This window comes from Megalobrama amblycephala, linkage group LG16 (genome assembly GCF_018812025.1).
Source record: "Megalobrama amblycephala isolate DHTTF-2021 linkage group LG16, ASM1881202v1, whole genome shotgun sequence".
Classification (NCBI taxonomy): Eukaryota; Metazoa; Chordata; class Actinopteri; order Cypriniformes; family Xenocyprididae; genus Megalobrama; species Megalobrama amblycephala.
This window is the reverse complement of record NC_063059.1, coordinates 4,058,946-4,119,893: the sequence shown is the minus strand read 5'-3', so window position 1 is coordinate 4,119,893 and position 60,948 is coordinate 4,058,946. Positions and strand designations below refer to the sequence as shown.

Sequence of the window (60,948 nt, the reverse complement as noted above, 5' to 3'; positions counted from 1 at the left end):
GGTCTGTGTATGAGATGACTAGTGAAAATGTTTCTATTTTGCATTCATCTAATTTAAATTTCATTACAAATTATATTAGCAGCATAACAATTTGAGTGTAAAAACATATTTGGTGTGTCTCCCTTTTGCTTTGATGACAGCAACACTCAAGCTGCATGAACCTGACGATCATGTGATATTAATCATTATCAAATACATAAATCATATTAAATACATCATAATTTTCATTGTGGTCTAAGGCATCTGAAATACATACATTACGGTTCAAAAGTTTGGGTTCTGTAAGATTTTAGGACAAAGTCTCTTCTGCTCACCAAGGCTGCATTTATTTGATTAAAAATGTAGTAAAACAGTAATATTGTGATATATTATTACAATTTGAGAGAACCGTTTGGTATTTTAATATATGTTAAATGTAAGCTGAATTTTCAGCATCATTACTCCAGTCTTCAGTGTCACATGATCCTTCAGAAATCCTTCTAATATGATGATTTGCTGCTCAAGAAACATTTTTGATTATTATCAACGTTGAAAACAACCACAATACATTATTTTCAGGATTCTTTGATGAATAGATATTCAAAAGAGCAGCATTTATTGAATTTTTTTTGTAACATTATAAATGTCCTTACTGTCACTTTTGATCGGTTTAATGCGTCCTTAAATTTTAATTTAAAAACGGTAAAATGTATATATTACAAACTTATATCTCTTTTTGCATTGCATTCAAGAATCAAAGTCATTGTGTGACAATATACAATGGGCTTTAACCAGGCATTCAAAATTATGTGTCTGTTCTGTGTTTTTGTCTCTAAAAATAGGACCGACATGCGAATGCGCTGGGGTCGAGTTTCCATGTATTCAGAAACGTGCTGTCATGTTCTCGTTGGTTCCGCTTTGTTCGTGTTTCCCTTTTTCATATCGAATCCCAGAGGCAGAAATATCTGGTGAATGTCAAGAGATCTCAGATTTTTAAGTGGCTTACAATTATAGTAAGAAGTCAAGCAACAGGAAGGCCTACAAATGCTTCGCCACGTCCTGCGTCAGTAATTCATTTGTAACAAGGTTTCAAAACAAAAACCCAGACAGCTCCGCTCGACAGTCGCCAGACCCCTGTAACATTAGCACATCTGTTTGTGCTTTTGAATGACACGGCTTCTTAGCAACAAAGACTGTCACAACACTAAAGGTCTTGCTATTGACGGAGTGCAGAGTGTGAGCTTTTCCCAACAAGGTTGTGTTTTGATGACATCCCTGAGTGCATTTCCAGGAGTGATTTCAGTTGATAAGATGGAAAAAGGGAGCCCGTGTCTGGTCTCAGATATCACTCCAGAGCACAGCTCGGCGGCTTTTGTCCACGCTTACCACGTATTCGCCCGACAACGACCAGGCCACGGCGCTTATTGGAGCACTGCAAAAAGAATTTCATCTTAGAATTCAATTTAAAGAGATAATTCACCACATCCCACTAAAAAGTGGAATTATTGAAACAAAAAGCACCAAAAAGTGGTCCACGCAACTATACTCTGTATTCCAATTATTCTAAAGTCATACTAAATCCCACTATATATAGCTAAATATGAGTCAATATTTGCAGAGAATCTTTAAAACTTGTCACACTTAAGGGTTCATTTAGCAATAATGATAGATTTTGACAATTACATCTTATTTGAGAGTGACTTACAAATAAATAAAAAAGCAAAACTAATCTAAACAAATTTTGTACAATGGTGTTACTCTCTAAACATTTAGGTACAATTTTGAGCACATGCACACTTCTCAAAAACGACACTTTCATTCTCTTTAGACTAAAAGACGTAGAATGAAATTTGTATCTACAGTATATAGAATGACATTTGTGACCCGTGCTGGCAAAATGAGTCAGAATGCGCATGGGCTACTTACGAGCTACAGGCAAACAAGTGAAAAATAATGATTTTGGTCGAATTTGAGGTTTTCACAAAAATGAGTTCATTAAAGGCCCCAATATACTTCAAACGAAGTTCGAAATGCGTGACCAGCGATATACTGTAATCGAACATCTGACGCCACCCTGACATGAATATAAAAAATATGTGCTGTACACTTTCTTCTCAATAATAAAATTAAAAAAAAGAAAACTGCAAGCATTTTTATAGAAAGCATAAGAAAAGTGTCTGATCATAACACGGGTATGTTAGCACGAGATCTGCAAATTAGCACTCCAGTTACATCACGTTTATTTATATAGCACTTTATTCAATAGATTCAGCAGCTTTACAGTATCAAACAGGAAAACAGTGTTAGTGCCTCATTTCATCAGAAGCACAACTTCATTTTGTACTATAAAGCAGTGTGTTCATGTTTTCACCCGCGGAGCTCTTACCTCGACGAACTCAACAGCTGAAATGAGTCAAAGACGAGTTCCACGCGAATGAAGGCGGATCCTATTATGTTCATCACATCACCTATTCATCACTGACCAATGGTAGTACAAAGGTGTTTTGCAGCTGGAGTGAACTTTTCCTGAGAGTCCACTTTGGCAAGCCGTTTCGAACATCCAAAACGAAGTTTGTTTTGGCCTGATTTTGTTCGAAATGACATCACATCAGTCCATTCTTCGATTTCGTTTGAAGTATATATACACCTTAAGTCCTCATCTAGCAATCCAAATAGCAATTAAACATCTAAAAGTATCTTTATTTGTTTTCTGAGAGAAGAACCTTTCCTTTGGCAACTTCCTCATTAGTCCAAGTTTGGTATGGTTTTAAAACACAGCATTCCAACTTTGTGAATATTCATTATGAATTCTCAATGGCATGAGTCTGAACCAATGAAATGTGATTTTCAAACTCATGCTGATGTAAACAAATCGATCCGATCCGATATACACATATAAACAGAGTTACAGTACTGTAAAATATTGATTTTTTTTTTTTAAAGGGTTAGTTCACCCAAAAATGAAAATGATGTCATTAATGACTCACCCTCATGTCGTTCCAAACCCGTAAGACCTCCGTTCATCTTCAGAACACAGTTTAAGATATTTTAGATTTAGTCCGAGAGCTTTCTGTCCCTCCATTGAAAATGTATGTACGGTAGACTGTCCATGTCCAGAAAGGTAATAAAAACATCATCAAAGTAGTCCATGTGACATCAGTGGGTTAGTTAGAATTTGTTGAAGCATCGAAAATACATTTTGGTCCAAAAATAACAAAAACTACGACTTTATTCAGCATTGTCTTCTCTTCCAGAATCCTTTCCATTGAATTGATTCCATTGAATCCTTTCATCTGTCGGCGTTGGTAATGCACTTTTATGTCGTTTTTGGCGATTAGGACATCCGCAACATTTTGAAGCATCTAAAATACATTTTGGTCCAAAAATAACAAAAACTATGACTTTATTCAGCATTGTCTTCTCTTCCGGGTCTGTTGTCAATCCGCGTTCACGACTCCGCAGTGACGCTGCTGACGTGTTATCCGGTGCGCCCGAGCTTCGTTTACAGTCTGAGGAAGACGCACGCTGTAAACAAAACAACCTTCGCAAACATGTCTAAGGATTTCAACACAGAGGAAGACTTGCATTTTTTTGCCCAGCCATATTTATTTGAACCCGAATACATGGACGAAGAGCTAAGAGCGATGGAAGAAGCTCCTACACAGCAGCAACCGCTGTCACAAGCAGCGTCACTGCGGAGTCGTGAACGCAGATTGACAACAGACCTGGAAGAGAAGACAATGCTGAATAAAGTCGTAGTTTTTGTTATTTTTGGATTAAAATGTATTTTCAATGCTTCAAAAACTTCTAACTAACCCACTGATGTCACATGGACTACTTTGATGATGTTTTTATTACCTTTCTGGACATGGACAGTCTACCGTACATACATTTTCAATGGAGGGACAGAAAGCTCTCGGACTAAATCTAAAATATCTTAAACTGTGTTCTGAAGATGAACGGAGGTCTTACGGGTTTGGAACGACATGAGAGTGAGTCATTAATGACATCATTTTTGGGTGAACTAACCCTTTAAGGTATGGTTGCTATGTGATTTTGTTTTGGAACCTTCAGAAAACTTGACTTTGTTGACTCTATCCACTTCAAACCGGTCAGGAACTTTGTCAGATTCCAACAAATCATACATCTTTTTGAAGGTTCTTTAATAGAGATTGTGAAAATAACAATAACTCATTTTGCCAGCACGGGTCACATATATAGATTGTACCCTCATGTTAGCTTGCTTATTTTACTCAAAGCATGATCTACAGTAAGTCTATATGTCATACCAACAAGAAACTATGCTTCTAATCACAGGTCAAGCACTGTAGTTCCAACCACACAATTTTGCAAAGCTGTTTGTAAATGTTCATTGGAACTATGGTTTCGGGAAACTTTGGTTTCTGACTCATCGTTGGTGAACTATGTTGGTAATGTAACGACCAAAGTTTCCCGACGATGCTTTTTCAAGCATTGTTGATTAGTTGACCACGGTGACTCATATTTGACTTACCTGTGCATTTCTGGAAGCCGTTTTTCTAGGTTTGCTGTGTTGACATTCCATATGTACACGGCACCGTCAGCAGAGCCAGCTGCCAGGAAACTGCCATCCGGACTGAAATAGAGAGAAAACCTACAATTGTGACTGATGACTACAGACTGACACACATTACTCTGAAACTGATTCTTTCTTGCCGTATAGATGCCTCAGGCAAGTGATCTGATATCAAATTCACTGAAATGTCAAAAACCTATACAAGACATATCCAAAATCTGTTCCTAAACCAAGTGAAAGACCTTCCAAGACTGCACTTTAAGGCATAGAAGCTTTTTTATTTTATGCTGAAATTATGCTGCCTTCAAAGATAGTAGAGTCTATGAGAATTAGTTGAGTCCAATGTGGAGTGTTTCAAAACAGTTGAGGCTCCATTTCAGACAGGATGCTGTCTTAGAAGATAGCTGCCTATGTAAGAGCCATAAACTGTAGCCAATAGCCATCTGGACACAATTTTCCAGATTTTTGCTTTATTCCACAACACTGCATCTGAAATGAATCAATGGACTTTAAAAGGTACTGTAAGTGATTTCAGCTTAGCTAACTTCTGCTAGACTGCATTAGACCACCTTTTCTCCAAAACCGCGCCCTCAAAAGACATGTCAGCCAACTGGTGCCAGCCAATCCCAAAAACCCAAAATGACAAACAAGCAAAGAGCATTTCTGATCAAACGTGACAGTAAAGACTTACATTTTTACAAAGGATTTCTATTTTAAATAAATGCTGGTCTTTTAAAATGTCAAATCATTAAAGAATCCTGAAAAAATGCATCACAGTTTCAAAAAAATATTAAGAAGCACAACTGCTTTCAACATTGTTAATAATAAAATGTTTGTTTTTTTTAAATCCACATATTAGAATGTTTCCTAAACGATTATGTGACATTGAAGACTAAAGTAAAGTAGTACACTAAAGTATTGCCATCAAGGGAATCATTTTAAAATATATTACAATAGTTACTTTAAATTGTAACAGTATTTCACAATATTACTGTTTTTGATCAGATAAATGTAGCCTTGGTAAAATATTTTGCCAGACAACAAAATTACCTCATAGTAACATTTAAATGAATGTGTTTTAAGTCAAGTCATGACTGAATGAACCTGACTAAATCAGGTTATACCAACAAAAGTCATCTTTAAGGGTCAGAATAGTTAGAAATATTGCCTAAAGATATCTGTACATTTTTTTCAGTATAGTAGATACGCTTTGTGCAACAATTAATTTGAGTGACATACACTATTTCCTAATGGCAGTGGGCTGTTTCTACTCAGCCAGCCTAAAAGAAAAGTGTTGGCCAATGGTGAAGTTTCTGAGTTATATGCCTGGCACAAAGGGAAAATGTTGCAGGGTGAAGGTGTTGATGAATGATGAAGCGACCATTAGGTTCCTACTTATGGCTCTCGCTCCCATTTCAAATGCTTGTGCCAGATCTAGCCGTACAGAAAGTCACAGTGCGTTTTGGCCTTACTGTCTCCATGGAAACAGTGTGTATATATGTCTATGCAGGGAGGTGATAAAAAGACTTATCTGTAAGACTCGTTTCTCATCTCACATCATATGGAGCGTGTTGCATTTGCTTTCTAACAATGCTGAGAAAATTGCAGGGTCAGACTGTGCATATAGAGGCTGCAAACGCTCTAGGATCATTGAAAATACATCTGTAGTAAAGCGTGCCATTTTTAGGCTAGAAGAAGACAACAACAAACAATTTTGGCAAGGAAATCAAATCTAAAGAGCAAAATAAGGATTCATACTTTGCATAAAGAATGTGAATGTGAAATATAAACAGTTAGGTTCCAGATGTAATTTTTTTTCCCAAGAAAAAATTATTTGTAGCTTCTGGAGGAGATGCAAGCCAGTGTGATTTCACCTTTGCATAATTGAAGAACTACACTAGCCATAATTCTGAAGACAGATCCACCAATCAGAGAAGTCGCTGTTACCATGGATATGGAATTCGGGATAAAAATGCTCCATTGCAAGAGTCCACTTCTAAAGCACTGCAGTGTAACTGAGTCTCCCTACACTCTAAAACAACATGTATTTGTATACTTTTCAATATTTTGCAATAAACTTCAAATATATTGAATTTTGTATAAATATATATATATATACATATAAATACATAGTGCTCTTTTTTTATTAATTATTATTTTATTAATTAATTGTTTTAATCCCTATAAAAAATTAATTGGAAAAATACTTATGGAAAAAAAGTGTCTATTGACCAGTGTCATTTTAGTATAACTGATACACAATTATAGTTTTTATTTATATTTGAATTACATTTTATTTTTATATTTTCTGTTTTCATTTTCATTGTAAATTTTTAGTGTGGTTTTGTCATTTTATTAGCCATACTAAGGAAAATACCAGACCCATAAGGTTCTGAGGTATGCATAATCACAAACCCTTTAAAAAAAACTGAATAACCCAGAGGATTCAAGTCTGGGGTCAAATCAATTCAATAGCAACATCATGAATGTGTGTGGAATAGTCCAGCCTGCCACAACAAAACCAACAATAAACAAAGTCACAAAAGATTTCTCGTTTCTGCTGAGTGGGTCCTGTTACCCGGGGACAAAGCCACTGTGTGTCACACAGATACAGAGACACAAAATTTAGAACACCAAGAGGTAGAACTGATCAGATTTACGCCACAAATCTGAGTAGTCAATGTAAATCCTCAAAGCCCTGACTGGACACAAATGATGAAGCCTTTCTTGCTCTTGCAAGTCAAATGGCAGAGGAGAAAAGGTTTAAAGGACCATCAGATGGAATGTATCCCAGCCTCGGGTGCAATATAACTTTAACCAGCCCAGGGGCTCAATCTAGGCAGGACGAGGCAATTGATAAATCCTCCAAATCTCCTACCTTTTAAAAGATGTTAACCATAGTAACAGAGCTACCTTGAGAGTCAGAAACTTTTCTGAGCCGACTCTAAGGGCTCAAAGGGGCCCTCTGGTAAGCATTCAGGGAACTTGCAGCCTCAGCTGTCTGGCACCACAAAGGAAACAAGACTTAAGGGGATGCCTCCCAACAAAGGCTCCATCTGTTACCCCCTTTCCACCAGCACGAACCAGGTGCTAGTTCAGAGCTAGTGCCAGTTCGGAGTTGGTTCAACTGACGAGCCTTCTAAGAACCGGTTTGCCTTTCCACGGGCTAGAGAGCCAGCACAGAGCCAGGTCTTGCGTCACTGTGTATACGTCTCATATTTCACAGCAAAGCTAGCGCTGCAGCGCCAAACACAAATACACCAAGCTTGTTCGAGATGCATCGGCTTCTCGCATAGCGATCGGCGCATGACATCAAAGCTCCGCGAGAACGATCCAAAAGCACAAGGAGTCGTATGCTCTGCAAACGCTCCCGCGGATCCACAGCACCTGCCGAATCGGTCCGCGCTGCTCCGATGCATCTCGAACAAGCCTTCTATCAACAATCGCGGATGTTTCACTACTGTTGATGCTCATAGCTTTGCAAACCTACATCGGCATCCAAACACGGCTCACCGTAATTTGTATATAGACGGAGATTACAATCGAGCTGCTATTAGCTCGATTAGCTGCTATTTCAAAAATGGCGGTCTCAAGTTTCTTGTTGGTCACGGTAACCCCGCCCCCAGCCCCTGACGCAAGCGGTTCTTACTTCTAGCCCAGCAATGTTTTGGTGCTACTTAAGAACCACTTTTCCTGGTTCGGAGCTGGTGCTTTGTGTGTCGAAAGACAAAGAACTGATTTGAAACTAGGCTCTGGCTCCGAACCAGCACTCAAACTGCCTTGGTGGAAAAGGGGTATCTAAGGGCTCAAAGAGGCCCTCTGGTAAGCATTCAGGGAACTTGCAGCCTCATCTTTCTGGCACCACAAAGGAAACAAGACTTAAGGGGATGCCTCCCAACAAAGGCTCCATCTATGTGGTTGTGGCAAGCAGAAATAGCATCCACATACGTCTTAAATGTAGAAGGGGATAACCCTGCTGAGATGGTGCTCCTGCAAGAACTCCCGCACTGAACTGGAGTGGACTGGCTCTGTAAGGTGCTGCACACCATGACTCAAAGAGACACCACTTCAGGGCATAAAGTTTACTAGTGGAGGAGCTCTAGCATTTAGGATGGTCTCAACAACATCAGTTTAGAGACTGGTATTTATGAGCTGGTACTCCTCAGGGGCCAAACCCACAGCTTTCACACCTCGGCCTGGGGTGAAATATCATAGAAAGGAGAGAATATTCCTCCTGTTTGGATTCTCCCAAGTAGAGGCCACGTCTGCACTAAGGCATCCAGCCCTAACAGAGCTGGAGGTGTGGAGGCGAACCAGAGTGGACAGTAGGTTGACTCCTCTGAGGCTTCCGCTCAGTCGAACCTCTGCCAAATTAACCCCACTACCTCAGGATGGAGAGCATTCTACCTTGAGCCTAGAGCAGGAGCTGCTGCACCAACCTAAACACCAACTTAAACACAGTTTGCCCTGGTGATTTATGTAAGAGCCCCTCAGGTCTGGGAAAAAGTAACTGAGAGCCAGAAATACAGCCTTAATCTCCAGGCAATTTATGTGCCAAAAGATATGTCTGCCTTCCCAAACCCCTTGGGCTGGGAGACCATCCAGAACTGTAGTCACATGAACTGTTTTAAAGTGTTAATTATCTTGCTGGCAATGGAGGCCTCACTGAGCAATCGGATTTTATCCAAAATATCTTAATTTGTGTTCGGAAGATGAATGAAGGACTTACGGGTGTGGAACAACATGAGGGTTGATAATTATTGACAGAATTTTCATTTTTGGGTGAACTAACCCTTTAAGGGTAGTGATAGCCAGCATAAAAGCCATCTTTAGACTGAAGAACTTCTCTGAAACTAAGTCCAAGGGCTCAAAGAGTGTCAGGGATAACCCTTCTAGAACCATGGCCAGAACCCAGGCCATAACTCTTACATGAATTGCAAGCCTTAATCTCAAAGTGCCACAAAGGAAATAAGTTATTCAGTGGTGTCTCCCCAAAGACCAATGGCCTAACGGTGCATGGAAGGCAGCAATGGCCATCACATCGTTCTTAAGCATGGAAGGGGAAAGACCAGCATAAAAACAATCCTGGAGGAACTCCAGCATTGAAGCCACTTGGGCAGTTAACTGGTTCCAACTGGTGTTCTCTGCACCATAAAGTGAATACTCTCCACATTAAGGTGTAAAGTTTCCTTGTGGAGGGAGCTCTAGCGTTTAGGATGGTCTCATCACCTCAGTTTAAAGACCATATTTTAAGAGTTGATCTCCCTCAAGGGCCAAACTCACAGTTTCCACATCTCTGGTCAGGGGTGATAGATTGTGTCCCCGGCCTGTGACAGAAGGTCCCTCCTGACAGGAATATCCCAAGGAGAGCCATCCAGGAGATATTAGGTCCATAAACCACACTCATACCCGCCAGATGAGGGCTACTAGGAGTAGATGGACCCCATCCTGGTGAACCTTCTCTAAAACTCCTGGGAGCAAAGCAATCAGGGGAAATGTGTACAGATGTAGCTTTGGCCATGTCTGCACCATGGCACCCAGCCCTAGCAGGAAAATCCAGCCATCATCTCCAGGCAATTTATGAGCCATGACAGATGATGACCTCTTCAGAGACTCTGAGTCGAGCATTCATCTAGGACCGCACCCCAGCCTGTGAGGGAAGAGCGTGTCGCAAGTGTAACAAGAGCACAACTGTTTTCAACACTGATAATAACAAGAAATGTTTACTGAGCAGCAAATCTATCAATCTATCTAAAAATAGTTATCTTTACTTAGAGGGTCAGAGTCTTTTCCCTTTCATTACAGTAGCAGGATTGTATTTTCCATGTACATGTAAATCCACTTGACCTCTCCAAAGACTAAGAAAAAAAGTCAGGGTTGGTGCAGATGCCATAAGTACTCAACAACACAGCAATACACTTCAGAGGTTGTAAGCATCACAATGCATGCCATCTCGAATAAGACATAGCACAGACATGTCCTATTACTGTGCAGACAGTGGTCTGCAAACTCCGTATTGATAGATGGCTGGCGACGACTCATAGCGTCCTGTTTGATTTCACTCACCTGAAGATGGCCTTGGTGCTGTCACTTCCACATTTGAAGCCCTCTGCTCTGAAACGACAAAGACAAGCAAACAAAAAGAAATTATTGAGTGTTCTGTAAATTGAACAACAAAACGAATGTTCTGTATAAATAGTATCCTTGTAATTGCATTCTGACTTGCTTTAAAACAAAGGATAATGCTGAAAAGACTGTGGCAGCAACAGTTGTATCAGGGTATTGAATATGCATGGTTGATGCTTTAAATAACCAATTCATTTCCTTCTCTCTCATGACTTTAATAAACATTGTCAGTCTATTTCAAAGTTATTGCAGTGGCTTTAATAGTAGGTAGTTTGTCAGTCCATAATTTAAAAAGATTTAAAAAAAAAAAAAAAAAAAAAACATTCTCATTGTAATTCATTACATAATCAGAATTTGTATCTGTATTTAGAAGTCATCTGTCATGTATATATAATATATACCATTAAAATGATTTTTTTGATCAAAACCTGTAATTTTATGAAATATTAAATTTAATTAAAATGACTATTCTCTATTTTAATATATTTTAAAATGTAATTTATTCCTGTAATGAACAGCTGAATTTACTCTAGTCTTCAGTGTCACATGATGATCCTTCAGAAATCAGTCTATTTGGTGCTCAAGAATGATGCTCAGCTATATTGGTTGGGTAACACCATGATCTACTGTTGAACTACAGGAACTCTTCATCACTGAGAGTCAGACATTGTTCTTAGATTTTCCTAATTCACTAATTCAGTTTCTAACTCACTTTCCATCCAACTGGTGGGGTTTTTATTTGCTCGCCACAGGCAGGTATTACTCATATTAGCAAGTGTTTATCTTTAACCCTCAATAAGATATATTTTAGTTCTGTGTTTGGTACGCAGTTAAAAAAAAATACACCGCCACCTGTGCATAACCTCGTCTTAAGATGTGCATTTCTACCTGAAGGCCACCCTGTCGTTACTCTTTCTCAGGTCAACCAGCTGCAGGATGTCGTCCCTGGAGCAGCTGAGCAACTGCCTGTGGTTAGGGCAGAGGTCCAATGACGTCCCTCTGCCCTGAAGAGGCACTTCCTGCGTGCAGGTTGCTGCCCTACGGAATACAGACATGGACTCATCAACCAAATTTCATTTTACCAGCATATTTTAGTGTAACTTATCATTAAAACAGGTGAACATAACAATTAAATCAAGCATTCTGCGTTAGTTCAGGCAGGCTTCGCAGTCAAGCTCCGCTATCAGCTGATTCGCAAATTCCAACCCCACCCATATCAGCTGATCCGATATCTATGGACTCAATTGGTAACTCTCAAATAAGGCGCATTACTTAAACGCAGCTTCCATCTCTCTGCTTGCTTGGCTGCTTGCAACCCACCTCCTCCCCAGCTCCTCCTTAAACTTGTGTATAACTTAATCAGTGTCGTTCTGTTGTCATTGATGCATGCTCCGTTCTCAATAGGGGGATTTTCTGCTGCTCTCCCAGTAAAAAAAATGGGAGGTTGTCCCCAGAAGCTGCTGCTGTTTTCGGTCTTGGCTTTCATGGAGCTCATGAAAAGGACAGGGAATTTAGAACAGAGCCATACCGCCAAATGTAACTTGTGCAAAATATGCCAATAAAAAAATGGACTAAAAAGTTTGTCTGTGGTAATTGACTTAAGTGGTCCTGATTGAAATACTTGTTTTGTAAGTGCTCATAAGTTTACATACCACTTGCAGAATATGCAAGATATTAATAATATTAACAAAATAAGAGGGATCATAAAAATGGCATGTTAATTAAGTAGCTTAGGTCTTCAATTACAAATTTTTTAATATTTTTAATATTTTGTAAGAGGCATCCACTTTTTTATAGGGCTGGAAAACAGCGCAATAATTTCTGTGATTACGATTTGCTGTTTAAAACGCAATTGACACAGCTTCCTTTTTTTCCAATTTGTAAAGTAGTTAAATTCATTTCACTTATATTAAAAGTTGTTATGATACTTTTAATGTTCTGTAATTATTAATTAGTGAAAATATAAACATAATCTGATATAGATATATATATATATATATATATATATATATATATATATATATATATATATATATATATATATATATATATATATATAGTTATAATTACTCATTACTCATTACTCATATCTCCAAAAAAAGTTAATTAATTACAGAAACTTGTTACAGATCCTTGTAAAGACATGAACCTACTTTTCATTGCTTTTGTTATACTAATATTTCAAACAGCTAATATTCAAAATATTTGAAAGGAATCAACACAAAAACATGGGATTGGTGTCTTTTAAAAGCTTTTAAAAAATGTAACGGGACAGCACAGTTTTCCCTGTTTGGGAAAAGTGCCACTAGTTGTCATTATTGCCATCTGGCCTCATATTGTTTGCATATCGCGTATTAGGACAGATCAAGCAGCATGATGCTGAAGGCGCGTCTGAAAGTCTGAAATCCGTCAACTGCGGCTCTCCATTGAGTTTTAGCAGACTGATGTCATGAAAGTGTGTCTCATTACACTATGAGTGATGGACTTAATAAGACAAGAAAGGCGACTGCAGATGTGCAGCCCGAGGTCATAGTCTGCTCTTTCCTTTTATATTCTAACAAGTTATCATTTTGGCAAGGACAAGGAGAAAGATTTGGAATCTCAAGGCATTTAACATATAAGATGTCTGGGGTGTCACTCTGTAAAGCAGAAGAGCCTCGTCTGACAATGATTTGAATTTCAATCACAGAGACAGGCTTGAGTATTTATTGCCTCTTAAAGCGGCATGTGATCTTGTAAAGCCCACATGTGTGCATGCATTTTGTACAAGAGATGTTTAGTGATCATGTCTGTCATTAAATTGCCACTTGAAAGTAACTCTTCTCTCCAAAAGAATAAAAAAGGGCCAAAGTATTGCATGGAGAAAAACGCAAATGTCATAATATAGCACAAATCCCATTACAACAAGATGAGAGGAGAGACAATTATGTGGGCTGACGGTTGCTAGGAGACAAGCGAGCCGTCAGCTCCTTGGCAGCTGAAAGCTGTGGTTGCTGGGAGTGAATGAGAGATGTCAAGGACTGCAACATGGTGTAAATAATGGCTCTTCTACCTCTGTGGCGTCATCTATATTGTAAGTTTCGTGCTTTAAGTTTCGTGAATTACGCTCGCCGTGAGGCTTTGTGAGAGCAGAACTTTGCTGGACTAACATCCTTGGTGCTATTATTTTACATCTCTTATCCAATCAGAGCAATCGAAACCCACTGAGACGCTGAATAACGAGGGTTACACAACAAATGCGCTGTATTATTACAGGGTCGCTTCGACTGCTACGAGGTGGTTTTCAAAGCAGCCTTATTCAAGAAAACCCGACCAGCTCCAGTGTGACATAAGATTTATGCAACGACATTAATATTTAGTAGCGAATGATGTAAGCTGTTGTTACGGCATCACTGTAATGAATCAAAGACACATGTTCGCTGTTCTTGTTTAAGGCAAGACAAAAAAGGTAAAGAGGGTCATGTTGTAACTAACAGATATCACCTTACCCAGTTGAATAATCACAGTACATTAAGACCGTTTTGTCTTACAAATTTTCTGAAACGTTATGTTTAAATATGCAATCATTAAAAATGCACTAATTTGCATTCTTTTCCAGAACAGAAATCTGAACATTGGCTAAAGCCAGGTTCAAAATTCTAGTTTCATTTTATTGACATTTAGGACTTAAAGGTTAGGGATTATGGATATCTCATTTCATCATACAAATAATATGGTATATAAATCAAAAACAAATAATATACGAAGAAACCCTATGTAAAACCTTCAGAATATTAACTGGAATGTCTGGTGTATGTAAATGCAATGGAAGTGGAGATTTTTGGCTTAGTGCAGGAAGAAAAAACTTATTTTGAGAAAACCGCCTTTTTTCAGATATGTATCGAAATAGAAATCTACAGATGCAAATTGATAAAGTGTAATAAAACAAATGCTTAAATATGTATTTTGGATCTTTTCTTGCTATGTATTTTGAATGACATGCTATGGAAGCCAAATAGCCCAAAATCTCAGTGTATGAAAAAACATTTTGCGATACTTTTCCGATAGTCAATTACTCTACCAAAACGGTAGCTCTATTCTCGGCTTGCATGGGTTTTTGTCATTCAAAGTAACAATTGTTGTTGTGGACAAGTTTGTCTCCTGTCATGTTTTGCATGTAATGTCTATGTTATGACTAGACGTCACGTCAGTTTCAGAGTAGACCACTGATTATAAAGAGCAATGTGGTTTTGTCATGTTGAGTCACATAGTGCCGCTCGATTGAAGTGTTGATGTGCATTTGGAGTCGCACTATTATGGCTTCATGAGAAAGGGAGAGTGTATTTGTCAGCAAACAAGTTAAATAAACAATGGGTCTCATTCACTAAGCATGCGTATGCACAAATTTGTAAATGAAATCTGCGCTCAAACGTTTTTACGAACAAATCATGATTTACCAAAAATGTTCATACTAAAATTCATTCTAAATTTAAAAAAAATGTAGGAAACAACTGAAACCACATGTATGCAAAAAGCAATTTCTCTGTACGGCCTTATAATCATGTTAAGAAGTTGTAACATTAGGAGTGAGCAGGGAAAGGCGAGGATCTAAGTGCAAAAAAGTATGTTTAATAAACAAACTGAAGCAAGAGCAAAACAAGAAAAACACAAGAACATCCAAACCCATGAAACTCCAAACATCGGCCGACAAAAAAGCACAGATTTTTTCTGTGATTAATCACGATTAATCGCAATCAAAACACTTAAGTTTTTAATATATTTTATAATGTAATAATTTCACAGGTAATCTCCGAATTAAAACAACATAAAGACAGTATATTTTAAATACTTGTTTAATGGCATCTTTTTATGAAGTTTAAAGGCAGTATCACTGATACTATTAGCCAACAGCTACTGATGTCCCGATGAACATATTTTTCCCAATTTTAAACATGAATTATAGCCATTCAACATTAAAGTGTAATTGAAAGCTATACAAAATTTGTTTACATTTATTAGGCTTCAAAAATATAACTTTTAATTTAAGTGAACTTAAAACAATCCTCACATAAACCCATAATAAATGTCATATTTACCTGTGCCTTTCCTACCTGTCTAACAGATTTCTAACAGAAATTGAATAAAGTTACCAAACAGTCTGCACTGCATAATTTACAGCCTAAATTAAATATAGATTAATCATTATTAAAGCTACAAAAGTTCTTTAGTCAAGAGCAGTGAGTAATTTTCTGTTACCTTTGTTCTTTCACTATCTTCAATGACTTAAGTCGCTGTCACTTTAAGAGCTGCCGCTGCTGCACATGACGCGGATCTCACGCATCCCACTTTCTCACAACTCTTTACTTTCGTTATTCGTATTTTCGTTATGGGGATGTTCGTTGAAGCGTGACAGAGAATTTCGATTCTGGCACGCGTCTTTCTGTGCGTCGTGTGTGTGACAGGACATTCACAGACAGCACGTTTTCTTTTTCTCTTTTGCCGCGCTTAAATGGTTTAAAAGCATTAGCATGAATAAGAGCGTGATCAAATATTATAATGCTAGACAAAGGATGACAGAAAAAACGGATGCTGCGTTAATTGCATTAAATATTTTTAATGCGTTAAACTGGAAAAAAATACAATTAACTTTGACAGCACTAATTATATTATAAATAATACAGTTTGATTTCATCTTAAATATATTTTATCATGTACAGTGAAAGCTGCGTTAGAGCTTCAGCTGTAAGGTTTCTCTGAATAACACAGATTTACGTGTGTACAGATGGCTAATGAGAGGTCTGGATTTTTAATTTGGGTCTGTATAAAAGATGTTTATTGTGTTTGAACTGGTTTTGGGAATGACTTGGCATTGCTAGAGGATCTGGCGAGCGCGCATCTGCAGAGAGCAATGAAAGGCTGCAAAGGAAAGGTTGTGCGGAAAGTCCTTATATGGAGATGGTTTGGGCGTGTTTTATGCAAACGACTGACCTCGTGCACGCGGCTGCTCATTTAGAATACACCAAATTCACTAACATTAGAACAAGATTAAGAACAATTTCATGTGTGTATGTTGTTCTTTAGCACAACATGACAAGTACTTGGTGTGTTCACACTGAAAGCAAAAGTTCTGCACAACACAATCACAGTCATTCAGAAAATACCTCATTTCTACAGCTATGTGGAGTGGGATTTTGGATCAATGAGATTTCAATATGAACTATCAGCATTGTGCAACTGAAAAGGTGATTGTGGCTGGTTAGGAAATGGTGCAACTTTCTTTATTAAAAGAAAATTATTATTCCAAAATGTACACTGAACTTAAGGGTAATTACTTGCAATTAATACATTTCAAACTTTGGTTCATGCTAACGTGTCACGAAACAGTCATGTAAACAGTACGAAGATTAAGGAGAATAGGAATAATGGTATTTAATGACAAAACTCAGGAGATAAGACAGGAAACTCACACTAACACAACTTAACATTGACGAGAACAGACAGAGGATGAGGAAGAACACAGGGTATAAATACATGGAGCAAACAAAGGGAACTAATGAGTAAATTAACAAGGCACAGGTGAATGAAATGACGATCACAGGGAAACACAAGACACAGCATACATGTTACAGTACGCCCTCTCCTGAAAAGACACATCCTCACAGCGTAAACAAGTACAATTAAGGAGGGAGGGGGCTCTGGAGGAGGACGTGGAAAAAACAAACAGCAAAAATAGTGCAGGGCACTGAAACCAGTCCATGGGGGAGTGGAGGGTGGGACAATCCAGAGGAAAGCCAGGAAGAGGAGGAGTCTGGTGGAATTCTAGAGTCCAGCCAGGATGTCCCCACAGCGGAGTCGAGGGAGGGAGGAGCCATGGTGTAAATCTCCTTGAGGAGGCCATGGGGATGACAGATGGAGACGGAGCCAGTGGAGCCCAGAGCGCAAACGGAGAGCTGATGGTCAGGCACGACACCAAAGGCTTCGGTGGCTGTGACGGAGCTGTGGCAACAATCCCCCGAGGTGGAACCAGAGTACCGGAGGTCTGAGGTGGAGCCGGAGAGACTGAGGTCTGAGGCAGAGCCGGAGGGAATGGCGGAGCCAGACGGAGGCGTAGGGGTGGAGAGATGGCGCACAGCAGATGGCTTGCAAGTCCGTGGCGACACCTGACCGAGGTGGAGCCGTAAGGCTGATGGTCCCAGGTGAAGCCAAGGGAGGGAGGAACCAGGTTGGAGGAGTCTTGGAGGCCAGGCCGAGGTAGAGTGACTGGATCAGTGTCTGGATGCTGAGCCAGGGTATCTAAACATCCAGACAGTGTTATAAAACGGCTGACCCAAGGTGTATCCACACCACAGAGGGCTGGTGGAGGAGGAACCGAGGAGCTGATAGGAGACAGCAGCGACTGGGCAAAGGAACTGGCAGGGATCTGAATAGGAGGTGGGAGAGGGAGGCTGGGAAGGCATAATGGAACCAAAGGATAAATATAGCTGCAAGCAGCAATTACGGGGCCAAGCACAAAAACAGCACAAGAAGCCAGCCAACATGGCTGGGAGCATCAGACCAACAGCAGCAGTGAGCAATTAGAAAAAAAAGTTATTAGCATTTTTGTCAATTTTGTTATAACTTTTGACCACAAGGTGGCGCTGGTCCGAAACTTCTCATTGTCCTGATGACCCATACCAAATTTGTGAATTTTGGTCAAACCCATCAGAAGTTATAAGCAAAAATAACCATTTTTCATATCTCCACTCCAGTAGGTGGCGCTGCACCGAAACACTGTATCTTGCCTCAGGTCATGCTTGTGATGACACGTACCAAGTTTGGTCTGAATATGTTAAAGCATTGTAGAGATACAGCTTCAAGAGTAATTTTTGCAGCATATCTCAAATTCCTTGCTCCGGTATACGAAAACAGTTTGACTTATCGACTTGAAATCCAAAACTTTTTGTCGGCATGGTCTGAAGATGACACGGTTCAATTTTTGTGAAAATCGGAGCAAAGGTCTAGGAGGAGTTCGAAAAAGTAGGTTTTTAAAGAAAAAACAATATGGCGGACAGGAAGTTCAGTGGACTATGGCAAATTTGATATCTATGTTCTCAGCATGAACCAAGGAATCTACTGAGACAAGTTCCATTACAATCGGTCAATATAGTCAAAAGTTATTAGCATTTCTGTAAATTTTGTTATAACTTTTGACCACAAGGTGACGCAGTGCTGAAACTTCTCAGGCTCCTTCAGGGTATTGTGCAGGGGACCCATACCGAGTTTCGTAACGATACGCTAATGCGTTCGTAAAATACAGCATTTTAGCACGAAATTCAAAATAGCCGATGGCCAAAATGTCCGATATGGGAAAATTGGATATCATTTGACTTGGCATGATACCCCGAATCCAACAAGACCAAATTTATGATTTTTGGACAAACCATCAGAAGTTATAAGCAAAAATATCAATTTTTCATATCTCCGCACCAGTAGGTGGTGCTGAGCCGAAACACTGCATGGTGCCTCAGGTAATGCTTGTGAAGACATGTACCAAGTTTGGTCTGAATATGATAAAGTGTTGCAGAGATACAGCCTTACTTCTATTTTCGCAAGCGCTACGTACAATTCGTTCATGTGTTTTTCGAAAACGGTTTGAGCAATCGACTTGAATTCCATAACTTTTTGTCACCATGGTCTGAAGATGATCTGGTTCAATTTTCATGAAAATCGGACTAACGGCCTAGGAGGAGTTCGAAAAAGTAGGTTTTTCAGAAAATTCAAAATGGCGGAAAAATTTTCATGACGGAAAATGACGTCATATGATGCAGTCGATTCGTCTTGACCCAAGGAATCATAGGAAAAAAGAATTTTGTTTCTAGCCCTTATGGTTCAAAAGTTATTAGCATAAACATAAGTGCAACTTTGGACAGCTGGTGGCGCTAGAGGGATTGAGTTAGAGACTCCAAATTTGCTATGGACAAAGGTCATTCTGTCCTCTAACTGTGTGCCAAATTTCACAACTTTCCCGCAAGCGGTTCTATGGGCTGCCATAGACTTCAAGAGCGGAAGAAGAAGAAGAAGAAGCGTACGGAACGCCAACAATAACAATAGGTGCCTAAGCACCTTCGGTGCTTGGCCCCTAATTATAGCTGGGCAAAAACAATGTAGACATAGGACAACTTTTGATGGACGGAACTGGTGGAAACACAGGAGAAATTTTGCTGGATGGAACCAACGAAGACTAGAAGAACTATAGCTGGGTGGGATCAGCGGGGGCAGGAGATCATCCTCTTCAAAATAGTCCTCATTAAACCAACAAAATTAATAGTCCAGCACTAGCTCACCCTCTGTGGTGGGATTGTGGCCGGCGCTCCATTCCCTCAAACTCAAACGTGTTGCCGGCTCACACACCTGGTCAGACAATCATCGATGCTCCGGCTCTGAGGCGATGTGAAGCTCAGTCCTTCTTGTTGGCTCCAGCTCGTTCCCTGCAGCAGGCTGAATTCCTCTGTCTGCAGTGGGCTCTGGCTCATTGTCCGTGCAGCTGGGTGATGGTAGGATGGGCTCTGGATTAGGAGCGGGCTGGTGATTTCCTCCTCAGTGAGGCCGATGGTCAGAGGCGAATCGCAGTTCACCAGCATCCACTCCACGTACTCGCCGAAATTCCTCCGAGAAACCACACCGGGCAGGCGCGCCTTTATTTCTGCCCTGAGGCTTGTATGGTAAAAGACACTCAGCACTTCATCCGGGAAGCTGGCATAACAACTGTGCTGCCGGTAAGTCCAGGTTCAGTATGGGTCCATTCTTCTGTCACAAAACAGTCGTGTAAACAGCACAAAGATGAAAGAGAATAGGAATAATGGTATTCAATGACAAAACTCGGGAGATCAGACAGCGGACTCACACTAACTCAACTTAACATTGATGAGAACGAACAGATTGAGGGAGAACACAGGGTATAGGAGCAAACAAGGGAAACTAATGAGTAAATTAACAAGGATGAAATGACTAATTAACAACACAGAGAAATTAAGGGCCCGTCCACACAGAGATGCGTTTAGGTGTATACGCAAAAAAATTTGTATCGTATAGGCGTTTCGTCCAGACGGATCCGGCGTTTTCAGAACGTGAATCCGATATTTTTTGAAACCGGGTCCCGGAGTAGATGAATCTGAAAACGACACCCTTGCGTTTTCGTGTGTACAGCCATATATTTTGTGAAACGACGATGTCATCACCCCACGTGTCGACCCTAATCAGACACCGCTAACAGCACAAAACAGCAACAACAACAACAACAGCGGACTACATGCTTGCGTTCGTGCAGCAGAAGCTAGCGAGCCTATTAGCTTTACTAAAATAAAGCTTTATTACTAAGCTTTACTAAAGTTTGTATACAGCGTGCAAGATTTATGCGCATGCTCCAAGTCTTATTCTCCATTTTTAGTGTATCCCTGTGGCAGAATTACAGTGCCACATACTGATCTGGCATGTACACTTCATCGTTTTGACCATCTCGACCATCTTGTGAACATGCATATGACAGTTGGCTGAAAGTAATGGTTTATAGTCAAAAGAGTTAAAAAAATTAATACCTATCGTTTGGCTTCAGAAAGCATTGATTCATCCTCTAGGGTCGTTTGCATGACTGTCTTAATGGCTGTATGTGCTTTTAGGAGCATGAACATTTAGGAACCCATTCACCTGTATTATACAACCTGGTCTCATGGAAAGACGTACCTGTGGGAACGTTTTCGCGAGTCCCATAAATACGTACCAATACGTACATATCACTGCAGTTTCCAACAGAAATGAACGCTAGAGGCATAAAACAGCAAGTGCTTTTAATCATTTTCATACACAGTTACGATTACAGGGTCAGATTATGGATTAATAAAGACTTGTTTTTATGTCTCCTTGCACAATATTATGTTATGACTTCAAAATGCTTTTTACCAAAGTGCACGATTTGTAAACGAATATATTTTGGACTTTGCATCGCTTAACCAGCTCCATATGTTTCACATTTCTGACATAACAAGCCTGTTCGGTAGCTCAGCTAATATGGAGTTGTACTTAGGATGAGGGAAGCCTTGGTTACAAATCCGGGGAAAAACGAGTCACGGTAAAAGACCTCAAAGAGGAGAGATTAAAACAAGCTAAAATGGCACGACTACAGCACGATGCTTTTTATGTCACATTTGCTTTTGTTAACTCTATCGGGTAGGTTTAGGTGTAGTGTTGGTGGTACGTTACTTTAAAACATACCATATTCACATTTATTTGTTCAGGCAAAAAATTTTAAAAAAGAACACGCTTTTTAGCGCCACTCAGTGGACATTTCACATTGAAACTGCAGTGATATGTATGTATTGATACGTATTTTGCGACTCGCAAAAATGTTCCCACAGGTATGTTTTTCTAATGAGACCATGTTGGTATTATATGGACTCACAGAGCTGCATTACTTTTCTAAAAAACTTCTTTTGTGTTCATCTGAAGAAAGAATGTCATATACATCTGGGATGCCATGGTGATGAGTACATGATGAGAGAATTTTTGGATGAACCATGCCTTTAAAGGACTATCATGTTTATTACTGAACCAAAAACATCAAAGCATTTAGCCTAAAGAGAAAATCACATCTGGAAAATGAATTCCATGCAGATCAGCACAAATGCCTTTGAGCATCAACTGTCAACATGTGTGGAAGACGTTCTGTCCGTATGACTGAGTCTGTGGAGAAACCAATCTCACACATTACCACCAAAGCGTTAACAAGCCGTCTCTCGCCAGTGATGACACCACACACACCTGAGGCGACACTCTTTTAGGTCATCACACTAGCCAGATATGTGGTGATGGACAGCGAGCAGTGCAGTTTGAACACTGCCAGCTGGGTTCATTATTCAAGTTTAATTGTGCCAACTACTCGAGTCAGACCCGGAAACCTGGATGGTTGCTGTGAAAAGCACTATAGTGATCAACACATTTATGGTGTGAAATTTGCATGGTTTTACATTGCTACAAAGTCATCAAACAATCGCTTGTTTAACAAATCCACCAACAACGATAAATTTCAAGGCTATTACTCTTGGACCAGAAATATTTTTAATAGCTGGTCTGTGTACACAAGCAGACACAGGCCCTCTTTATACATGGCATCAATATCCGTCTCAGGTGATCTGATAACAAGTGCTTATAACAGAATAATAACAAGTGATAACAGTGTTTACACCACAGATGCTATGTTGTCACATGCTTTACCTCCAAATGTAGTTTGAGTGATCCAGACACATGTATTAAAAGGATCTAATACCAGATGTACTGTAACCGGGTGGAAAGTAAATTTGAAATTCTAGAGAACACTTGTTTATTCTGCTTTGCGCTCAAGGATACATCCAATTTCTATGGAAGCTTCCACTATGGAATAAAAGTATAAAAAGGTCATTACTCACAATTTTTACATTTTTTCTTGAAATTTTTCTTGAGTTTATATCTCACAGATCTGACTTTTTTGCCCAGAATTGTGAGTTTATAACTTGCAAATGTTAAATTAAACATCGTATAAATTTTAAAATCCTGCTAATTACTTACAAAGCACTAAATGGTTTGCTCCCCAGTCCTTGAGCAAGCTCTTAACACATTATAGCCCCTCATGTTTATTACGATCTCAAAATTCTGGCCAGTTCAACTGCAGGCGGTAGATCCTTTTCCTATTTAGCACCTAAACTTTGGAACAGTCTTCCTTGCATTGTTCGGGAAGCAGGCACACTCTTTCAGTTTAAATCTAGACTAAAAAAACACATCTCTTTATCTACTTCTATAATTCAAATCATGTAAATTGTTAGGCTGCCTAAATTAGGTCAGCCGGAACTGGGAACACTTCCCATAACACCTGATGTACTCGCTACATCATAAGACGAATGGCATCTACACTAATATTCACCTCTCTCTGTTTATCCTGAAGTTTACCAGAGTCTGCCAGATCCAGGCTATATCCAAATGAGATGAAGGACCTACACCTAGACACGATGACAACGCAGCCCTGAAGTATCAACTAAACTATTGCCTGTGAAGGCCTCCTTCCCTTTCCTTTCCCTATGTATAGATAAAATCTTATCAAAATGAGTCCAGTTTGAATGGATCCACAAAAAAAGACTAATAATTCTGTATTATGACCAGACAAGTAATTTTGCGATGTCACTTTGTAAAGAAAGACACAATCAAACATGCATACGTATTGACTAAACACATAAATGGCAACAATGCATTAAAAGTCTTCTGTTTTCAGATAAAAAGGTGTCATTTAAGCAGCCCCTAAGTTAATAAATTAAATGTGTTTTTATTGATTTCTTAATGATTTTTACAATGGAAGTGATTCAATCAAAAACTTACTTTAGCTCTAGCTTTAAACTATGATTATAGTCATAACCTGAGACGTTCCCTTTCGAGGGCACTCACGCTGCAACGATGACGCTTTGGGAATGCCTCTGTGTGATTGCGTCTGAAGCACTTGTGTCAACTAGACCAATGGCAAGAAGGAACATCACGGGCAGGTGACGTCACGACAAGGAAAGCATAAAAGCACATCCAGAATGACTGGCGTTAGCTTTAATTAGCCGAAGCAAGTCGATCACAGGGATGAAGGAAGTATGGCAGGGCGAGGCAGTGTCTTGTTCCCTTCTCAGGGAACTATGGTTACAGTTGTAACCTGAGATGTTCCCTTTGAGGGAACGTCGACGGCGGTTTGGAAACGATAATACCTAAATGCCATGCTTACAAATGCCTGTCAGTGTGTATATTGAAAAAAAAAAACTAAGACATGAGCACCTGTGAACCTGGAGCAGCATCCAGGTCTAGGTTGTAAAACCTTACAAAAGTGAGCGGAGAGGACCAGCCTGCTGCAAACCACATCCTGTAGGGATTCCGCCTTATATAATAAGGCTTTCTAAACTGCCATACTCCTGTCCTGGCCTAAAAGCACCACAGAGGAAACATGCCACCAACTGGTTTCTCCCCAGGGATACACCACCCAAAGAGACATGGTAGGCAGCTAAGGCCGCCATGTACACCTTCAGTGTGGAAGGGGATAACCCTGAGCAAAAACAAACCTGCAGTAACTCCAGCACTGTACCAATGGGGCAATTACCTGGGTCCCACAGTTGAGATCCACACCATGAAGTGAAACACTTCAATGCTTACTGTTTCCTCGTGAAGGGAGCTCTGGAGTGAAGTATGATCTTCACAACCTCGTTTGAGAGATCAAAGTCTATGAGTTGGGCCCCCTCAGAGGCCAAACCCACAGGTTCCATATCTCTGGGTGGGGGTAAAAGGTCACACCTCCCACTTGAGACAGATGGACCTGCTGACTGGAATCTCCAAGGGAGAGCCATCGAGGAAGGACACCAGGTCCAAGAACCATAGTCGGCTCGGCCAGTACTGCCAGACCTTCTCCGGAACTCCTGGAAGCAGAGCAATTGGGGAAAAAAGCATACAGACGTAGCCTTGTCCATGTCTGTACCATAACACCCAAGGGACCTGGGTGTGTGAGGGAGAACCAAAGTGGACAGTGCGTTGTATCCTGAGACGCAGACAGATCCACTTCCGCTCAGCCGAAAAACCTCCCATAAACGCTTCACCACATCTGGGTGAAGTTTCCATTTTCTGGGCCTCAGCCCCTGCCTCGACAGGAAGTCTCCTCCTAAATTTTGGTACCCTGGAATGAATACTGCTCTCAGGGAGAGCTGCCTTCCTTGGTACCACAGGAGGATCTGGTGTGCCACTTTGCATAGCAGGCACAGACACAGACCCCCTGATCCTTTATATAAGAGACCACTGATGTGTTGTCTGAGTGAACAAGCACAAAATGGCAGACATCATTTCCAGACAATTTATGAGCCATGAGATGATGACTCCTTCATGGACCCTGAGCTGAACGGCATTCCATAACCTCTCTCCAGCGTGTGAGGGAAGCATCTGTCGTGAGCATGAAGCAATGACAATGGGCTCCTAACATGGGACCTTGAGACAATAACCAAGGCTTCCAGCATATTGTCAAGGTGCAAAGACCTTGATTATGTGGAGTGGGTATTGGGAAAACCCCCTTGGTCTTGAGCCACCACTGCAAGGGTCTCATGTACAGCAGGCCAAAAGATTCACATTGGACTCAGCTGCCATCAGTCCCAAAAGTCTCAGAAACTGTTTTACAGTGAGTGACTGGCCTAGCTTTACCTTGTTTACGACTGCAAGAATCAAATCGATATGAGCAGGAGACAGACGTGCCTGCATCGTCATTGAGTCCCACACCACGCCTAGAAAAGTGGTTCTCTATGCTGTTCTTGGCATTCAGCCTTAACCCCAACTCTTTCATATTGGCGAGGATGACATCTCGATGCCGAACCACAATCTGTTCAGACTGTGCTAAGACAGCCGATCGTCGACATAGTTTAACACGTGGATGCTCCAGAGCTGCAGCGGAGCCAGTACTGCATCCACGCATTTCGTGAAAGTGCAGGGTGATAGAGCTTGATCGAAGGGAGAAAGCAGATATTGGTATGCTTCGAGCCTGAAAGCTAACCTGTGGATGGATACCTGATCAATCTACCTGAGCAATTTATGTGGTGCAGATCTAAGATGGGACGCAACCCCCCCATCCTTCTTTGGAACGATGAAGTAAAATTCCCGATAGAGCATATCTTGCACACGTCGGGAAATTTTATGAATGAACACAGCCCGCCCCTTTTTATACATACAGTATCTCACAAAAGTGAGTACACGCCTCACATTTTAACAACTATTTCATTATAGGTTCTCAAGGGACAATACTATAGAAATGAAAATTGAATATACTTTAGAGTAGTCAATGTGCAGCTTGTAAAGCAGTACAGATTTACTGTCCTCTAAAAATAACTCAACGTACAGCCATTACTGTCTAAATAACTGGCGACAAAAGTGAGTACACCCTAAGTGAACATGTCAAAATTGTGTCCAAAGTGTCAATATTTTGCGTGAGCACCTTTGTTATCTAGCACTGCCTTAATTCTCCTGGGTATGGAATTCACCAGAGTTGCACAGGTTGTTTCTGGGATACTCTTCCACTCATGGCGCTTCTCCTGAGGATGCCACACAGGTGCTCAATAGGGTTCAGGTCTGGAGACATACTTGGCCACTCCATCACCTTCACCTTCAGCTTCCTCAACAAGGCAGTTGTCATCTTGGTGATGTGTTTGGGCTCGTTATCATGTTGGAAAACTGCCGTTTGGCCCAGTTTCTGAAGGGAGGGCATCATGTTCTGCTTCAGAATGTCACAGTACATGATGCTACCACCACCATGCTTGATTGTAGGCAAGACACTGTTTTCTTGGTACTCCTCACCGGGGCGTCGCCACACATGCTGGACACCATCTGAGCCAAACAAGTTTATCTTAGTCTCATCAGACAACAGGACATGGTTCCAGAAATTCATGCTCTTGAACAGTTTGTCTTCAGCAAACTGCTTTCGGGATTTCTTGTGAGCCATTCAGAAGAGGCTTCCTTCTAGGACGATGGCCACGCAAACTGACTTGTTGCAGTGTCCAGCGTATGGTCTGAGTACTGACAAGCTGACCTTTCGCTTCTGCAACCTCTAAAGCAATGTTAGCAGCACTCATGCGTCAGGTTTTTGAAGCCAGCTTCTGCACCTGACGCACAGCACAAGGACTCAACTTCTTTGATTGACCATTGCGAGGCCTGTTCCGAGTGGAACCCATCTTGGAAAAATTATGTATGAGCCTGGCCACTGTACTGTAACTCAGTTTCAGGGTGTTACCGATCTTATTATAGCCTAGGCCATCTTTGTGGAGAGCAACAATTCTAATTCTCAAATCCTCAGAGAGTTCTTTGCCATGAGGTGACATGTTGAACATCCAGTGATCAGTATAAGAGAACTGTACTCAAAGCACCAAATTTTAACTGCTGTAATACAAGATACACAAATATGTATGGTCATGTCAAGCAGACAAAAACATGAACATGATGAATAGGACACATGGCTTTGCATGGTTAAACGACGTACAGCTTTTACATCACTTAGGGTCTACTCACTTTTGTTGCCAGCTATTTTGACAATAATGGCTGTATGTTGAGTTATTTTCAGAGGACAGTAAATCTATACTGCTATAAAAGCTACACATTGACTACTCTAAAATATATCCAATTTTCATTTCTATAGTATTCTCCCTTGAGAACATATACTAAAATGGTTGCTGAAATGTGAGGGGTGTACTGTAGATACTGTATATATATATATATATATATATATATATATATATAGAGAGAGAGAGAGAGAGAGAGAGATGACTGTGCATGCTCCTCATACGCAGGAGATGAGGGTGGCAAGTTCTCAATTCCCCCGTATCGACACTCAGCACATCTACCTCCTCAGAGTTAGACTGCTGAAGCACCGGCTCTCTACTGGGGCAGAAGAAGTCCACGGCGCGGGCTTACGATCCCAGAGAGAGAGTGCTGGATCCTCAGGGTGAAGGCAGAGAAAAGGAGCAGCCCATCTCTTACCCCTCCATGAGATCCATCTCAACGAGTGACAGGTGGGTGATGAGCATGCAAAGCAATAGTATCTTGCAGTGCTCACAGTCAGCACCCTTGAGCACTGACAGAGCATGCTACTGGGTTTTGCTTGTGAAAATTTACCAAACAACAGTAAACTACACCTTTTTACTGCTGTCTGTGACAAATGTGTTCAAATTTGAATATTGCTTTGTGAAAAACAACATAAATGGCAAAACATCCATTGCTAACACATGGTGAGCCTACTTAAGTTTGTGTCATTACTATAACACCTAATGTAGCAGTTGCCATGATTTTGCCAAGTAAGAACCTTTTGTTGATCCTGGAACAACATTCCTGTCTAAAAACTTAGTCCTAACCTAATCCTTACCCCTAAACCTAAACCAAACCATAACTTATCCCTTAAATCAGAGTGAGATGACAGGTGAATAAGAATGGCGTGTAAGTCTAAATATTTTGAACAAGTGTGAACAAAGCCTTAGACTGCAAAAGCCACAATGTGAACCACACTTTACACCCATAGTCAAAAGTCTGGCTAAGTCAGCCTAAATAGATGTTAACATTTCATAAGCATGTATTAAGATATTTTTTTTATGTTGTCAGAAAGATGTCAGAAGTGTAGGCAATGGGTGGTGTTGTAATTGCCCTGTTCTTACCTGCTGTCCCAAAACCGTATTTTTCTGTCATAATGGCTACTGATGATAAGGTACTCGGAACACACAACATCACTACAGAAAGACAAAACCTCAATGGTTTGTATGCCTGTGAGTGGTACAGAGAGAGAGAAATATAAAAATTACTGATCTGAGTTAATATGTTGAGCAATTTATTGCAGACAGATGCGAAAAGTGCTCATTGTTAATGCATGAGAGATTTGTTGCATATTTTTACATACACGCTGCTCGTTGGAGGTCCCATATCTTCACGGTCCTGTCCGCACTGCCCGTGACCACCTGCTTCTGACTGTATTTAAATTTGGCTGCTGTCACTTTACGAGAATGACCCGTCAATGTCAACCTACAGCAACATCAAACATACTTATTAATGTGAGGCTGAACAGAATCTCTCTAAACCTGTCAAGAACATGTCCATGGCCAAAACTAAAAGAACTAAATAAGAAATTATGTAATTTTTTGCATTAACAAAATGAAGAATTTTGATTAGTAATCGCTTTTTGCGTTTATTTTTTATAAGTTAATGACAATTTAATTACTGATTAATGTGACACTGAAGACTTAAGTAATGGGAATAAATTACAATGTATAAATTACAATTTAAATATTTAGATTTGTGGGTGAAATGTGACCCAGACATATGGCACACATATACTCGAAGAGATTCACCCAAACATTTACTTTCTTTCTCTTTCTCTCTCTCTCTAGCTCTATATCTCTCTCACAAACACACACACACACACAAACATAGGGATGAAATATTCAATAAATTTTACAGCATTTGTAGGCAATTTTGTCTTGTTAAAATAGTCTCCTCTGATATTCAGCATGACAAATTGGTTTTGAGGGGGAAAATGTAGTCTTTTTATCTGGATGCTAAGAAAATAGCAGCAATTTCATGAAGGATATGCTGTTTCTCTTTGCTCTATCAATACTCCAGATTTTGTGTGTATTAAAATTAGTGAAAATTAAAACATTAAATTAAAAAACATTATTATGGCCATATCTGTCTTATGATCCGCTTTTTTATCTGCCCTCTTTATTGTCTCCGTTTCAGTCACACCGTTTTTTAATATATGACATATGGGTCATTCCTGTTATGGAGTACATTTTGAACTTTGTACCTTATAAAAATATAATTCAAGTAAACATTTCTATAAAAGAGTAAATCAGAATCCCAGGCATTTTTTTAAATTCATCTCTATGTTCACATAATTGTTATATTTCCTTAAAAGAACTAATTCAATTTCCACATTTAAAAAATTGTGAGATTAATATTTTATACAATATGTCATATACACATATGGGCCATAAAAAGAGTAAGAATGACCCATGCCTGGACTGTTTGCCTCAAAAATCATGTGAGAAGCTGTTTCCTCCCCATAAAACTCTCCCACGCCTCCAGTCATGTAAAACACATTGGAATCTAAGCAGGCACAGCAATACACATCTTTAACATGGTTCATACTGGTCTGTCTCATCTGATGATGCTCTAGAGTAATTCAGAGAGACAGACTAACACACGCGAGGTTTGGGTGGGTGAGAGGTAAGCTCTGTTACCTTGGGAACGCTGTCCTCTAGCCTCCAAAATAGAGCTGACTTGTCATATGACGCAGCTAAAATCCGAGTGCCCTGATGGAAAAGCACAGTGACACATCCCACAATGCATTACAGCAGTAACCACAGCATAATCAACTCAACAGCCTTACAGGAACAGTATCCTTATATTGCTAATAAAGATCCTTCAGTGGCCGAGGGCTCTTATAGTCATAACAGCTCATTGGTACATGCTAATTAACAATGACTCAGGGAAGTCATCTGGAACGCTCTTCAGATCATCTAAAGCAGAGGTTTTCTCTTCAGAGTAGCTGAGTGGTTCTCCCAAGTTGGCAGAGCAGCCAATCGATCTATCTTTACTATACGCAACCTTATTTTTTCCCATCCCGACCTGGTCCCAGACCCTCCTCCTCCCCAGCACCACCTGTCTAGATCTGTTACAGGATTCTCCCCACTTTACGCCAGCAGAAGCATAGCAGATCCAGCCCACCAATCAAAGAAGTAAAGTAATATCTATTTTGAGAGTTGTTTTGATTGAAATATGATTAACACAATAATTTAAAAATATATTCATTTGATATTATTAGTGTTTCATTTTCATTCTGCATTCTAAAGACTAATTTGAACACATTCAAATTATTTGTGATTTTTTTTTTTTTTTTCTATTAACAGTCATAACACTAAGAAGTCACTAAGAAATCACATCTGCATATAGTTATGGAAAAAATATGTACATATTTATGCGCCTTCCTATGAAGTTTTATCTTACTACTGTCACATTTAGCTAGTTCAGGGCGGTTGTAAGGCAAGATACAGAAGAGTGTCTATAATATTTATGGATTTATATGTTATATATATATAAATTTGAATATATAAAATTAATTTAATTGAAAATCTTTCTCTTCAGATCTGTACATCTAATTGTACTCTAATAGCAGGTCGAAAAAAGATACACTGTCACGTTATACTCTTTATACAAAGTAAATATTTTCCAGATCATATTATTTAAATAATTTGACAATATAAAGTCAAATTATTTAATTTAAAAAATAGCATGTTATTTACTAGGAAATATGTTCTCTTTATAGTATCAAGTTCAGACACATTATAATAAGTCTTTACACATGAACAATAAACAGCTGCTCTTATATTTCAGAAAGGGGATCATCATACTTTGGGGTCCTTGATTTTTTGAAAACTCCTGATCTAAAGTCTAATAAACATCATCCGCAAGGAACAACAAGAGGGGGGTGAATTCAGTGAACAGTTTCACTACTTTTGTGCATGATATAGCAGAGCAAAAAGCTGCATCGTATCACAAACTACTTGTAATCAAGTTAAACCAGGCGCTAATTAGACATTACAGATATTCAATTTAGGTGTACTCTTATTGAGTCTTATTAAGTTTTCAATTGATTCGCGTGTTTTGTAGCAGTTCAGACATGTCTGTTTTGCACATGAAAGCAGGCATTTAAATTAGTTAATCACAACTACCGGTCCTAAAGAGCGAATTTGAAGCCGTCTGATGCACAGATCCGTGTTTTCATTTCAAGTAAATGATTACTACAAAAACTAAAGCACACATTGTAATGTATAATGTAACGCCCCATATATACTACAAACGAGCGATGTGGCAAACTAGAATGCTAACATTATAATCAACAAAGCGTAGAGAATTCGTAAGCTTGTTCTGAACTGCAGGGTTCATACTGGAAACTGTGTAAACCTGCAGGGAGTAAGTTAAAGTTCAAATGTAGTACCAGGGTTGGGGTAACGGAATACATGTAACGGCGTTACGTAATCATCCATACAGTTATGTAAAAAAAAAACATAGTAATCAAATTACAGTTACATTTTGAAAAAAGGGGGAATACTATCAGGATTACAGTACTGGATACTTTATTTATGAAGTAATTAGTAAATGTAACAGAATGCATTATTAAAATAACCCTCCTAAGCCTGTGTAGTACCTACTCAGACAGTTTTTTACGAATACGCTAGCATATACGTAGAGGAGAGCGGGGTAAGTTGTCACACTCTTCTTAACTCCAAAACTAGAGGATCTATCTCAAAAATCAAATAGCCACTTTGTGTGACTTCTTCTTCCATAGTTAACTTCCTGGTCACATGTGGTCAAGATCACTCTAATCTGAGGTTAGCACAATTTTCTTATTTTTTGGCTTAAAAAGTAAAAAAATTGCACTTTAAATTTTATGCAATACAACTTTGTTAGATATGAATGTTAAAAATTATTAATTTGCACAACATAGACGAGACAATAACGTGTCTTTTGATACTTTAGCTGACGTGCTATGTTGAGCTATCCTTGAGATTTAGCCAACATTAGCACACATGTCAGTTTGGGATAAGTTGTCTCAATGACTTTGGGGCAAGTCGTCACATGTGACAACGTGCCACAGTACAAATAAACACATAGAACATGCTCAAAAAAGAGGTTCAACATGATAAGTCAGTTATGTTCAGAGATTAAACATGTTAAGTTAAGCGAGTTATCAGCAGTATTCCATTCAGTTATCATGGATCTATGTGCAAGCCAGAGAAAGTCTGAGTTTAAAGTTCAAAGTAAAGTGGTCTTGCCACTTGATGTGTTTTGACTGAAATGTGTATTGTCTGGATTGAAATAATTGTTTTTCCAAATTCTCGAGGCATGATTGTTTATATTTACAGTTCTGGTTTGAATTTAAAAATTAAAATCAGTAATAACAATTAAGTAGTTGTGTTCTTATTTTTAGATAATCTAGTGTGACAACTTACCCACCGATGGGGCAAATTGTCACAAGTGCACATTCTCTATTCAACAGTCTACAACTCCGTAATGAGATAAGATATGAAAATGTAATGAATACAACATATGTGCCCAAGACTTCCTTCTATCATTTGGAATGACATTTATACCACTGTGATGTATGGTGCTCAGTAAATGTTAGACAGTGTGAAAAGTGTGACAACTTACCCTGCTCTCCCCTACAGCTGAACACTTAGCCTTTTAAAGTATTTGATAGCGTGCATGAACGCAGGCGGTCGACACATGCGCTCAACACATGCGTTCTAGAAAGTTTCATCTTTGTCCAGTGTCTGGACAACCTTTTTTCTCCAGAAGTTATGACAGATAAAAATGTCTTTGTATTCTTTTAAACTAAAATTGCACCTATCTCATAACCCCCTCACACAAGCACTTGTTAAAGCGGGCGTCTGTTGTTTTTGCAGTCTCTGGTATTTTGTTGTTTTTGTCGTTGTTCCGTCTCGTTAGTTTAGATTTCTATTGTAAATTCAACGGCCCGGCCAGTGTTGCCACCTTGTGGAACAACTGATTAGTGCAAAACAAATTCAATGCGCATGTGCGACCTGTATGTACAAACATTGGGTGGCACGAGTATTCTGGTGATGAGATTTGCAAAGTGTACTTTGGACTTTACATTGCTTATTCTCTGTGTACAATTTATTCAAACTAAATGATGTGTGTGTGTGTTTGTACCGTAGGGTCAAACTCAATGCTGGTGATGCCCTCGTTACTTCCATCTAACGTCCCTCTGTTCTGGAGAGTTCCTGTGAGGACAAAACACAGCAGTATGTTACATCAAGCCTGAGAATATTCACTAAATCCTGTTGTGTGTCTATTGACTTCATAATAAAGCACATCACATGAGATCACAGTTTATCTACACACTGTGATGCTTGCCCATGCAAAATGTGCTGACATGATGGTGGGTGTTTGCCAGGGCATTGCTCTGCTACAGTGTTTGCATTGTCACATTCTGGTCTCCACAAAAAGTAATTTTCTTACTCAGCATTTGTTTGCCTTTTTTTCCCAATGCAAATATAGAAAAATAATACCTTCATTCAAAGGAAAAATTTCTTAACCCACTGGCAGATATTTTTCTTGTTTTAAGAATAATTCTCACTTAACTTTGATACATTTTTCAGAAAACAAGACTTCTTATCTTCTGCATTTTGCATCTCAAGTTAATGTATGTTTAGATATTAGAGTACTGCCATCTGCTGGTGGTCACAGGCAGTCACACGTACTGACAAAATCATTTTGTATCACTCAATGTGGCTCTTTATTATCTATCTGAACCCTGTCTATGTGGATAAAGCTGACAATGAAACAGAAGATGACTTTTTCAGATTAGTTTTGTGATGTACCTGCTTCAATGTCCCACAGTTTGATGACTCTGTCGGTCCCTCCTGTAGCCAACAGGTTTGAACTGGTACTGAACCGCACAGCGTTGATTCCCAGCTCATGAGCATCCTGAAACCACAAAACATACACTCATTTCTAATTCTTTACATGTATGTATTATACATTTACATGCATTAGACATTTTTTAATCCAAATTAACATTCAGATATAGAGGTGCCGGTCATATAATTAGAATATCATCAAAAAGTTGATTTATTTCACTAATTCCATTCAAAAAGTGAAACTTGTATATTATATTCATTCATTACACACAGACTGATATATTTCAAATGTTTATTTCTTTTAATTTTGATGATTATAACTGACAACTAAGGAAAATCCCAAATTCAGTATCTCAGAAAATTAGAATATTACTAAAGACCAATACAAAGAAAGGACCTTTAGAAATCTTGGCCAACTGAAAAGTATGAACATGAAAAGTATGAGCATGTACAGCACTCAATACTTAGTTGGGACTCCTTTTGCCTGAATTACTGCAGCAATGCGGCGTGGCATGGAGTCGATCAGTCTGTGGCACTGCTCAGGTGTTATGAGAGCCCAGGTTGCTCTGATAGTGGCCTTCAGCTCTTCTGCATTGTTGGGTCTGGCATATCGCATCTTCCTCTTCACAATACCCCACAGATTTTCTATGGGGTTAAGGTCAGGCGAGTCTGCTGGCCAGTTAAGAACAGGGATACCATGGTCCTTAAACCAGGTACTGGTAGCTTTGGCACTGTGTGCAGGTGCCAAGTCCTGTTGGAAAATGAAATCATCTCCATAAAGTCGGTCAGCAGCAGGAAGCATGAAGTGCTCTAAAACGTCCTGGTATACGGCTGCGTTGACCTTGGACCTCAGAAAACACAGTGGACCAACACCAGCAGATGACATGGCACCCCAAACCATCACTGACTGTGGAAACTTTACACTGGACCTCAAGCAACGTGGATTGTGTGTCCTCTCCTCTCTTCCTCCAGACTCTGGGACCCTGATTTCCAAAGGAAATGCAAAATTTACTTTCATCAGAGAACATAACTTTGGACCACTCAGCAGCAGTCCAGTCCCTTTTTGTCTTTAGCCCAGGCGAGATGCTTCTGACGCTGTCTGTTGTTCAAGAGTGGCTTGACACAAGGAATGTGACAGCTGAAACACATGTCTTGCATACGTCTGTGCGTAGTGGTTCTTGAAGCACTGACTCCAGCTGCAGTCCACTCTTTGTGAATCTCCCCCACATTTTGTTTTTGTTTCACAGGTTATCCCTATTGCTTGTACACTTTTTTCTACCACATCTTTTCCTTCCCTTCGCCTCACATTAATGTGCTTGGACACAGAGCTCTGTGAACAGCCAGCCTCTTTTCCTTAGTTGTCAGTTATAATCATCAAAATTAAAAGAAATGAACATTTGAAATATATCAGTCTGTGTGTAATGAATGGAATATAATATACAAGTTTCACTTTTTGAATGGAATTAGTGAAATAAATCAACTTTTTGATGATATTCTAATTATATGACCAGCACCTGTACATTTAGGTATAAATGTAATCAGTTCATGCACTGAATGTTATGATCCTTTAAACACCCCTGGCAAATACCCAGAACAGCCTCGCAATCAAGTGACCACCCAGAATACCCTGTTCTGTCACGCAATCAAACCCATGACCTTGAAGTTGCAAGCACTATATTCTACTTTTTGAGCTACCAGAACACTTTTATGGCGCTTATTATTATTACAATTTAAAATAACTGTTTTCTATGTGAATATATATTAAACTGTAATTTATTTCTGTGATCAAAGCTGGATTTTCAGTATCATTACTCCAGTCTTCAGTGTCACATGATCCTTCAGAAATCATTCTAATATGCTGCTTTGATGCTCAAGAAACATTTATTATAATTACCAATGTTGAAAACAGTTGTGCTGCTTAATATTTTTGTAGAAACTCTGATACACTACCATTCAAAAGTTAAGAATAAATAAATGAATAATAAAAATAATACTTTTATTCAGCAAGGATGTAAAGTGACAGTAAAGACATTTATAATGTTACAAAGATTTCTATTTCAAATAAGTGCTGTTTTTGACCTTTCCATTCATAAAAGTATCCTGAAAATAATTATCAAGATGTCCACAAAAATTTTAAGCAGCAAAAACATTGATAATAATAAGAACCATTATTAATAATTGAGCTGAAATAATAATTCATAATAATCGAGCATCAAATCAGCATATTAGAATAACTGAAGGATCATGTGACACTGAAGACTAAATATTAAATATTTTATAAATTAAAATAAATAAATAAATTAATTAATAATTTCAATAAAAATTATATATATATATATATATATATATATATATATATATATATATATATATATATATGATTACAGTACATGATACTATATGATACAGTATCATGATATTACATTATACAGTAACATGATATTTTCGTACAGTACACTAATGTGAAACTAAAGAAGGGGAAGAAACTTTACTAAGGTGTGAAAATTATAAAAACAAGCAGCGTATTAATTTACACTCAAGGGGAAATGAAAGCTGCATGCGATAAGCACTGCAATATTTTAACATCAAAAATACAGCAATATGAAGATTTTTCTTGAAAAAAAAAAAATATGAAATGATCGGAAGTAGTATTTAAATCCTGACGTGACAGCATTTAAAAGATCAACAGGAAATGCAAATCAGTAATTGTAACACATGTCCATTTAAGGAAGTGGCAACTCCTCTCCATACCACAAATAGGGCTGTTTCCTGCTGTCAGCTATTCAAATGAAAATGGGTGGCTGCACATGACAGAGCTGCAGTGTACTACAGAAAGACACTGTTTCTCAGCGACACACAGACGCTTTGTTCCACAGCCACATCATCCACAGACCACCAGCCACCACCATAGCGGATGAGCTTGTAAAATATCATTAAGATAAATATTGTTGTCCATTTAGCCCATTTACTAGTCCATCTGCACAACTGTTTCCTCATCATTTTAACTAAGTTATATAGGTTTCCGTAATATAACATCACAAAATATGATTTGTTGTTGATCATGTTGTAAACAGTAACACGCACCAGTGTAAAAATTGCCTTGGTTGGGACTCGGGCAACCAGACACACTCCTAATGGTATAAAGAGATCTTCTTCTGACCTGCACACTGATTTACCTCTAATCTTCCTCCTAGACACACAAACAACAGAAGAACGATCAGTAATACTTATGGGTAGTACATCTTATATATACAGTACAGTATAAACTGAGTTACAGTGCTGGGGGTAACGCATTACAAACTGTATGTGTTATGTAATCACCTTTTGTTTTGGAAGTAACGGGTAGTGAATTTGTTTTTAAAGCATAAAGTGAAATCAAAGAACAAACTGGTGTGACACCATTTCGAACTAAGGGTGCTTTTACACTTGGTTTGATTGCCTGGACCAAACCCGAGCTCGATTGCTCCCCCCTCCCCCTGTCCCCACTGGACTGTGTTCACATTATATTATTTGGGTCCAAACCGTGGTTCGTTTGCGTCATCAAACCAGCAGCTGTTTACTCCGTTGCTTAGTAACGACGGCGCAGGAGAAGGTGGCAAAATGCATAACGTTACTCTCCTCACTTTTATATTTTTGTTTTTGAACTGTTGGTTTTGTTCATAACGGCATTTGAAGAAAGGAGCTACACTACAGCTCTCCGCTTGCAGCACGTCTCGTCAAGGAAAGTGAGTGAAACACAAACACACATTTTTATCAAATAATACGGCATTAATAGCGGTTCACTTCCGCAATTTGGTACGTTTGCATTCATATCAGAAGCGAACCGTACCGGAGTTCACTTGAACTGCACCCCAGACCACGGACTCGGACTCGGTTACGGTTCGCGAATGCGCACCCGAGTTCAGAAGACAGCGTTCACATTATCCAAACGTACTGAACTCTGCCGTCAATCGAACCCGGGTATGCACCAAAAGTGCTAATGTGAAAGCACCCTAAATCAGGCCAAAAAATTAATTTGGAGTTCATTTCGGGAGTTGGTAAACACCTCTGAACTATCATTGGTCCGTGGCAATTATGTAATAGGTAGGTGTGGCTCAGAGGATCCGCCTTCTTTTAGGTGGAAATCTTAAAGGGATTGTTCACCCTAAAATGACCCTTTTGCATTTTGACTTTGGCAGATTGATACACGCTTCAAACTAAATTCGAAACAAAAGATTCGTAAAGCTTCGAAGATTCATGAAGCAGTGTTTTGAAATCGCCCATCACTAGATATTGTTGAACAAAGTCATTATTTAGTTTTTTTGGCGCACAAAAAGCATTCTCATCACTTTATAATATTAAGATGAACCACTGTAGTCACATGAACTGAGTTGCTTTCTGGGCATTGAAAGTGTTAATTATCTTGATGTCAATGCAGGCCTCACTGAGCCATCGGATTTCATCAAAAATATCTTAATTTGTGTTCTGAAGATGAAGTCTTAGGGGTGTAGAACGACATGAGGGTGAGTAATTAATGACAGAATTTTCATTTTTGGGTGAACTAACCCTTTAAGTTCAGTCTAACTTTCATTTATTTTGTGTGTGTGTGTGTGTGTGTGTGTGTGTGTGTGTGTGTGTGTGTGTGTGTGTGTGTGTGTGTGTGCTTTTTATGCTACGCGTTATAAAAAGTTTTTCATGCTATGGAATATCCTTTTGGCAAAATTGTATGTATGTTTATTGGTATTGTACTGATCTGAATTTCATTTGTTTCTGTTTATAATAAAGAATTACTGCTATATATTACTTCTATTTTTAGTATTTATCTTTATTTAGTATTTGTGTGTTGTAAGTGTATATGTTTCTGTGTCAGGGAGACACTTGTCTGAAGCCAAAAATAAAATTAGCAATAATAAAATAAGCAACTTGCTTAGTTTGTTTCCTGAGTAATGAAATATGTTCATTTTAAAAGTAGCATTCCCCAACTCATGCAACACAATGATACATCAGCGCTTTTAGAGCTTTTACTGAAAACTTACTCAAAGAGTCCTCTGATGGAGCTGATGATGCGGGGGGACGTAGCTGAAGCAGACCTGAGGAAAAATCACAAGCTGACATTGAGAAAAACTATCTGAACAATTTCAAGAACTCTGAGATGGAAGATCAAAAATCACCATAATAATTATGCATAAACGCCACTACTGTTACCTGAAAAGTGGACCATGGGATCTCTCGACTCTCTCTGCAGTTTCACATTTGGGGGATGATGGTTTGGAGGGTGACACATTTCCAGAGTCTCTGACAGGTGAAAGCAAAACCATTAATGAAATCCCTCAGAATTAGGGTTGCAAAATTCCGGGAATTTTCAAAGCTGGAAACTTTCCATGGGAATTAACGGGAATATATGGGAATTAATGGGAATAAACAGGGAATTTGCAAAATTGCAGGTTAGCCTATAACAGGGTACTTTAATGTAGTTGAAAAAACATCTTACAGCATAATTTTGGTTAAAACAACCAGATTTAATGCAATTTCAGTTGAATTTTTACCCTGCATATTCCTCAATAACATTCACACAGCACACTACTGACTGCAGGGCTATTGAGGACACACCCCCTGCATACACTGTGCATTCCCCCAGTCCATAACATGCACATTTGATCAAAAATACAGAAAAAAAAAACAGTAATATTGTGAAACATAACTACAATTTAAAATAACCTACATTAAAATATAATTTATTCCTGTGATTTTCAGCATCATTTCTCCAGTCTTCAGTGTCACATGATCCTTCAAAAATCATTCTAACATGCTTGGATACTCTTTTTCAGGATTTTTTGATGAATAAAAATTTAAAGAACAGCATTTATTTAAAATTATGGAAGAGGATTAGAGCCAAGCAATAATAAAAAAATAAAACCATCTCGAGATTAAAGTTGTTAAATTTCGAGAAAAAAGTCAAGATAAAATGTTGAGAATAAACTCGTTAAATTTTGAGAAAAAACTCGTTAAATTTCGAGAAAAAAGTTGAGATAAAATGTTGAGAATAAACTCGTTACATTTCAAGAAAAAAGTCGAGATAAAATGTTGAGAATAAAGTCATTAAATTACGAGAAAAAAGTCATTAAATTACGAGAAAAAAGTTGAGATAAAATGTTGAGAATAAAGTCATTAAATTACGAGAAAAAAGTCGAGATAAAATGTTGAGAATAAACTCGTTAAATTACGAGAAAAAAGCTGAGATAAAATGTTGAGAATAAACTCGTTAAATTACGAGAAAAAACTCATTAAATTTCATGAAAAAAGTCGAGATAAAATGTTGAGAATAAAGTCATTAAATTACGAGAAAAAAGTCGTTAAATTACGAGAAAAAAGTTGAGATAAAATGTTGAGAATAAACTCATTAAATTACGAGAAAAAACTCGTTAAATTTCAAGAAAAAAGTCGAGATAAAATGTTGAGAATAAACTCATTAAATTACGAGAAAAAACTCGTTAAATTACGAGAAAAAAGTTGAGATAAAATGTTGAGAATAAAGTAATTAAATTATGAGAAAAAACTCGTTACATTTCAAGAAAAAAGTCGAGATAAAATGTTGAGAATAAAGTCATTAAATTACAAGAAAAAAGTCGTTAAATTACGAGAAAAAAGTTGAGATAAAATGTTGAGAATAAACTCATTAAATTACGAGAAAAAACTCGTTAAATTACGAGAAAAAAGTTGAGATAAAATGTTGAGAATAAAGTCATTAAATTACGAGAAAAAAGTCGTTAAATTACGAGAAAAAAGTTGAGATAAAATGTTGAGAATAAACTCATTAAATTACGAGAAAAAACTCGTTAAATTTCGAGAAAAAAGTCGAGATAAAATGTTGAGAATAAACTCATTAAATTACGAGAAAAAAGTCGTTAAATTACGAGAAAAAAGCTGAGATAAAATGTTGAGAATAAACTCGTTAAATTACGAGAAAAAAGTTGAGATAAAATGTTGAGAATAAAGTAATTAAATTATGAGAAAAAAGTCGTTAAATTTCAAGAAAAAAGTTGAGATAAAATTTGAGAATAAACTCGTTAAATTACGAGAACAAATTAGTTAAATTATGAGAAAAATGTTACATTTCGAGAAAAAAGTCAGGATAAAATGTTGAGAATAAAGTCATTAAATTATGAGAAAAAAGTCGTTAAATTACGAGAACAAATTAGTTAAATTACAAATTTGTTCTCATAATTTAACGACTTTTTTCTTGTAATTTAATGACTTTATTCTCATAATTTAATGAGTTTATTCTCAAAATTTATCTAGACTTTTTTCTCGAAATTTAACAAGTTTTTTCTCGAAATTTAACAACTTTAATCTCAAGATGGTTTTATTTTTTTTATTATTGCTTGGCCCTAATCCTCTTCCGTATAAAATAGAAATATACACTACCATTCAAAATTGTGTAATTGGTAGTAATTTTTTTCTTTCTTTTTTGAAAGAAATTAATACTTTTATTCAGCAACTATGTGTGAAATTGATAAAAAAAAAGTGATATTAAAGTGATAATGTTAGAAAATATTTCTATTTTGAATAACTTCTGTTCTTTTGAACCTTTTGTTCATCATTGAATCCTGAAAATAGTGTTACACGTTCCAAAAAATATTAAGCAGCACAACTGTTTCCAACATTGATAATAACTGAGTATCAAATCAGCATTTTAGAATGATTTCTGAAGCATCATGTGACACTGAAATAAATATCACATAACAATTGCTGCAATAAAAATATATTTATTTTACATATTTACTAAATTAATTGAATGCGAAAAAGACTGTTATTATATAAAATAACTGTTATTTCATGTTATGACCAAACAAAATGTTTATATTTATGTTTGTATATGATACATTTTATATAAATATTATACATTTATATAAATTTCCAATTAATTCCCATAAAATCTCATCAATTCCCATAAATTCCTGTTAAGTTTCCAAAATTCCCCAGGTTAAGTTCCAGTGGAAAGTTTCCGGAAATTTACCGGAAACGTTCGGCCCCTTTGCAACCCTACTCATATGTTGACTTCAGAGTGTTGTTTATGCTGCCCTCATATGCTGATTAAAGGAACAGTTCATCTACAAATCACTTACCCTCATGTCATTCAAAACCGACATGACTTTCTCTCTTTTGTGAAACACAAATACATACATGACATGTCTCCTTTTGTGCTTCACAGAAGAAAAATGTTATAAGGGTTTGGATCGACACGTGGTCAGATTTACGCTGTCGTGTCACTTTATACAGTTGTTACTTACTCATTAATATCCACATTCTTACTGGCAGCCATCTGAAGCTCTTTGTGAAGACTGGCCGCTCTGGCTCTAAGAAAGAAGAGGAAATGTGATCAAGAAGGATGTGGTGTTTATGGAATTGGCTCTTAAGATTTAGGAAAAAGGAACCTACAAATTAGCTGCCAGCAGAAAAGCACAGCAGTGGAGAGAATGTGCTCAGTGAACTTTGAAATATGGCCTTTGTTTAACGAAACACCAATTCATTAACTACATTAACCATCTTCTAAGCCATTGAATTTTAACAAATGTTTCTACTGTTGTATAACATGTCCCATTCCTCACTGACAGATGGTGCGTACAGTATAATGACCTCAAAAAGAATTTAAACATTTTTATTAAGGACGTAGAACTTATAGCTCCCACATTGTAACATATATAAAAAATCTCAATCTTATGCTTTTTTTGATATAACATTTCATGTAGCTAGCTGTTTTTGAGTGTAAAAGTGTTGCAAAGATCAAAGTGCAGATAAATGGAGTTGTTGAGTTATTAGAAGACACTGTTTCCACTTTACATGCACTTCCAAAGGATTCGGAGGACTCGGGCTGGAATTGATACAGTATACAAGCGCTGAGGAAGATCCGGAGATGAAATTCAGACATGGTAATGGGCATTTCATTATGACACGCACTGTAAATAGTAGACCACTGACAACAGACTGAGCCATCTGACCAATCAGAGCAGAGTAAGCTCTCAGAAAGAAGAAGTTTAGAGACACTGTGAGAAAAGAGGTGATGCAGAAATGTATATTATGAGAAAATGTGTTTTTTGACCTTGGATGCATGTAAATGTATTAAAATTATGTCATCATTTACTCACACTCAGGTCATTTCAAACCTGTATGACTTCTTGTGCCAAACACAAAAGCAGATATTTAAAAAAAAAAAATGTTTTGGTCCATTCAATAAACGTTAACGGGGTTCAGAATACTGCAGCACTAGACCACATTGGGTTTTTAAAGCAGTAAAACATTTTTCAAAAATATCTGTTCCACAGAAGAAAATCATACAAGTTTGATGATTTTCATTTCAGGAATGAACAATCTCTTTAAATCCATTCTGCAGAATCAATGTACAACCAATGGCTTGAATTAGAAGATTGGAGATTTTTTTAAGAGGCGCAGTAATCACACATTGCATCTTTAAGAGATTATTACTATGTACAATTCTTGTGTGTAACCCTTTTACATGCGTCCCATGACCCCACTGACCTCACTCTCTTCTCATTACGATGGTTCATGCGGGCAGCTGCCTGCTGTTTTAGTTGGATCATGTTCTCCAGGATCTCGGAGCTGTGGAGTTTCTCTTGTCGGTACGTCCTCTCCATGTTCTGGTGCTGCTCCAGCAGAGAATCATACTTTTGTTTCAGGAGTTGGTTCCCAGTCTGCACCTCAGCCACGCGTTCCTGAAGCACCCTGTGCTCTGACGCCAGAACACTGAGATGCTTTTGGACCTCATACAGCCTTATTAAAAAAAACAAAAAACAAAATTATTTTAGATATGCAAGATCTATGATAAAATGGTCCCACTTTCCAATACTTCAGGAATTAAATTGGAGATATATGGCAGAATGTCCAGCGTCTTTTTTTCTGTACAATGAAAGTGCTAACTTCCACCTGAAGCCATATGTTAGCTTTGTGACCCAAATTTAGGACATTATTCACTGATAATCACTGAAGAGTCAACAGCTTGAGGGTGAATAAATGGCACTTGCCACGCATAGGATACAAAATATGGTTTAAAACCATCGTCTTTTTTCCCTCTTTTTCAACAAAGTGTCAGTAAAAGGAGGCTTAATCTTATGAAAATGTTGACTGTAAACATTGGGAGGTCAAACTAAATAATAAATGAAATGCCTGATTTGTGTATAAATAAATAATCAGCTATAAACTGTGTATGTTTGTAGCAGCAGATCTATTCCACCGAGACCAAATACATTAACATTGTCATATCCATTACCATATATATATATATATATATATATATATATATATATATATATATATATACATAAATACAATGTTTATATATGCGTGTGTGTGTGTGTGTGTGTGTGTGTGTGTGAGTATGAGACAAGTAACCGGGTTGCAATTTTAAATAAACCTATAACTCAGTAGTGGCAAGCAGGGTTGAGGCCAAATGTTGATTTGTAGTTATTTCATGACATATAATAGCACAGTAAGTTCATATAAATCAAATAAAAAAACATTTGTTTAATATATTTGTTTGTTATATTACAATAACAAAGATAATAGGGATGAATGGTTTGAAAATGGTGTGTGAAAATTACATAGTTCCGGCATGAAACTCTAGATGGCGCAGGCTGATAGGTCTAACTCATTTGGTAGCAGTCATGTCATTATCTACATCACACAGCTGATTAATTGTTGTATCAGCAGCCAATGAACTCCAGCTCAACATTCAAACACCGGTAGTGTTGCTGTTAGCGGGCTTTCAGGAACCCTCCACTTCCCCAACTCCACCTGTATAGATCTGCTACGGGGTTATTCACATATGTGCAGCAGCAGCATGTCTTGCATGCTCATAGCAATGTTTGTGAATGTATTGGCAGTAGCAAGTCTCAGTTCTTGCTCTGCAGCAGCAGTCTAGCAGATCTATTCCATCGAGACCAAATACAATAAAGGTGCCCTAGAATCAAAAATTGAATTTACCATGGCATAACTGAATAACAAGAGTTCAGTACATGGAAATGACATACAGTGAGTCTCAAACACCATTGTTTCCTCCATCTTGTATAAATCTCATTTGTTTAAAAGACCTCAGAAAAACAGGCGAATCATTACGTAACAGTCGGGATCATTAATATGTACGCCCCCAATATTTGCATATGCCAGCCCATGTTCAAGGCATTACACAAGGGCAGCCAGTATTAACGTCTGGATCTGTGCATAGCTGAATCATCAGACTAGGTAAGCAAGCAAGAACAATAGCGAAAAAAATACAAGATTTAAAGGGGCCGCACGCTGAATCGGTGCATAGTTAATGATGCCCCAAAATAGGCAGTTAAAAAAAATAATAAAAAAAAATCTGTGGGGTATTTTGAGCTGAAACCTCACAGACACATACAGGGGACACCTTAGACTTATATTACATCTTGTGAAAGAACGTTCTAGTGTACCTTTAACATTGCCATATCTAGGGCTGCACGATTAATCGGACGATTAGAAAAAAAAACATTGAAATCGCACTTAAACGATTTGGCTTAGTGCAATTATGAAATTGCAAAGCAGCAATTATTTTTTTAATGCACGGCTTATCAATGAAGTATGGCTCCAAATGCTAATCCATCTGAAAGCACTGAAAGTTTGAATCGCTTATAATGTGTTTGAAAAAACAACACATGTCAAAACATCTTTCCAGACATGAGAAGCATTTATTAACATCTTGTCCAACAAAAGACAAAATTTAATAACATGTTTTTACTCCAAACTCGCTTCATAACGACAGTTGAGCGTCCTTCTGTGAGATGATGTGGCTTCTTATACAGAATAAGGCAGTCGTGTGTTTATTATCAAAACGTTTCAGTCATGTTTAATCAATCAAAACGTTTCAATCTTCTGTTTATTCAGCTACAGCAATAGTATGGGATTTCCTGGAATGACGCATGTTCTACTTCGGCAGCAGGGCATATTTGCAGTTTCTGCACAAGAGCACCCTCTGGCTTTCAGATAAAGAAACATTTACTACTGATCACAGAGCCGTACAGCTCTGACAAGCTGCGCATAAAATAATCGCAGCTTTTGCCAAATCGCGTGCGATAAAATTGCGATAAATCGTGCAGCCCTAGCCATATCTATTACCATACCAATCTCTCCAGGGTTGTCATGACAGAATTGTGTTTTTTTACTGCAATCAATTTTATATAAATGTGTCAATATTATGACACTGTCAAAAATGAGGATAAAGACCTGTTCACACCAAGAGCGATAACTATAAATTGAACTATCCACCTTATTCCCACTCCTCATGACGCTTTGCGCGAATTATGGGTGTAACTTCCGTTAAGCTGTAAACAGTCAGTCTATGAATGCAGTAATACGTTGTTGTTTTTTTTAAAAAACTGGGTACAATGAGATGACATTATTCTACTCACCCTTCAACCAACGAACATTAAAAGGACATTTAAAAGTGTAAAAGCATCAACAAGGTACTTTCAACAGGCCATGAAAAAGCGTGAATCTTTCCACAGCAATAACGGACAGGTTAAATATAACTATAGTGATATAAATCTGTATTACGTAATATATGTTCCATAATAAAGGAAATAAAATGTTCATAAACTTCAGCATTGCGTGATACTATTTCAAAGTGATTTCCATCATTTTTATAGATAATAAATTGTATTTACCTGTGAAAACAAACCTGGAAAGAGACTTTAAGGAGAAAAACGAGAGATTCTTTGTGTATTCCAGTGAATTATTAATGGGATATATCGTAAATTATACCAGGAGAACAGACCACAAATGTGCAGTATATGATGTCCTTTTTCATACTATTACAGCGGTACACAAAGGGACAAAAGAAAATAATCACAAGGATAGAAAGCAGTGACTGAAAAGAGCACTTGCCATAGATATTGCCAGACAAATTACGTTAAAATACCAAGTGTTATGTTATTCTCATGATGTCTGAAAATAAAACATGAAGGAAAATTGACAGCTCATTCAGTCAAGCTTTATTTGTAGGGCAACCTTATGATTTGAAACAATTCATTTCAGTCTTTATAAATGGAAGTTCCCCAAACCGGAAATGCAACCCATAATTCGAAACGCAGTAGGCTCGTCAGGAATAAGGTGGATAACGATAACTATATTAGTGTCCGCACAAACGAACAATAACGGTCTGTTTATTGTAAACTCACGCACTGCGGTTTCAAAGTGTGTACAACATGTTTTTGCTGTTCTTGTTGCATTTACACAGCTTTAACCAGCAGATGTCCTCAGCATGCTATGTTTCAAGTGAATAGCTAGTGTAATCGATATGATCTAACAGTGAATTTAGCCGACGAAGTCAATATAGTGGAATAAAAACAGCACCTAGTCTTTTTCACTGCAGTTTCAAAGGAAGCAAGACAATGTTGTCGAAACTAGCACTGGATATCTGACGTCATTTTATGTTTGCTAGCCTGACATAATGATCTCATCGTTAATACTTATGACCATTTATTCAGAGGGTACGACTGATTGTTTTCCATATATCCATTTTCTTGAAAAGGGCGTTTGATTTTTCTGGAGCTCAGCGTTTAACTTCTCCGCAATGTCGACTGTGATTTTAAATGCGCGAGCCCTTAAATTAGAATGGATTCTGATTGGCTGTCTGTGTATTATCGTTCAACAGCTGGAAAAAAAATTGTTCTGAAAGTAACAATATTGTTTCTCTATAACTTTATGTGGTGTGGACAGTGCTATTCTTCTATATTTAGATTTTTAGAACTATATCTTTATCGTTATCGTTCTTGGTGTGAACCGGCCTTAAGGAATTTTATGTTTTACTTCTATATTAATTTCATCTTAGATAATAATTTATCAATCATATCTAATCATTTCAAGATTCGTGCCTCTAACCCTTTAAAGTCATGAGTCAGCAAATTGTACCCTATTTGTGGAAAGTGACGAAATTAAAGTGTGGTAAGAATGATGTACATTTTGTGTGTCTTTTCCTGTTTTTGTGCCATAAAAGAATAAGGAGGTTTACTTGGTATGTTGTTCATCCAGTGTCACTTCCTTTATCTGCAGTCGCTGCTGCAGTTCCACCACTTGGTATGCGAGCTGCAAGAACAAAAACAAATGGAAAGCCAAGAAAAAGATCATATTTCAAAGAAGACAAATTCAGACAGCGTAGCTGCCCACTTCTTTATAATATTAATACATATTTTTAAAGAAGTTTCAATAGCTAGATATAGAGGAGAGGACTTGTGTGTTGATAAAGCAAAGATAAGCAGCAGGTTTTATCACATGCTTTCACAAAAATGCTTCAATGTGAGATTAGGTGTAAGGACTGGTTATGCTCGATGCTCAGACATTTACATTAGACTAATATGCTTTGCTTGTACAGGTGAAAAGCCTGTATCAGTTCAGGTGCTTGTAGCTTTGATGGCTGACTGTCAGCTAACAGGAAGAGATAACAGCAGGCCAACTTGTAAACCTGTTTAGTGAAACAGGTCACAACTTGTGCCATAAAATTCAGTTTGTTCTATAAATGTTCACTTGTAATCCAATCATCAAACTGCTTTCTCATGGGAGAGGCTGATTCTGTTTTTCCCACATATACCATCATATCCTACCTCACCGGTGGTCGTCTTAAGAGACGTCAACGAGTCTTCAGATGAGGGGACCACTGACGGCCTGCAGGGGCCAAAAATAAACAGAAATAGATTTGTCATGCCTGAATATGATTGAAACTGATATAGTGTTATTTATATGGTACTCCAATGTACTTCATGCTATTACTATGTTGGTAAAACGTTACATGTGACAGATTCTGGATTTATAAAAAATATTATTTAATATGAATGCATCACAGGTTCTCCAACAAATGTAATTTTCTAGGGTCAGTCACGGTTTACAGTGTAACATCAAAGCATATTATGATTACCTTGACCCTGATCCCAGAATGCCTTTGGTTATGAGGGCTCTTTGCTTGGACTTCTCCAGCAAACTGTGATCTAGAAGCAGACAAACTACTCGTGAACATATATCCAGAGCATCATCTTAAGATAAAGAGGCCAGCTGATGTTTACATGCACTCCAACTGAGTTTGTTAATGAGATTTTCCATTTGCACCCAAGTGTCAAGATTCACAGAATGAGTGAGAACTCGCACAACTCTTTATATCATATTTATATATGCAAATTAGACCTTCATATTCTGTTACTAGAAGCGTTCATAAAAATGGCACATGAATACATTTCATTAATTGCATTATAATTATGTCATAACACTAAATAATTTATAAAATAATAAAAAAAATATATTCAACTATTTAAAATTACATATTATGTTTAATAAACTTATATAAATATAATAACATATAAACAAATTACTACATATATAGGCCTACAACTAAATTACAATGTAATTAATGCATATTGTATTTAAACTACTTCGTATTTTGTGTATTAATTGTATCTTTAAGGCTATTAAATCAATGTAATCAACCATAAAAGTTAGATAGGCTATAAACTTCTACTTTCTTCATTTTCATAGCACTGCATTGATGGTTTAATAATAAGTTAAATGATCTGAACAGCTTACATGACTCTATAATATCCTGGAAGACGCTCGTCTGTGTCCTGTTGCGATTTTTCAGCTGTCTGATAATGTGACGCTTCCATGTTTCGCTCTGTTTGAGTTCAGAGTTTCTCGCGCGCTGCGACGCAGCCATGATCATAAATAATAACAATACAATAACAAAAATCTACGTTCTTAGACATAGTACATATGCGTACGCGCCGTCGTCTGTAACTTATGAGTATGTTTTCCGTTCTTATGAAGCGAATTCACTGGAAAGCGGCAGAAAGCGGCAGAAAGCGGCGCAGCTGTGCGCGCTGAGGCGCGACGCGTCATGTCAGTGGCTGTAAACACATGGAGGGACCCGCCTGCTTCTGTCGCTGATGAGTAATCATGACAAATCTGTGAATGCGTTTACAGCGTAGAAACGGAGCGGGCAGAGCGGACACTAGAGATACAGAGCGAAAAATAAAGTGGGAGTGGCCTATCGGCACAGGCGTTTCTCTGATTGGTCAGATATGCGATGGATCAAAATTTTCTGTTTTAGTTCTTGTGTATTTTTAATTCAACATCTGTTGAGTGAATCATTTATTTATATATATTCTTAATAATATGCACATAATAAAAAATAAATAAATAAATAAATAAATAAATAACTGTTTAAAAATATGGTTGAGAATTTGCATTTATGGATTTAGTTTTAAAAATAAACTTAGCATAGAGACCCAACAACACATCTTTCATCGATAATTTTTCATCAGTAGTTTCAATTAAAAAGTCAAGTACATTTTGAATAATAAAAAAAGTAACCCAGAAGAACAATGAAAATGAATAGCGTCTCTTTATACAAGTTGCAAAAACGGCAGTTTAAGTCTATAATTTTTAAGTCGCACGATAATGTTTAGCAGGGTATATTATAAATGAACGTATTTGATCTTGTTTGTTATAAAAATAACGATAACTTTTTACAAACGTGCGATATCATGTGACAAACGTTACTACATAGTTCTACATAGCGAAAAATAAAATGGGAGTGGCCTATCGGCACAGGCGTTTCTCTGATTGGTCAGATATGCGATGGATAAAGTTATAATTTTCGGTTTTATTTCTTTACTGTGTATTTTTAATTCAGTGTCTGCTGAATGAATTATTTATATTCTTCTTATACTTTTTTATTGAATAAAAAGCACAAAAGCAATATAAACAAGTATAAATATAAAATAAAAACAAAAAATTACTAACTTGCTAAGGGAATTTTACACAAAGACATGCAAAGAAATATCTATACTTTGTTTTTTGAGGGCGAGACTAATTCAGCATACTGTATTAGTTTTTAAACGCTAAAAAACATGGTTAAGAATTTGCATTTGGATTCAGTCAAAAAATAAACTTAAGTGTGATCTCGCTTTTCTTTCTGACTCGCATAGAGACCCAACATCTTTCATCGATAATTTTTCATCAGCATTTTCAATTAAAAAGTCAAGTACATTTTGAATAAAAAGTTGGCTACAGTTGCAAAAACGGCCGTTCAAGTCTATAACATTTAAGTCACAAGATAATGTTTAGCAGGGTAAATTCTAAATTAACTTATTTGATCTTGTTTGTAATAAAAATAACGATAACTTTTTCCAAATGTGCTATATCACGTGACATAAGTTACTTTTCTCAGCGATTAGTCATTTGGACTAATCACAGTCGTCGCGTGATTACAAGATAGTTCTTCTTAACTATTATCATGGGGAGCATTTTGATTTCTATGTCTGGTAACAATCCGTAGAATTAAAATATTTAACATGTTATACATTTACTGTACTAATGAGTAAAAAAAAAAACGTCTTGAAATGTGAATGCTGCTCATGGTGAAATATGGTTTCTGAGCCGCAAAGCGCCTCCTGTCGTGCATAACTTTTATGTTTTATAGAAAGAGTTATATTTGCAAGTAACATCGCCACCCAATGCGACGAAGTGGTGCAGCTGTACAAACACTTCCTTCAAACACCCCGGGCTTCTTTATTTAACACCTCAGCTCAGAAACCTGTGATTTAATGTACATGACTGACAGTCAGTCACGCTTCAGTGATGTATGACAAATACCGTGGGAACCACAAAAAGTTTAATATATTAAATGTCGTGTGTTAGTGAAAAATATTGGGTAACACTTTATATGACACTGACCATTACAAATAGCCTATGTGATTTCTGCCAAAATACAGGCTATTACTTTGATACCATTTCAAACTGGTGTACAGTGTTGCTACTACTTTTCAGGGGTTAGTTGCAAAAAGCAGGTCGATTTGTTGGTTAAAGTTGCTAAACGACGTTTATTATTATTATTGAGAACATTATATAAACAAAGAAGCAGTCACAATATGACGTTTTGATGTCATTGTGCGATAAAGTCTTTACATAACCACGACGCAAAACTGCATATTGCGTAGAGATTCTATCTAATATACATATTTTATGATTATATATTTTTTATTTTTAAATGCAACATTGAATTTCTGAACAATTACATCACAGCTCAAGCAGCTCAATTACATCTCAGATCAAAGTTTGCCCTCAGACATGAAACACACTACAACATAGTCTTAAAGGTGCCATCGAACGTTTTTTTACAAGATGTAATATAAGTCTAAGGTGTCCCCTGAATGTGTCTGTGAAGTTTCAGCTCAAAATACCCCATAGATTTTTTTTTATCAATTTTTTTAACTGCCTATTTTCGGGCATAATTAGAAATGCGCCGATTCATGCTGCGCTGCCCCTTTAAATGCTTGCGCTCTCCGCCCCCGGAGCTCGTGCTTGCCTTAAACAGTGCATGAACAGAGTTCACACAGCTAATATAACCCTCAAAATGGATCTTTACAAGGTGTTCGTCATGCATACTGCATGCATGCGTCGGATTATGTGAGTATTGTATTTATTTGGATGTTTACATTTGATTCTGAATGAGTTTGATAGTGCTCCGTGGCTAAAGCTAACATTACACACTGTTGGAGAGATTTATAAAGAATGAAGTTGTGTTTATGAATTATACAGACTGCAAGTGTTTAAAAATGAAAATAGCGACGGCTCTTGTCTCCGTGAATACAGTAAGAAACGATGGTAACTTTAACCACATTTAACAGTACATTAGCAACATGCTAACAAAACATTTAGAAAGACAATTTACAAATATCACTAAAAATACCATGTTATCATGGATCATGTCAGTTATTATTGCTCCATCTGCCATTTTTCGTTGTTGTTCTTGCTTGCTTACCTAGTCTGAGATTCAGTTGTGCACATCCAGACGTCCTGCCCTTGTCTAATGCCTTGAACATGAGCTGGCATATGCAAATATTGGGGTCATACATATTAATGAGCCTGACTGTTACGTAACAGTCGGTGTTATGTTGAGATTTGCCTGTTCTTCGGAGGTCTTTTAAACAAATGAGATTTATATAAGAAGGAGGAAACAATGGTGTTTGAGACTCATTTCCATGTACTGAACTCTTGTTATTTAACCATGCCAATATAAATTCAATTTTTAATTCTAGGGCACCTTTAAGGCCCTGGTATACTTCAAACGAAATCGAAGAACGAACTGATGTGACGTCATTTCGAACAAAATCAGGCCAAAACGAAGTTCGTTTTGTGTTCTTTTTCGAAGTTCGAAACGGCTTGCCAAAGCGAACTCTCAGGAAAAGTTCGCTCCAGCTGCAAAACACCTTCGTACTACCATTGGTCAGTGACGATGACGTAACAGGAGGTGTGCGCTGAGGCTCCGCCTTCACTCGCGTGGGACGCGTCTTTGACTCATTTCGTGCTTCGACGAGGTAAGAGCTCCGCGGGTGAAAACATGAACACACTGGATAGCCACTTTACAGTACAAAATTAAGTTGTGCTTGGGAAAAAAGAAAAAAAAAAGAGGCACTAACACTGTTTTCCATGTTTGATACGGTAAAGCTGCTTGATTTTAAGCAATCTATTAAATAAAGTGCTATATGAAGACGTGATGTGACTGATCAGACGCTATGATCAGACGCTTTTCTTATGCTTTCTATAATAAATGCTTGCTGTTTTCTCATTTTTGTTGTGCTTGTTTTGTTACTGAGAAGAAAGTGCACTGCACACATTTACATATTCATCTAAACGCCGCTCTCAGCAGTGTGGGCGGCGTCAGATGTTCGCTGACAGTATATCGCTGGTCACGCATTTAAAACTTCATTTTACTCCTAAACGAAGAACGAAAAAGATCTTCGTTTGAAGTATACCAGGGCCTTTACACAACACACACACACTGGTGAGAAAAATTCAAAACAATACTACAAAAACCAGTAATATGTTATGTTGCTTTTGGTTCTCCCCCTCAAGAAACTTTTCACACGATGAACACAACAAAAGACACAACAAATGTACATTTGCACATTTTTCATTGCTTAATGTACTGTACTGTACAATAACACCAAACAACAACAACAAAATTACTATATTATCCTTTTGCATGCCTGATCCACCCCTAGCACGCATCAACTGAAATGTCTAGGCTTCTTCCATGGCCTGGAGGAGGTGAACACGGATGTGAGGTTCTCAGTCATACACTTTCCACCGCCATGCCGAAAAACTCCTCTATCAGGGAGAGGGAGAGTATGCAGGCAGAAAGATGTTGGAAAGCCTCCGGATATTGGTAAACCAGTCAGGAACCAGAGCAGAGCGATGGAAGCTGACGTTATCCCAAACAACGTGGCGAGGCTGCTCTGGTTGTGCTGGAACACGCGCTCTCTTAGACCATCAAGGAAACCAAGGAGGAGCAAAGTGTTTTAGGGTCCAAGAATGGCATGGCAGTGGAGTACCCCTCGTTTCCTCCTCACTGGCCAGGGACATTCACAATAGCCTGATGGCCAATTATGTTCCTCCCCCTTCTCCTTCTTTTGGTCAAGTTAAATCCAGCCTCATCAACAAAGATAATCTCATGGGGAACAGACCTGCCTTCAATCTCAAAGAACTCTGCAAAACACAACAGAGTAAATGACTACCCTGCTACAGTATAAACTGCTGTACTGCTATACTGTGATGGTACGCAATACTTAATACAATATAAAAACTCATATTTGAACATATTCCAGACGTTGGTCTTTCACTCCGTCAGGGATGCGGTAGGCCTGTTTCATCCGGAACCTGTGCTTTCAGAGGATGTGGTCAATTGTGGAGAGGCTGATGGCATTTATCCCTCAAAATTGGTGATGGTCTTCCATTACTCTCCTTGGAATTTCTCACAGGTGAATTACATTGTTGGAAATGACCATATTTACCAGCTCCCTCTCTTGCTCCTCCGACAAAAGCCTTAGCCTGCCTCCACCAGGTGCTCGTCTCTGTATCCTACAAAAACAGAAGTACTGATTACTAAAACATCCTTTTTACAAAATGCAAGCATACAGAATCTCTATCTGTATGTGAGGCAATTTGATGCATCCGTTTTCATTACAGAAGTATAGTGCAACAGCTACAGTACAGAGTGCAGCAGTCTAAAGCTGCAGTAGAGAGCAGTCTGAACTCTGAAGTACACCTACCTGTTTTCTTGCCTGAAGGTTCTTATGATAGAGGCGACGGTGAAGTGACGCAAGTTTGGCTATAATCGAGTGGCACAAATTTCATCCGAGACTGCTTGTCTCCTTGCCCTTGATCATCTTTTTTCTAGTTGTCATCCTCCTCCTCCTCTACCTCCATCACCTCTCCCTACTCCTCTACCTCCACCACCTCTTCTCCCTACTCCTCCTTTCCCTACTCCATCACCTCTCCCTACTCCTCTACCTCCATCACCTCTTCTCCCAACTCCTACTCCTCCTCCTCATCCTTCCCCACTCCTCCACCTCCTCTCCCTACCCCTACTCCTCCTCTCCCTACCCCTACTCCTCCTCTCCCTACTCCTTCTCCACTCCTCCACCTCCTCTCCCTACTTCTACTCCTCCTTCTCTTTCCCCTCCTCTCCCTACCCCTACTCCTCCTCTCCCTACCCCTACTCCTCCTCTCCCTACCCCTACTCCTCCTCTCCCTACTCCTTCTCCACTCCTCCACCTCCTCTCCCTACTTCTACTCCTCCTTCTCTTTCCCCTCCTCATCCTTCCCCACTCCTCCACCTGCTCTCCCTACCCCTACTCCTCCCCACCCCTTTTTTTTCATATTTTTCATAGGTTTTTTATCTGTGTTTTCAATTATGCATTGCATTTTGTGTTTTAGGGTTACAGGAAATGTTCATAAACTTAATGTCAGTTCTGTTTTTTCTGCATATTTTTTTTCTTTACAGTGTACTGATCAACAATTATAGGTACAAGCCAATAACAAGGTGTATCATAAATTAACAATTATTATTAAACAGTTGCAACCAGCAACTTACAGTATTTCACAATTGCTAAAACACTAAACCCCATTCTCTGAACCCAATGCTCAGTGGCCTAAACCCATTTGTCGAATCAGTCACTTTGTAGGCAAAACCTTAAACAAGTTCAGGTAGTTAAGACACTGTTTGCAAATCTCATCCACTCTTTTTGCAAAACTCTAAACACATTCTTACTCACTAAAACACATTTTGCAAAATGGTAAATACATGTGGCAAAAGTTAAACACAACTACAACACAGTTGTCATCCTTTAAACACAACGACTCAAAATTGTTCACACTTATTTCTAATGATGTGATCAAATCAACTGTATAAAATATAGGTCAGTTCAGAGTGCACAGGTGACACAGGTGCTGAATGATGATACCAACAATAGATGGAAACAATCTGAAAAGTAGAGGAGGAAGAGTATGTGTAAGAGGATGATGAGGAGAAAGAGCAAGGGGTGTGGAGACAAGGCTGTCAAGGCTGGATCCGGCACAGGATTTTCCCTTTGCCTGGCAAGAGACGACATTGCCTGTGATGTGGAAAATGTCCTCAACAATATTCAATAATATTCAACAATATTATTGATCTGACAGTACTGACATTATAGGATGAGAACTGAACTAAGCTAGCCTAGATGATGACATCACTGTTTTCTGCAGAACTGCTTTATAGAGGAAAATAATTACAGTAATTTACATAATAATTGATGGTCTTTACAATGTAAGTGAAACAACACTGAACTGACTTCAGCTGAACAATGACACTATTTTCTTTTAGAGCTGTACAGCCAAAATGAACCCTCTTTGCATTACTGATCATCATGTACCTGTTATCACTGTAAAGCTGCTTTGACTATACTATACTATACTATACTATACTATACTAGACTAGACTAGTATCTGTGTAGTATAAATTGCAATTGAAATAAAGGTGACTTGACTTGATTTAGGCCGGACCCAACATGAAGACGTGATGCTGAAGCAGAATGAATCTCTCACTGACTCTGAACTTTGTTTGTGTGTGTGTGTGTGTGTGTGTACTGTATCATGCTTTTCATTTAGAGTTTTCTTTGACCTTTTAGTCATTTGCATTTAGACTGCTGTATGTTTGCAGACATTCAATACTATATAATATTGAATATAATACTCTACTTGCAGTACATACAGTATACTTTAAATTCACATTACTTGTGATTTCTATACATTTTATGTAATGGCAAAATGTGTTTACTGTGTTACAATATACTTTTTTTCTGTAACCTCATGTTCTGGATGTTGTGTTTTCCATTTTTTAATGTAGTGTCTAATGAATGATCTGTATGTGTTTATATTTTGCTTAATGTGTGTATGATCTGAAAGCTTTGTTTGATTTTGCCATAAGAGTCAGAAGTTTTGTGAAATTAGTTTGAAGATTGGATTTGTATTTGTTTTGAGAAAATGAGTGATGGTTTCAAGAAATGTGTTTTAGCAATTGTGAAATACTGTAATAGTCATGTGATGTGTCTGTACTGCTAGACACCTCTTTCCAACTCTGCTGCCTGGCTTTTCAGTGGTTTCTTCTTTTTGTGCAATTTAGATGGAAAATGCGTGCCTTTTTATAGTCACTTCTCAAGTTGCCAAATAAATTTTAAAATTGTGAATTATGTGTAAATTCATAACTGAGTGAACTACAGTAAAGGTCATTTATATATTACATATTTAAATATGAAACTCTTAAAAAGGAAAGTTACTGTTAAATAAAATGCTCATTAAAATCTGTTTCATTAATTACAAAAATGAAACAAAATATAAATATTAGAAATGTATGAAAATGTTAAAATATAATGTTAAAAATAAATAAATGCTAAAAAATAAGACTAAAAAATAAAAGATTAAAATAAAAATCCATCTAACAGTTTTAATGTTTTTAGTTTCACCAAACTCCGCACATGTAAGAGCTCATTCTGTGGTCGTGTGAAAAAAGCAGCAGCGTCTGGCCACTTGGTGGTGCTATAACAGGGAGAAAAAAAAAAAAAAACATGAAAAGGGCTATAACTACCTCACCGTTAGTCCGATTGGCATGATGTGTCTTTGTCCAAGGTGCCATGATTGTCTGAGGCAGGGCCGTAACCACCATAGACATTGAGGGGGACAAGTGCCCCCAATAATTAGAAATGGCTAAGGTTAACAGAGGCCGATCAGAATGAAACTCGCTGGGCCTCGGAGAAATTCAAAAGAAATTGGTCACTGGGGAGTGCCTTCGCGTTTTTTCATGTGCGTAAAGGATTGTGTATCATGCGATTTTTTGCACACGGCCTCGACATTCATACCACATGGTAGAACTCCTCATTCTGAGCAACTTTACCTCTAGGACCGCCGCTGTCCATCAAATCATTCGTTAAATATTGGAGATTTCAAAAAACAACTTTGGCGAACTAGTCCTAGGCTTTTGGCTCAACTTCAATAGCTAAAACAGGAATTTAGAAAAGGGGCGTGGCCAAGTGCTCACAAAAGCCTATAACTCCTAAACAAAACAAAAAAAACTTAAATAAAAAAAATAGATGAGCACATGCGAGACATGAGCCTAAACAAACATGCAAACTCTAATGGAGATTGGACTATCGGTGTTACTATAACTGTTAAAAAGCTTTAAAAACCGCATATTCCCAATGGTAAATTGCCTGTATTTGCTGTAAACGGTCTTTTCCTTCTATGATTTAAGTGGTTACATGCTTGCTAAATAAAACAATACTTTTTTTACACATGTGCTTAAAGAGTTTGAAACCTGATAATTGCAGCTCACAGCTATATTTTGTTATGGTAAAAACAGTCTTTCAGAATCGTAAGGAACCACAAAAACAACAATATTTAAACGTTTTAATATTAAAATAGTATAAATGGCTGATTAAAACATTTACAAAGCTTTTCTAAAAAGTCAACTATACATTTTCAGTGAAAAGAAAAAAAAAAAAAAGGATTGCACATCAACATGACAAAGCATAATCATCACACCAGTGGAAAGCAAATTGTGAGTCACAGCCTGATGCTTTGGGAAACATCTACACGTCACCTCGTCGTTAGTCTGCGTGAAATGGTGGAAAACTACAAAAGCATCAAATGTCAACACAAAACTCAGTACATAATTCAACTGTTTGTATTCCAAAAGTAACAGTTTCAAAACTGTACATGAAATGTGGAAAAGACAAACAATTTAAAAGGAGAAAAAAGGTCCTGAAGAGTTTTCCTTGATAAATCTTTAAAGGATAAAAAGAATTAAAGTGTAAGTGACCAAATACACTCTGGTATTGAAATGTAGTGTAAAAAAAAAAAAAAAAAAAAAAAAAAACATTGTATAAAGACAAACTGCCAGTTTTACAAAAAGTTTCAAATATGCATTTACATGTTTATTTAAAAGCATAAAACAAATGCAAGACATTAAATTTAAAGGTGCTTAAGGGGGTATGGCGTTAGAAGTTCATTTGGTGACCTGTTACTCCAGAGTAGCCTGTGCTCCTTTTTCAGTCATTCGCAGTAAAAGCATCTCGGAGTATTTCTCCAGGAGGGCCACGGTCCTGTCGTCCCGGAGCTGACGGCCGGGAGAGTCTTCTGGTATGGGACGGGCGCTCTGGGCCGAGGGGCGCGTCTCCTGTGGGCACAGGGAGTGTAGCTCACTCTGTACACCCACAAACACCTCCTGCAAAATACCCTTCATCTGTTCCTGCTGCTCCGACAACTCGGGGATGGAGCACAACTACAGAGAGAGGGAACAGAAATATTTTTACCATTAGAGGGATTTTTCACTTTGAAGAATGCTATAGAACCGGGGTCTGAAAAGGACAGTGGGTCTCATTCACTAATGATTGCGTGGATTATTTCGTATTTTCATAAATGTGTGGTTTCAGTTGTTCCTACACTTTTTCATGAATTTAGAATAAACTTTAGCACGAAAGTTTTTGGTGGATCATGTCCTGGCCAAAAATTATGTCACAATTTGGCATGTTTCAAAGCATTATCACAAATAAAGCGATTGACTCCAAACAAAACTACGCAACAACAATTACAAAATCTTGAACAAAATTAATAATATTTCAATAAAGGGTGTCAATGATCCTAGATCAGACATCACTTTTGGCCACTACTGTATATTATACACACACAATTATGATGCTTAAATTCATAACTGAGTAAACATCAGTATTTTCCAGAACCAAAAGGTCACTTACAAATTTCATATTTCAATTTTAAACTCTTAAATGGAAAATTATTAACTAAAATGTGTATTAATCTTTTTCATTAATTAAAAAAAAAAAAAAAAAATTCAATATTTTATTTTATTTATGCCTTGACAACTAACTGAAAACATTTAATTTGAAGTACTGAAATTACCAAAACTGAAAAAAAAAAAAAAAGCAGCAAAATAGCACTGAA

At 37.9% G+C, this 60,948-nt stretch overlaps 2 protein-coding genes across 5 annotated transcripts in view; both read right to left on the bottom strand.

Annotated features, from left to right (window-relative positions):
• Nucleotides 1–563: 563 nt before the first annotated feature.
• On the bottom strand, nt 564–50,566 carry atg16l2 (ATG16 autophagy related 16-like 2 (S. cerevisiae)). The gene is made up of 18 exons (XM_048161955.1): nt 50,200–50,566; nt 49,541–49,610; nt 49,230–49,290; nt 48,641–48,714; nt 44,137–44,388; nt 42,891–42,956; nt 39,805–39,894; nt 39,636–39,689; nt 37,705–37,810; nt 34,582–34,687; nt 33,911–33,981; nt 30,417–30,489; nt 29,079–29,198; nt 28,840–28,945; nt 11,549–11,698; nt 10,601–10,648; nt 4,493–4,594; nt 564–1,411 (listed from the first exon to the last, which is right to left on the bottom strand). The coding sequence occupies exons 1-18, from the start codon at nt 50,333–50,335 to the stop codon at nt 1,318–1,320; spliced, it is 1,779 nt and encodes a 592-aa protein (XP_048017912.1). The 5' UTR covers nt 50,336–50,566; the 3' UTR covers nt 564–1,317.
• Nucleotides 50,567–59,383: 8,817 nt separating this feature from the next.
• wdr62 (WD repeat domain 62) overlaps nt 59,384–60,948 on the bottom strand; it is a 57,375-nt gene continuing 55,810 nt past the window's right edge. For all 4 annotated transcript variants that reach the window (XM_048159889.1, XM_048159892.1, XM_048159890.1 and 1 more), the window contains one exon: nt 59,384–60,271. In XM_048159889.1, coding sequence (XP_048015846.1) covers nt 60,011–60,271 — 261 coding nt within the window. In that variant the 3' untranslated portion in view covers nt 59,384–60,010. The remainder of the gene's footprint in view (nt 60,272–60,948) is intronic.

What these genes read in the sequence shown, in the direction of transcription:
- atg16l2 (XM_048161955.1), bottom strand. Translation starts at nt 50,335, where the DNA reads ATGATCATGGCTGCGTCGCAGCGCGCGAGAAACTCTGAACTCAAACAG. An exon ending in TTAAGACGACCACCGGTGAG is followed by an intron (nt 48,715 to 49,229) that starts GTAGGATATGAT and finishes TTGTTCTTGCAG; the next exon opens with CTCGCATACCAAGTGGTGGA. An exon ending in GGACCTCCAACGAGCAGCGT is followed by an intron (nt 28,946 to 29,078) that starts GTATGTAAAAAT and finishes TACCACTCACAG; the next exon opens with GCATACAAACCATTGAGGTT.